At 48.6% G+C, this 70,502-nt stretch overlaps 1 protein-coding gene across 2 annotated transcripts; it reads left to right on the forward strand.

Moving 5' to 3' along the window:
* The first annotated feature begins 1,644 nt into the window (after positions 1-1,644).
* LOC125135420 (feline leukemia virus subgroup C receptor-related protein 2) lies at positions 1,645-56,073 on the forward strand. Of its 2 annotated transcripts, XM_047795564.1 has the most exons (10): positions 1,645-2,759; positions 29,533-29,674; positions 32,653-32,793; positions 42,084-42,151; positions 43,321-43,424; positions 49,924-50,034; positions 51,138-51,243; positions 51,410-51,521; positions 52,105-52,160; positions 54,497-54,700. In XM_047795564.1, exons 1-10 carry the CDS (start codon positions 2,037-2,039, stop codon positions 54,563-54,565), a joined length of 1,632 nt encoding a protein of 543 aa, XP_047651520.1. In that variant the 5' UTR covers positions 1,645-2,036; the 3' UTR covers positions 54,566-54,700. The 2 variants fall into 2 exon arrangements, with proteins under 2 accessions (XP_047651520.1, XP_047651519.1); XM_047795563.1 differs by lacking the exon at positions 51,138-51,243 and having other exon boundaries at positions 1,646-2,759; positions 54,497-56,073.
* Positions 56,074-70,502: the final 14,429 nt, after the last annotated feature.

Raw genomic sequence — 70,502 nt, forward strand, 5'->3', positions numbered from 1 at the left:
CAAATGTTAATCAATGCAAGCCCATGCTCCTACACTGACTACCTGAGTTAATATTCTGCCTCAACAGCAACACAGGATCTGAGCGGAGTCTATGACAGCTCACGGCAAAGCCGGATCCTTAATCCACCGAGCAAGGCCAGGGACCGAACCCGCATCCTCATGGATACTAGTCGAATTCTGCTGTGCCACAACAGGAACTCCCAGAACTTTCAATTCTTCATTTTTGGTCACAGGGTGGAAAAAAAAAGACAGGAAAGCTGTGGCACCCAGTGGCTCTTTAATGTGCAAACAAAGGAATCACCTGAAGGCCTTTTAAAATGCAGCCTCCAATTCCATAGGTTCAGGGAGGGCCTGGGCTTCTGCCTCTGTAACAAGCCCCCAGAGGATGCTTGCCCTGCAGTCCCCAGACTGTGCTTGACTAGCTAGACTGTAACTTGAAAAAACAGACTTGCCTGAGAATTATGCCTCTTTAGGTCAGCTGCGACCTTAAGTAAAAACTTATCTCACCTCTATGAGAGTCAGTTTTCCCATCTAAAAAGTTTGGGCAGGCAAAAGCACTTACATTACCGAATTCTTGTGAGGTAATACAGTAAACATGTTTAGCACAATACAAATATTCACTTTTTAATTGTTAGGATGTCTGACATCCCTGGAATGCTTACTATCTGCCAGGAATTTTCCAAGTGCTTTCAAGTCTTAACTCATTCAAGCCTGAAAACAACACTGTGAGGTCGGTACTATTATTTCATCCTCCCATTTTATAGATTTTCCAAGAAACTGAGGCACAGGGAGGTGGAGTATCTTATTTTACAGAACACACCTAGGAGTAGCTAATCGCCTGTTTGAACCCACAGAGGATCTGGGCTCTGATCCCTCCCCAGGGCTGAAATAAAAAGAGGGCAATCCTGACCTGCAGCCCCTGATAAGAGATTACTCTCCGCAGTGGGCTGTGGACCAGCAGGTGGCAGCCTAGGGCTACGTGGGTGCAGAGACCACAACCTAAGCCCGGAACCCGTGCTGTGCCAGGCATTTCACCGCGCCACTGCCATGGTCTTCAAGGTCTCCGGCCTCCCCAGCCCTCTACCCACAGGTCTTCGCCCAGGAGGTCGCCCAGGGATCCTCCAGAAATGAAGAGCCCTGCGGAACAGGTTCAAATCTGAGTTCCCCAATATAAGACCCGGTCCGCAGGGAAAGCAAGCAGCAAAGCGAGTTTTCCGCAACTTGCCTTTACCCGGGAGCGCAACTAGCCCGGGAAGTCCACACATCTCTCTTTATACCCAAAGTCTAGCAAGGGCTGGTGAGCCCAGCCAAGTCGGAAAAAGTTGGGAATCCCTCTTGGATCCCATAGAGCAGATTGAGGGCTCTGGGCATCCGTGTGCGCAGGGAGGAGACTCTATATTTGCAGGATTACCTCGGAAGGGCGATGGGCATTTTCTTGCGGAGCGGCCTGGGAGGGGACAAATGAATTTGAGGGACAGTGCACGGGTGGGGGTTAACCGGGCGGTTTCCATGGTGCCCGGGGCGTGGGGGAGGAATGCACCCGCAAGCGGTGGCGAAACAACTATACCGCCCGGCCAGCTGCCGCAGAAGGCGGGAGGCTTTGCGGGTGGGGTGGGGGGTGGGTAGGGGGGTGGGGGAAGCCCGGCGGGACGGGGGCGGGGCGGTCACGTGCGCCGGAGGGGGCGAGGCCCCGAGCCGGCCCGGGAGCGAACCGAGTCCGGCGAAGAGGCTGCGCCTGAAGAACTGTTTCCTGGACGGAGAGCTTGAACCTCCGCAGGACGCCTGGGGAGGACTCAAGACACCGGCGGCCAGGACCGCACTCGGGGACAGACGACGCCGAGGAAACGTGGGAGCAGAGCTTGGGGGTGAGCGAAGGCGCCCCTCTCACGGCTTTTACACAGGCTCGGAACTCCGTTTATTCTGGGGCGGGCTGGGGCAAGTGCCACGTCAGCTCTAGGTGACCAGACGAGGCCACTGTCTCTTAAGTTGTCTAGAGTCCTCAGCACTTGTCTAGGACGCCAGGAGAGGCTGTGGTCATGGTGAATGAAGATCCTAGCCACGAAGGGCTCGATGGCGCGCCATCGCAGACTTCTGCACTCCAGGAGAACCCCAACCTCGCTGTCCAACCCAGCGTCTCCGCCCACCCCAGCTTCTCAGCCCACGCTAGCACCTCCGCGCATCCCAGCGTCTCGATCCACCCCAGTGTCTCTGTGTACCCCAGTAGTTCAGCCCACCCCAGTACCTTGGCTCAACCCAGTGGCTTGGTCCAACCCAGTAGCTCGGGCCAACCCAGTAGCTCCGGCCCTGAGGACCTTAGCGTGATCAAGGTGAGCAAGCGCCGGTGGGCAGTGGTCCTGCTGTTTAGCTGCTACTCCATGTGCAACGCTTTCCAGTGGATCCAGTATGGCTCCATCAACAACATCTTCATGAACTTCTACGGGGTCAGTGCCTTTGCCATCGACTGGCTGTCCATGTGCTACATGCTGACCTACATCCCTCTGCTGCTGCCTGTGGCCTGGCTCCTGGAGAAATTTGGGCTGCGCACCATCGCCCTCACCGGCTCTGCTCTCAACTGCCTGGGGGCCTGGGTGAAGCTGGGCAGCCTCAAGCCCCATCTCTTCCCGGTCACCATGCTGGGCCAGGTCATCTGTTCTGTAGCCCAGGTCTTCATCCTGGGCATGCCCTCCCGCATCGCCTCCGTGTGGTTTGGGGCTAACGAGGTGTCCACGGCCTGCTCCATCGCTGTCTTTGGCAACCAGGTGGGCAGGGGGCTTTGTGGTTGACGAGGGGGGGGGGGCGTCCCTGTGGGACTGGCCGTGTTGGTGGTAGCGAACTGCCCGCCTGAGTGGAGACTGTGGTTTTCAGATGTCAGTGGTGTTTGTGACCCTGGGCGACTGTGGCTGGGTGTGACAGTGTGAGTGAGTGATTGTGACTGGGTGACTGTGTCAGAGTGGTGAGGAAGCAAAAGGAGGGGCCTTTTCTGTCACCCGCATGTTCTCCTTCCCCAGCAGCCAGCGTGCTTTGGGAACACACACTGGTTTGTGGTCTCCTTCCTCAACCTCCTTCACCAGCCCGGACCTGTGCCTTCAGGAGAGCTCTTCTTTCAGGGAGCAGCCCTGGGGTGTCAGACTATTCTGTGTCATCAGAAGTTGGCAGGTGGCTTTCGCCAGGTTTCCTGAAGCATAGGCTCTCCTGCGTTGCATGGAAAGGCAGAGCGGGCCCTGGTGGACCTTTGACGCCCCTCTCACCTTTTATACACACCTGAAGCCAGGATGGTGGGGGCACTGCTTTGTGCCAACTCCTTCCCTGGGGGTTAGAGCCAAGTGCAGCAGAGTGGAGTTGAATTCTTGCTCTGAATTTCCAAGGCCTAGAATGTTTGGAAGGGCCTGGAAAGCTCCTTTCTTAACTATTTGTCTTTTTTATGGAGGGAGAATCTCAGATTCTTTGCATCTCCACGTGGATATGACTCAGAAAGGTGGCCATGTTGTAGATGTGGGTGCCTTCTCCAAATGTTTGAAGCAGCTATTTATGGCATGTTTCTTTATCTGGATCACTGCCTGGGGTCTCACTCCTTTCCAAGTATGTGCAGTTGTGGCTCCACGTTTGACAAGTGACCAGTGACCCTTTTGTCTTGGAGGCCTGTTTTCCCTTATGCATTCATTACATTTAGAAAATGTAAGCTTTCATTAGAAAGTTCTTATCTGGCTCAGAAATTTCCAAACTTTCTCCGAGGCAAATTTCCATTCTGTTCATCTTCACCATCAGGAAAGTAACCCGAGCTAAAGTTTTTCGGGCCAGTTAGGTTTTTCCTGCCCCTTGGGTCATAGTGTAAGCAATCAATGAAAGCATTAGACAGGCCTTCTTCAGCACAGACAGGCAACAGAAAATCCTTTAACCAGTGTTCTTTAACCTGTGGGTTTGAATGTTCAGAAGATTCAAGGTCTGGGGATGAAACAAGTTGGAGAGTGTGTGTGTGTGTGTGTGTGTGTGTGCGTGTGTGCGTGCGCGCGAACTTTTTAGGGCCACACCTGAAGGTTCCACCGGCTAGGGCCTTAGAGCTACAGCTGCTGGCCTACTCCACAGCCATAGCAATGCCAGATCCGAGCCACATCTGCGACCTACACCACAGCTCGTGGCGATGCCGGATCCTTAACCCACTGAGCAAGGCCAGGGATGGAACCCGCAACCTCATGGTCCTTAGATTTGTTTCTGCTTCTCCACAACAGGAACTCCAAGTTGGATCTCTTTGTTCAGGACAGTTAGGCATTGTGGGTGACATTTATCCCCATCCCCATTCTCAAAGGTGATGTGATTGTGGGTTTGAGCATCTCCATTTCGGCTCTCCAGCGGATTTGACCTTACTGGATTTTTCCTTTGTAGGAGAGTAAAGCTGGGGAAAGGGTCCTGCTGGGCAGGACCTTTCAAGCTCCCAGAGGGTTAAATCTCCCTATTTGCAACCCCAGCAGGATTCAGACGAGGTCACTGCAATCTCCCCATTATGTGGGGAGAGCAGGAGAGATAACTGAGCCTTCAGGTGCCCTGGTGAGATCAGAGAAGCCGGTCTGTTGTTCTCGCTGTTCACCATGGAGCAAGAACTTACTGGTTTTCGGACCGCTGCACACACACCCTTCAGGGGACTTAAAGCCAAATACATCTGTAAAATTTAGTCGGAATAGTTCCTCATTCCCCACCCCCAGGTCCCTTTAAGGTCAGAAAATGCTAAGAATTTTACATTTGAAAACACCCCAACAGCATATATTTGTATCACTGAGCCATCAGTTTAATGTGTTCTTTTAGGCTTAACCCACTGTGCTGCTAAGTTTAAAAAGATAAAAAACTGAATTGTTTATGCTTCCTCACATAGTGAGAACTATGTTTGGTTCTCGGCATGTGTTTTAACCTTTCTGAGTAAAGCATGGCTGAATGGAGGAAAAATATTAACAGAATACCTTGAGCTTTGCTGCTTAGGTCAAAGAAGGCTCCACAGAGCTGTCTAAACAGATTGCAAGTGTCCTAACAGAGAATAACTCTTGGTGGCTGCAAACTTCGCACTGATCCGCAATTACCCCGGTGCCCTGGTAACTCTGGCCTTGATATTCTCCACCGGGCACCTGCAGCTGCTTGCCTGAGCCCACCATTCACTCCTTCACTCAGCAAGCATGTACCATCACTTGCCTCTGCCAGACCAGACTCTGTGCTAGGGCCGCAAAGAGAATGCCTGCTTTCCCCGGGTTCTCCTGCCAGGCTCTACAGTTGTACCAGGCACCAACATTCAGGTTACTAGAAGCACACACACAAGAAACAACTAGATGAGAGTGTAGGGAATTCGTTTTCAGTTCTCCACGGGGTTTTAAGTATCATCTTCACGTAATTGCCATGAGAGGATTTGAAAGGGAAGAGAACTAGTATCTATCAAACAACTATTAGGTGCAAGGCTTTTTCATCCATTATTGACATTTTTTTTTAACTCTTTGAGTTGGGCGGGTTGTCCCTGGTGTTGAGGGACTTGAGACTCGGATAAATGGAGCAACCCTTTTATTTTTTATTTTTTTAATTTTTTATTTTATTTTATTTTATTTTTTATTTTTTTTATTTTTGCTTTTTAGGGCTGCACCCACGGCATATGGAGGTTCCCCGGCTAGGGGTCAAATCGGAGCTACAGCTGCACCACAGCCACAGCAACACAGGATCCAAGCTGTGTCTGTGACTTACACCACAGCTCGTAGCAACACTGGATCCTTAACCCAGTGAGTGAGGCCAGGGATTGAATCTGCAACCTCATGGTTCCTAGTTGAATTCCTTCTGCACCATGATGGAAAGTCCCCTAAATGGAACAACCTTATCCAGGGTCCTACAGGTTCTGAACTGACAAAAAGGAAGCTTGAGGCGAACTCCAAGTCCAAAGCCCATGTCAGTGCTGTTATTGAGTCTTCATGGGGATAAAGTATATGTATATTTTTAAAGGAGGGTGGGGTGTGCAGGATTCTGAGTCTCAAGTTTGGGTCCTGTGTCTTGAGAGTTGTGGGTTATTGGTGGTAATAAAGCGGCCAGCAGCTTCTCCAGAATTTGAGAGCTAGACTTCTGTTTGCCCTCTGTTTTGCGGTTCCCGGCATTAGCATTGCCTCCCCACCTGCTGGTTACTGAAGGGCTGGTTCTGCCTCCCTGAGCCCCATAGAGACAGCCTCAGGAGGGTGGGGCTCCAGGCTCTGGGTGAAAGAGACCAGTGGCTCCTGAGCTGGGACAAGAGAGGCCAGGGAGCCTTGGGCTGCAGCTGGCACACTTCCCTGTGACCATCGCACAGGTGGTAGCAGCCTGGCAGTGTTCAGCAACACTGGTCCCATTGTCTCCAGGGAAAATGATCTGTGTGGGGTTTTGAGTGATGTGAACACATTGTTACTGAGCAAGGCTGGGAAGAGAGCTGTGTGAGAGTCTGGGGACAGCTTGATGGCACAGGATAAGGAAGATGGGGAAGCTGGAAGAGATCATCAAAGCAGCCCCAGCCCCAGTGAGGAGCCTCCAGCACTGAGAGCAGAAGGGGCTTCCTCCAGGACCCTTGGGCAGGTCATAGCACAGTGCCACCCAGAAAAAGACTCGAGAGAATCAGTTTGCTTTCCTAGGTAAAGAAAATACAGTAACCTTACAGAATCAGTTCTGCAGCAGCCACAGCTGGGCTGTGGAAAATAGTGCTCTCTGATAGAAATATAATGCACACCCCAAAGGCAAGCCACATACATGACTGAACTGTCTAGTAGCCAGATGAAAAACAGGTAAAAATGTAATTTTTTTTCTTTGGTGAAAATGTAAATTTTCTATGAAAGCAAAACAAGTGAAATTAGCTGGAGAACTGTATTTTATTTAACTCAATATATCCAAGATGGTATTACAATATGTAATCAAGGTTGTTCCTGTTGTGCCACAGGGAGTTCCTGTTGTGGTATAGTGGAAACGAATCTGACTAGTATCCATGAGGATGCGGGTTCAGTCCCTGGCCTTGCTCAGTGGGATAAAGATCTAGCGTTGCCATGAGCTGTAGTGTAGGTCACAGACACAGCTTGGATCTGGCATTGCTGTGGCTGTGGTGTTGGTTGGCAGCTATAGCTCTGATTCAACCCCTAGCCTGGGAACTTCCATATGCTGAAGGTGCAGCCCTAAAAAAAAAAAAAAAAAAATTCTCAAGGTAATAAAACTCCTAACAAGCTGTTTTGCATTCTTTTTGCATGGTGGGTCTTCAGAGGTTGGCATGAATTTTACACTTATAGACTAGCAATATTTCCCAGCATGTCTGGAATACTGGTGCTCTTTGTAGGAGAGGAAGAAGTTTTTTGGACTGTATTGAAGTCTCTGGCTGAAAATTAAATTGATAGAGTTAAAGAAACAGGAGATAATCCTTTGTAATTATTCAATGTAAGTATTAGGTAATAGGGGAGCACTCATAGGGAAATGGAGTAACAGACGTGTGCGCATTTCTGCCAGGGCTGATGGAGAGTGGCAGTGGTGGAGGAATATGGAGGTTAAGGAGTGAGGTCACTGAAGAAACCAGGGGGTACTGAGCAAGGCCAGTTTCCAGGACTCTTCTTGGCAGCACCCCTTTGTCTTGGGAGATAAGGATGCTCCCTTCCTCTGGGTACCCAGAGAGCACCTGCCACCGGAGGGTTTGAAGGCTTATTTCAGGGAGAAGGGTGAAGAGGGGGTGGAGGTCAGAGTGACTTTCCTGCCTCTTCAACTCTCTCTGACTCCTTCAGCTTAAAATATTCACTATGCCAAGGGCTCAGGTTTGGGGATAGCATGTCCTGAACACCATTGTATGTGAAGCATGTTGAAATCAGATTCTAGTGATAAAGATGGGCTCTAGGAAAGTGAGTCCAGTCTTGAGGAGGTTGTGTTTGCTGGACTGGCCGTTTGTCTGTCACCCAGAGGCTGGGTCTTCCTGGGGCTGACTCAGGAGTCAAGGTCATGAAGAGGGTGGAGAGTCTCCTCTCGTTCAGCCTCATGGGCGCTTGGGAGTATTAAAGTCCCGGCTTATTGTTCTGGCTGCTCCAATGTCAGAGACCTTTCAAGGTCTGAGGGAAGTCTGGGGAGGTGGTAGGTGAGCTCTTGTGTACTTCCTCTGGCTGTCATTGTCACGGCTCATGAAGCAGCTGCCCACAAGGCTGACCACTTGCTGGCCTTCCCTTCTGACTGAAACAGAGGACCAGGCAGGGGCTGAAGAGCAGAGCCAGGCTAGTGGAGACTGACCTCTCAGATGCTCATGGGGGCAGCCAGGTTGTAGAAATGTGACAAAGGAAAAGTGATGTTGGAGTGTGGAGAGGTCACGGCATCATGAGAGTGCATGTCCCAGCCAGAGATGGCAGCTGCTTCCACCTCTGCCACGTGCTCACATACCCAGCATGACCCAGTGTTGTCAGATGCTATCATTTGGTTTTTTTCTTTAAAGAGAAACCAGAAATCCAGATTTTTATGTGAAATCTGGTTTTTTTTAATTGTGGTAAAATAGATAGCATACTTATAATTTTAAACCGTTCATAAGTATACAATTCAGGGAGTTCCCATCGTGGCGCAGTGGTTAACGAATCCGACTAGGAACCATGAGGTTGCGGGTTCGGTCCCTGCCCTTGCTCAGTGGGTTAACGATCCGGCGTTGCCGTGAGCTTTGGTGTAGGTTGCAGACGCGGCTCGGGTCCCACGTTGCTGTGGCTCTGGCGTAGGCTGGTGGCTACAGCTCCAATTCGACCCCTAGCCTGGGAACCTCCATATGCCGAGGGAGCGGCCCAAGAAATAGCAAAAAAAAAAAAAAAAGTATACAATTCAATACCATGAAGTAGAGTCGCAGGCTTGTGTGAACATTACCAGTATATGTACCCCAAACTTTTTTATCATCCCCAACAACTGTGTACCCATTAAAAAATAACCCCTCCCTTCCTTCTCTCTCCAGCCTCTATAACTAACCTCTATCCTACTTTCGGTCTCTATGAATTTGACTATTCTGGGTACCTCATATAACCAGAATCATACAATATTTGTCTTTGTGTATCTAGCTTAGGAAATCCTTTTAAAAAGCTGGTAAGATTCCAACGTTCACTATTATTATTATTATCTTCCATGTTTTGAAATCGTGGGTCAGATGCAACCTGTAGTTTGAGACGTCTGGGAAAGGTAACGTGAAACTGAATTCCTGTCCTGCCTTCTCCTTCTTTGCAAAGCCCTCACTGAAAATGTGGGCACATGGATGAGGTCAGAGGCTGGCGACACTGGGGAGGGAACTAGACCAGTGCTCCCCCAAAGGATGACCATTTGCCTTACCTGTGGGGCCAGAATAAAATACAGATGCCTAGGCCCCTTTGTGGACTCCCTAATCAGACTCTCTGGGGGGGGAGGGAGGGCGGGCTCCTGTGTTTTCACCTGGCTTCATCAGGTGAGGCTCCTGATCAGACTTGAAATCACTAGGAGAGAGGAGCGGTGTGTCGTGGGAAAACGCCCTTCTGCTTGGAGCCAGGCTTCTGTCAGGACTGGTATGTTTTGCGCTGCTCTGTGATGGGTCTGATGTCCAGGGGGATGTAGCTGGGAGCTCAACCACTCTCTGCACTGAGGGGAGATGAGAATTATGAGAGGTGAATCATAATCTGATTCACTTAAGGTTCTGAAAATATACTCAAAGCCCTGGGGGAGGGTGGGCCCTGAAGGCCTATGAGGTGGAACCAGAGCAGAAGTTCCCTATCCTCCTGTTTCTTTGACTTTCATCTCAGTGCACTGGAGGAGGCTGTGCCTGGCCTGACTTCTGTCGTGGCCACCTTGCCTTGGCAGGCATTCTTGAGGGCCTGACAACGGCATGGAATCAGAACTAAGTCTTCTATTTAGCAGCCAGGACCACACCTCTCTTGCCTTTCCTATCCGGCCTGGTCCTTGTTCCCTCCCAGCCTTGTCCTCTGCTCTGACCAATCTGGCTCCTTATTTTTCTCCTTGAAGATACACTGCTTAGAGATTAAGCCTAAAGCGCAGGAGAGTGACATCACTAGATGGTGGACCAGGAAGCTCTGGGCCCTCGCTCTCCCACAGTAACATTAAGTAAACCAGAAACTGCTAAAATAACTTTTTTAATGGGAGTTTTGGAAATCAAAGACCTACAGCAACCAAGCAAATGCCCAACCCAGAAAAAGTCACATTCGAAATGGAAGACGATTTCATGGCTGTTTTACTCACCTTAGCTCTCCCCTCTCACCACTGCTGTGCCTCCTAATATTGAGTTGCTTTCTGCAAACCTGACCCAGCAGAGCAGACCAAATTTGCAACATTTTAAGCCAGTTGTGTTTCTGTACACTAACAATGAACAATCCAAAAAGGAAATTAAAGGAACGATTCTGTTTACAGTAGCATTGAAAAAAAAAAATATTCAGCAATCAGCTTAAGGGAGGAGGTGAAAGATTTGTACACTGAAGACTATAAAATGTTACCAAAAGAAATTAAAGTCATATCAAAATGAAAAAACATCCTATGTTCATGGATTGGAAGACTTACTTTTGTTAAATTGTCAATATTACCCAAAGAAGTCTATAAATCCAGTGTAATCACTACCAAAATCCCGATGATGTTTTTCATGGATGAATAAAAATGCATCCTAAAATTCGTATGGAAATTAAAGGGACACTGACCAGCCAAAACAATCTTGGGGAAGAATAACAAAGTCAGAGGTCTGACACTTCTTGATACCAAAACTAATAACGCTGCAGGAATCATGACAGTGCTGTATCGGCATAAAGATAAACATGTAAGGCTAGAGGAATAGAGTCCAGATAAACCTCCCATGTATGGTCAACTTCAACAAGGGTGTCAAGACCATTCAAGAGCAAAAGGACAGCTTTTTAAATAGGCTTTATTTTTGATAGCACTTTTAGTTTCACAGCGAAATTAAGAGGAGGTACAGGCTTTTCTTATCTACTCCCTGGACTACCTTCTGGTGTAGCCTCCCCTGTTGTCAGCATCCCCCACCAGAGTGGTACATTTGTTGTAGTCGATGAAACTATGTTGACATATAATTATCACTTGTCTTTTCAACAAATCATATTGGAAAACTGTAAGACTCTTACCAGAAAACATAAGGGGAACGTTGCATGGTATTGATTTTGGCAATGATGGCAGTGGTTTCTTGGATATGATACTAAAAGCATAGGCAACAACAACAACAAAAAAATGGACCATATCAAAATTAAAAACTTTTGTTCACTAGAGAACACTATCAGTAGAGTGAAAAGGCAGTCCATGGAGTGGGAGAAAATATTTGCAAATTATATATCTGATAGGGGGTTAATATCTAGATTATGTAAAGAACTCTTCAGCTGAACAACCACAAAAACACAACCTGATTTGAAAAGGAGCAAATGACTTGAGTAGACATTTCTCTCCCCCAAAAAAAGATACACATGTGGTCAATAAACACAAGAAAGGAAGCTCAGCATTGGGGAAATGCAAATCAAAACCACAATGAGATACTCATTCATACCCATTAAGATGGTTATCAATTAAAAAAAAAAAGAAAGAAAAAAAAAGAAAAAGTAAGAAGTGCCTGCAAGAATGTGGAGAAAATGGGACCCTTGTGCCTTGCTGATGGGAGTGTAAAACCATGCGGTCACATGGAAGATGGTATATCACTTCCTCAAAAAATTAAAAATAGAATTACTGTATGATTTAGTAATCTGCTTCTCAGTAGATACCCTAAAGAATTGAAAGCAGGAACTTGAACAGATATGTGTACACTCATGTGTGAAGCAGTATTCTTCACAAAAGCTAAAGGGTGGGAGCAAGCCAGATGTTCATCTATGGCTGAATTGATAAATTGTGGTATATGTGTAGGATGGAATAGTATCCGTTCTAAAACGAAAGGAAATTCTGACACATGCTGCACCTGGATGAGCCTTGAAGACATTATGCTCAGGGAAAGAAGGTTGTCACAAAAGGACACACTCCACTGCTGTGAGATACCGAGGTGTCTTTTTATCTGACACAGAACAGTTCTCCAATTCTCTCACACCAACTGGGTGTCTTACAATTCAGTTCAATTCTGACAGCAACTCCTTGGAGTTGGTGCAGACTCCAGTTAAGGACTCAGTCCCACTAGTCTGCCTCCGCTGAAGATGCCCTTTGCAAGTCCCAGGGGCCGCCCATACTTCTGACTGACAGCTCTAAATTGGGGTGGGGGAGTGCCCACAAGCCCTGCTCAGGTTCTATAATTGGCTGGAATGGCTCAGGGAACCCTGGTAAACACTTTACCTGCTGTTTTTGCTGGTTTATTTTAAAGGCTAACGTCAGGAACAGCCAGATGGAGATGCAAGAGCCTCTGTGGGGCCGCCCCCCTCCCAGGACTTTGATGTCATGTGCTCACCAGCCTGAGGGTTCACCAGATTTCCTTGCTCATGAGTTTTTCTAGACCTCAATTTCCAGCTCCCTTCCTCTTTTCAGAAGTGGGGCTGAAAGTTCCCAAACTCTAATCGCTTGGTCTTCTGGAGACCAGCTCCATCCCGAGGCTCTACAGGGGCCCCTCTCTCAGTCACCCTTTAGCATAAACTCAGGTGGGGTGGAATTGGGTTCCTTATAACAAAGGACATTCCTGTCACTCAGGAATTTCCCAGGGTTTAGAGCTCTGTGCCAGGAACCAGGGCCAAAGACCAAATATATTTTTGTTATACCTCAGCTACCTGGAGTCATCGAATTCATAGAGACAGAATGCAGAATGGTGGTTGCCAGAGGCTGGGGGAGGATGGGGTGGGGAGTAAGTGTTTAAGGGGTACAGCTTCAGTTTGGGAAGATGGAAAAAGTTCTGGAGATGAATGGTGTTATGGTTGCACAATAATGTAAATGTATTTAATGACACTGAACTGTGCAGTTAAATAAGATTAAAACGGTAAATGTTATGCTCTCTATATATTTTACCATGACCAAAAAAAAAAAAAAAAAAGCAACACTGCTTGTGAGGTGTTCCTTCTGGCTAGGCACCTGGGTACCTGCTCCTCCTCTGCCATCATCTCCTCAGTTTCTGTGCTGGGGAAGGATGTTCTTTGCCCTTGTGGGTGCTTGCTGAGTTTGCGTGGATACAGGCCCTTGTGTTTTGGCGATTTGGGTTTCCTCTTCTTCCTTAACTTTAACTGTCCACTTTCCCTCTTCCTCCAGCTCCTCTTCCCACTAAATGGGAAACTTGTCGAAGGACTGGAGCCTGGACTAATACATGTCTTCCGCCTTTCAGGGCTCTGGGCATAACAGCTGCTTACAAATGGATGGAGAAATGAATAAACACGTGTTCCTTTCCTGAAAGGAGTTGAGGTGATCACTCAGCTGAGAGCTCGGGCGGTTGGAGGAAGGGCCTCGCATGCCCTGATTGGCTTCCTGACCTGATGCAGTCTTACCCCTTGGGTGGAAAGAGCTGTTCAGTCCTTACTGGGTGCCTTGAATTCTGCTAGACCCAGGGTGGGCGAGGACACATCTTTAGCTCCTCTGTGTACCCTTGAAATAAGACCCTTGACTTCTCTAACTTTTGGCTTCTTACTTTAAGATGGAGATAATATTGGCTACTGCAGAAGGTAGAGGAGAGGAGTAAATGAGACAGGAAGGGGAGGGCAGTTAGGGACAGTTTATCAGATAGGAAGTGCTAAGTGAAGAACAGGGCTGTCACTGCTGTCATCGATAAAGGTAATTGGGAGTTCCCGTTGTGGCTCAGCAGGTTGAGAACCTGACATAGTGTCTGTGAGGATGTGGGTTTGATTCCTGGCCTTACTCACTCTGTGGATTAGGCATCTCGTGCTGCGGTGTAGGTCTGCCCATCAGACCTTAGTCTTATAAACCTGACTCTACTGAAGGAAGGGGGGCGCCCCGGCTTATCAGGTGGCCACAGCTGTTTTCCACTGCCTGATTCTTGATCTTTGTCCAGCAATACTGTTAACAGGATGTCCTTCCCTTGCCTTCACCTCCCTCAACCCCCGACATCAAACAGCCCCCTGTGGATTGGCTGGATCCTCATCAGGGATGATAAGGCACCACAGAGTTAAGGTGGAAGCTGATGTTTCCTCTTCTTTCTTCTCTGTGCCCTGACTGCTGTCTCGTGCCCTCCCAAACTTAACCCCAGGGAGCGTCTCCCCTCTCTTGGTTCTGCAGGATGAAGGGCTCCAGAAGGGAGGGGGACAGAAGCTGGAGCAAGGTTGGGGGTTGTTGTGCTTCCTTTTTTCTTTTCTCCTCTTCTCTGGACATTCCTGATTGCTGCCCCAGATTGGCTATGTTGGTGTGGCTGGGTCTCCCGTGCTGGCTCTGGAGGCAGCCATCTATGCACAGGGGCATTCGCCATGTCCATCTACTCCGAAATGTAGAAGTGAGTGGCCATGAGTCATGGCGTTAAAGCAGAGGTCCATCGCCATGGGCTGTCAGTCTGGGATGGTGCTGCCCCTTGAGCAATTCTCGCCTCCACTGACCTTTTTCTTGGGCCTCATGTTTGGTATGGATGTGTCTCTGGAGCTTCTCAGGGCACTCACTCAGGGGCACTGAGCAGCTAGGCAGGAGCACGCACCCGTGCCACCACCTGTCCCTGCCTAGGCTGCCTATGGAGCCCAGCTGCTGCTGGAATTAGCTCTTGATTCCTTTCCTTGAGGCAGTGGAGGTCAGTTTGGGGTTTTTTTTTTTGTTTTTTTGTTTTTGTTTTTGTTTTTTGCTTTTTAGGGTTGCGCCTGCAGCATATGGAGGTTCCCAGGCTAGGGGTCAAAGCAGAGCTGCAGCTGCTGGTCTACACCACAGCCACAGCAACGCCAGATCCAAGCCTCGTCTGGGACCTACACCACAGCTCATGGCAATGCCCGATCCTTAACCCACTGAATGGATTCAACCTGCATCCTCATAGATATTAGTCGGGTTCATCACCGCTGAGCCACAACGGAAACTCCAGGGTCAGTTGCTTTCAAGTGTGGTCCTTGAAGCTCCAGCATTAGAACCACCTGAGTTTGTTTACAATGCAGATTCCTGGGTACATGGGAGTGGGTGGAGTGGGGGGGGCACTCAGGAATCTGCAGTTTTGATTCTCTGCCTGAACTTGTTTGAGAACTCCTGCTGTGGGAGCCAAGAAACCCCAGCCTGGTTCTGCCAGCACCTGTGTTTTGGGACTTCAAACTGGACACCTGCTCTCTCTGGGCAACAACTTCCTTGTCTGTAACAAGAAACCCAGGGCTCACAGGGTGGCCACCCCATTTAAGCGTTAAGCAAGTTGCGAAAGCTCCTGAACTAGATGAGCTTCCGCAAACATTCATTGAGTCCACATCTGTCTTCTCCCACCTCGTCAAACTCAGGTTCTGCAACATTCTTTCTGGAACCTCTGGATTCTCAGCTGCTATCCCAGAAATATTTGCTGACAGATCCTCCCTCCTCCCTGGTGCCATAGGTGGCCTGCTGGCTGTCCACTCTCCTTGCTGATGGGTTAGGTTGAAGCTGGTATCATCACCCTTCTAGAAATGGGTCACCCCCCACAAGACCTTGCTTGTAGAACACAGGCTAGAAGAGGCCATGCCTGGCATGCGGTGGGGGCTGAGGACATGTGGATGGAAAGACGGATGACTGCTGTTCTGGTTTTACACCGGAGCACTGTCTTCTCATTGCTGAAGGAAGATTCTGGAGCACATTCTGTGATTGCCAATGAATAGTGCCTCAACCTTGGCCTCGGGAACCTGGGAGAGATGGTGGGTAGGGAAAGAATGCAGCCTGACCAACCTTCTTACTAAGCTTCTTCACCTTTTATGAAGCTCCTGAGAAAGTTCCCTCCATCTGTTTCCTCACCTCTAAGCACTGGAAGCGGGGTCTCAGGAAGAGCCACAGGTGGTAGAGCCCCTCCTCCTTGGGGCTGGCTGGCTGGGGGAGCCAAGGCCTGGGAAGACCCGGCCACTAAGAGACATTCTCAGCTGCTGGCCTTGGGACAGACATGTCAACAGTGGCATTATCTGCGAAGTAAAGGCAAGTCTTTGGGAATGTTTGGTTCTCCCAAGGCCACTGTGGGGGATAGGAGTTGTATTCAAGGGCCTAGGTGGCCGCCGTTACTTCATTTAGGGACTCCCAGAGGTGTCATTGTCTCCCTGCACTGCTTGACTCACTGTCTAGCAAGAACTTTGATAAGATGGACGGAGTGCCTGTTGCCTACTTTATGACGAGCCAAACTCACTCATCAGGTATAGAACAAACCCCCTGGCAAAGGACCCTCTTCAGATCCTGGTTCATCTTGGGTCTCAGACTGTGTCTCCGGCTGCCTGGCTGCTTGGTGCCTCGTCTTGGCTCAGCCTGGCTCTGTGGGAAGAGAGCAGGGCTGGGAATGGGACTGTCACAAGTCCGGATGTTACCTCACCACCCATTAACTCTGTGACTTCAGCAGGTTGATTAAACTCAGTTGTGAAATGGAGAAAGGGATGGGCCCATCACAAGGCTGTGCTGTGGGTATCCTGTAATTCACCTCAATGGATGGTTTTGAGGCTCAGGTTATGTGCTGAATGTGCAGGTGCCTTGAATGCTGTGACATTTTGTGCAAATGTACCCTTTTAGAATTGTTTTTTTGTTTGTTTTTATTTGTTGTTTGTTTTTTGTATTTTAAATGCCCTTAAAAAAAAAAACAAAAACCAAAAAACAAAAGAACTCTGGAAGTTCCCACTGTGGCGCAGCAGGTTAAAGATCGAGCATTGTCTCTATGGCTGTGGCAGTATGGGTTCAATCCCTAGCCCACAGTAGGTAGAGGATCCAGCATTGATGCAGCTGTTGTGTAGATTGCAGCTACAGCTCGGATTCAGTCCCTGGCTTGGGAACTTCCATATGCCCTGGGTGTGGCCAAAAAAAAAAAAAAGAGAGAGAGAGAGAGAGAGAGAGAGACTCTGAACCTGCCTCATGACACTCAGAGTGAAAGGGCTTCCTGTACACAGATTAGGTCCTATCTATCTGGTAAAGTGGGACCTTGTATTAGAGGCCACTCCCTTGGTTTACAGGGCTCATCATACCTGGCTTGAGAGTCAGCTCCTCATTTCAGAAGACATCCTGGTCATGCTGGCTGTAGGAGCCATGCCCAGAGCCTCTGGGTTCCAAAGCATCGCTGCTGATTTGGTCCTTTTGATCCAAGCCATGCTGCAGCTCCGAGGTTGCAACATTCTGAGGCCTGCCCACCATTCCTTTTGAGGCCCAGAAGGGCTGTTTGCCAGGGGTTGGCACAAAGCAGCTTTTCAGTCTGTGTGCCCTGGATGGCTCCTCTCTTCAGTGTATGAAATGGCAGTGGTGGCAGAACACAGGCCGACTTCATCCCTGCCGTCAGGAGATGGCCCTGGTCTGCCACACCTTCTCCTGTCTCCTTACCCTTCCCAAGTGGCACTGACCTGGGCTAGTGCGTGGGGACCTGTGGGCCTCAGACACCCCTGGTGATGATGTTGGCTTTTCCCTCCCTGAAATTCTTCTCTCTCTCCTTAGGGAAGAGAGTACCCCATTATTTGCTCCAGGAATGCTATGCCCACATTTTCCTGCTACTCCACAAAAACCCATGTCCTTTGCTAGGGTGTGCCTACCCGGACCAGATCGCTGTCCCTTGCCAAAGAGCCACACGGGCCCCTGGCCACATCCAGTCTTTGTTGGTCCTTGAATTCTACTTGTCCTGGATTGCATCCCCTCTGGCCACCTTCCCTGTATCTCCCTACACAACAGCAGATAAGGTGACAAATCAGAGTCCATGAGTGGAGGCCCTCAGCCCCTTGGCCTGTCCATCTCATGAAGTGCATGCAGCCTCGGATTAGCAGCTACACGTCCATTTATAGGGCACAGCCTCTGTCCTTCACTATCAGTTTTTGGGAGCTGTGGTTTCACTGAGACAAGGCACCTCCACCTTCACTTACTGATGGAACACATATTTACGGGGCATCTGCTCTGTGCCACCCAGTGTTCTGAGCTCTGGGGATGCAGCTCTGAAGAGGCAATAGTGAATGGGAAAGAAAAGTTCCTGAGGTCACACTTAAGAGAGACTGGACTGTAAGGCATCCCCTATGGAGTGAGAGCGGGGAAATGTCAGGCCACGTAGGAGAGGAGATGGCCCTGTGTAAGCAGGTGCCTGAGTCCCCAGGCCAGAGCTGACAGTGCTCCTTTCTTGGGGTGGCACTAGATATGGGTGACTTAAGAGTTTTCATGGTGCCAGGTTTAGATTTGTTTTCCTTTCCAGATGTTTCTCTGGGGTCATGAGGCAGGGCTAGTTACCTTATGAAGTTGACTCCTTAGGGAAAAGCTACCTGGAGTCCAGCCTGTCTGTTTCTGGAGGCATACCCTGAACTGGGAGGGACTGGGTCTGGCTTTTGTCAGCACTTTAAGAAACACCTCCCTCTTCCAGGAACTGCCTGTGTGTAAGACACTGGGTCCAGTTTCACCTCTGAAAACCAGAAGGGTGGTGGCTGTCACCAAGAAAGCTCAACCAGACTGAGAGGAAGACTTGGAGGGTTAGAAACATCTTGTCACATAAACTCCTTTTAGGAATGACAGCACGTGACATTGCAGACAAAGCAGACAGTTCTGCTTTGGGCTGTTTTACCATCTGTCACCAGGCAAGGAGGGATTAGTTTGAATGTGGCATCAGCACAGCGGACAGTCTAGGTCCGTCCGTTGGCTGCTTCGGGCTGGCGTCTGGGACGGGGCTGTTGGAAGTGCCAGCGTGTCTAAGTGGAGTTTACACTGTCTCCACAATGGAGACAGTGAGTCTGCGTCCTGCCCCTTTCCTGGCTTGGCAGTTAGAAATATGCCTCTCGTTTTTCCTCTTCTCCAGTTGAGTCTTAGGGGAAGTTCTAGGAGCCTGTGGTCGTTGGCCATCAGCTCTGTCATTAGAGGGACCCCCGAGAAGCCGGCAGTGAGGCCGGCGCTCAGGAGAGGGCAGCAGAAGAGCCTTGGCATCTGATCTCACCTAGACCAGGACTGAGCCTTTGCAGGTGTCACCACAAGGACAGTTCCAAGCGGAACACCTACCCCTAAGGAGGTATGTGTGTTCCAGGAGGCTCTTGAGTTGATGACTGAAAGCAGCACAAATATGAGGCTTAGCTAAAAAAAAGAAAAAAATGAAGCCCTTTGTCAATATTCCTTTTTTTTTTTTTTTTTTCCAATCAAAAAATTTCCCTGTAGACCTCAGGCCCCTCCCCTAAACTTAGGGCCTTCTCTGTTTAGAGCCCAGAGTACCTCTGCTCTTTAATACCTTGCACTTCCTGAGGATACAGAGGAAACCCAGCCCAGGCTGTAGGCTAAGATCAAGGTGTACTGGCTACTTTGAAGCTTGGTAAGGTGGGTTCTTTGTCTTGCATCTCTTGTCTCCTCCCTTACCTTGTAGTGTGGCGCTAGGTATCAGTAAATATTAAGTGTGGGTTTGAGGGCGGGTAGTTGATCAGCCTGTATCATAATAGCCTCCATGTCTCGTCTTGGAGAGGCCCAAATTGGTGTCCTTCCACGTTGCATCTGCTTTCTTTTTGTGATAAACCCTTGTAATTCAGCAAACTGCTACTGTGCACAACTTGTTTGCTGTAAAGGAGACTAGAAATTCTTGAGTTAGATTTGAGCTGCACATTTCTGAAGGTTATCTCTTTATTGAGAAGGTATTTCTGAGCCCCATCTCCGTTCTTGGCGTTGCGCTGGGCATGGTGTGGGGAGGGGTTGCACAAGGAAATGCTGGTCAATGTCCCCATCCTCACAGCATTAAAATCTAGCTGGGGAGCCAGCAAACACCCTACATGGAAAACAAGCAAAAGACACATTGCATAAGAATGAAAAAATGCCATAGCGTGAGACTAAGTGGTCAACATAACAGACCGTAGCTGGAGACACCTCTCCTGATTGCTTCATCCAATAGCTGGACACGTGGGAGGTGCTTGAATGATGAAATTGAGCCTGCAAAGACTGTAGGAGTTGTCAGAAGGGCCGTTGCTTCTGTTTTATTCAACCAGTTTCATCAAAGCATTTGGAATCAGAGTGCCGTGGGCTTGAATCTCTGTTCTGCCATTAGAAATTGGGTGACCTTGGGCAAGTTAGAGTTTTCTCATCTGTAAAAACCTAACCAGAGATAACCCTGCCAACTTTACGGGGTGGTTGTAAGGTATTAACTGAAGTAATGTGTGAAAAATCATTTAGCACGCTGTCTAGGACACAGTACTCTGTGTGTGTATGCAAAAGTTGACTTCCTTCTAGTTTGAATAATGGCCGAGACCTGAGCATTTAGCCACATTGTTAAGGCTTCAGATATTGTACCCATGGCTTGAGCTTGAAGCCCAGCCTATGACAAGCTACTTAAATGCTAGTTTTCTCAGTTTTAAAACAGAGACTACAAAAGAGAGAGAGAGAGAGAGAGAGAGTGTGTGTGTGTGTGTGTGTGTGTGAGAGAGAGAGAGACAGTGCCTAGGACGCCAGCTGTGGTGTGGCCCACACAGTGCATCAGCCCTGATTCACTATTCTTTCCTTTCCTGGGCATCAGTTACTACAGGCTGTGCTGATCTCACTAGTTTCTGCCTCCTGCCTTTCCCTACCCTCGTTCTAGCAGAGGACTGAGGAAATCAGAGTGTCAGGGTTGTATAAGCCACCAGCACAGGCACAGATTTGAGGACAAACCTTGTGATTGGGAAGGGACTCTAAGAAAGTCTAGAGTTGACCAGCTGTGACCCTGCTTCCCAGGTTCTTAGGGACTAAGCTTAGCCTTTAAAATCCATAAACCCCTTTCATGGGTGATTTCCCCCTAAATCAATGGGATTGTTTTTGTTTCTAAAGGTCTGCTACTCCTTAAGCCTGAGTTGGCCTTTTGAGAAGAAGCCAAAGGCTTGGATTTGGGAATTTCGAAAAATACAGTCATGTGCATGGGCTTTGCGTGCACATTAGCGCGGCCCATGGTGAGTTCCTGGGAGCTGCCTGGGTGGCTGGGAGCTCGTCCTCATGTAAACTGTTCACCTTCAGTGTCTCAGTGCCCAGCAGCCACCTTGTTCTCCTTGCTTCTTTCAGGGGCATCCAAGTCGCACCCCAGGACGCCCTGAGCCTCGTCCACCGGTCCTGTGCTTCAGGGTGCCTTCACTCTAGCCGAGTCCCGTAAGGGGGGACCTGGAGCCTCTAGGCATCGTTTTGCCCAGATTAGCAATTCCCTAATAACTTGTTCAGTAGATGTAGACAATGTCTGGGTGACAGTGGCCAAGAGGAGAGAGAGGCATTAATATTAGCAGGATTAGGTACTGAGTGTGCAGACTGGCCTCAGTAGCACCATCTTGGTGGTGCTTAAATGTCCACGCCAGGTGTGGGGGTAGGGATGGGGCCTGAGTGTTGAAATCACTTCCGAGTTAGTTCTGTGTGTAACTCCCACATGGATGTGGTCCTGGGAGACAGGCTATAGCAGTGGCCTCCCTGCTGGCGCCCTGCTGTCCACGCCTGAGGTACCAGGGTCCACATGCAGCCCCAGGAGTGGGTGGGTGTGTTTTGTATGGGGTGGAAGTGAGACATACTGCGTTTACAGCACATTTTAGTTCCCATAAATTCTGCGTGGAGTTAAATGTTCCTTTATATAGTAACATTTTCTTACATTTGTCTGTGTAGCTTAAGTTTTCCTCCCCTGTTGTATTTGTGACCTTAGTGTCCCATTAGTCTTTGGATCATTAGGGCCATTGCTAGTGTACCTAGACATGTGTAGATACACACTTGAGCCTGGTCACCCATCACATGAAAACACCCTGGTGGAGGGTTGCGTCATGCTCTGTGCATTAAGACTCCTTGTATAAGGCAATCAGCTTTAAGTAAACCTGGTATATGAAAATCTAAATCGATCCTAAATTTATCTTTTATGTGGCACTGATTTTAAAACAACCTCCAGCCCCTTTTTCTTTTCTTTTTTTTTAACTTAGGTGTTTCAGTTTATACTTTTATTTTATTTTATTTGGCTACACCTGTGGCTTGTGGAAGATCCCAGGCCAGGAATCGAACCCACATCACAGCAGCACAGCAACCCAAGCTGCTACAGGGACAATGCTGGATCCTTAACCCACTGTGACACAGGGGAACTTGCCCAACCATGTTTATTAATTGATTTATTTTTATTTATGTATATATTTTTTTAATAGCACACTCACTCTTGCCTAGACATTGGTTTCTAGCCACATCTTTCCTATGTCTGGGCTTACATCTGATCTGGAAGGAAGTGATGTTTTCCTGACATGTCATTGAACTGAAGCCCACTCATTCCATGCCCATTTATCCAGTCAACTCTGTTCTGTTGACCAGGCCCCAGACCAAGGTCACAAAAGAGGCTGAAAGCCAAAGGATTAGAGGAGTTGGGGCGAGGAGCTCAGGCCTCCCTGGGATGGTCGAGGAAAACCCGGCAAAGGAATTGAGGTTGAGATGGGCTCTCAGAGATTCAAAGAGGGAGACCTTTGCAAGCAGTGAATCTGCTGGGGTAAGGGTGGAGGCCAGATGATGAAAGGTTGCCATTGTGAATCCTTCAAACTGGGGACATTCAGGGCAGCGGATGGAGATGGGACTGGAGGTGAGGAAAGCCGAGAACAGCAGGCTGAGGGGTTTGGACGAGGTCATCCCTGGAAGAGCGCTGGCTCCTTGCAGGTCCTTGGGCAGGAGCGCGTGGTCAGAGCAGCCGAGGAGTGTGCGGCTGGGTGAGCTGTGCAGGCTGGTGGGGGAGGGGTCACAGCCCCTGAAAGGGGGCGGGGCACAGAGGGAAAGAGGGCATCCTGGGAAAACTGGGGAGGGGCTGGGACAGCGTGGGCCTGGGAGGGCAGAGGCAAGGGGGACTGAGAGATGTGAAAGGGCAGAGAGAGGGGGCTGGATGAGGCGGAGGGCCAGGGGAGGTGGTTGTGGGGCTGCCATGGGTCAACCAGCACATCTCCTGGAGTCTCCTCCAGGGGGTCTCCTCCCCTGCCTGCCGCCTTTGCTGGGAGAGGGTGCGGGGTGGGGAGCCCTCCTGATGTAAAGCGTTCTGCTGAGTAGTCCATGCAGATGAGCTCTGAGCCCTCAGAGCGACCCCCTGAGCTGGATGGTAAGGACCAGGCAGTACCTTCCTTTGTGGATTAGGAAACGGGCACAGACAGAACTAACTTGGCAACATCAGACATTAGTAACCGGCAGAGCTGGGATGTGACTCAGACCTTTCTGATCCCGGAGCCTGAGCCCTTAACTACGGTATAGAATAATGACGTCTCTGAGGGATGTTGGGGTGGAAAGGAGGAGGGTGTGGGGTTCATTCTGAAACAGTGTTCCCTCTTAAAATGAATCAATTGGGTGTGAGCTCCTTGAGGAGAAAGGTCAGCCCCTGATTAGGCCATAAGGAGGCCAGGGGCTCTGCTGCAGGGAAAGCTGCTGACCCAGTCGGGGGACATTTCTGATCACTGGCTCCAGAAAGCCAGGTCCTGTGAGCCCTGAAATATGAGAGATATGTATCCTGATCTGGTGACAGTGTCCAGGGGAAAGGAATGAGGCAATGGGGTTCAGCCTCGGGGCTGAGAGTGGGCTCATCTTCCTCTGACTGGGAGGGTGCCTGGAGGAGGATGGGGCCAAGGAGGAATGAGGTCGGGTGGGTGAGAACCTGCTTGCCAGGCGGTTGCCTCCTCCCAAGAGGCGCATCCTCCTGCTGGCCAGTAGGCTGGCTCAGGAGGATGAGGTGCCTGGGACTCTAGCAGAGGGCTAAGATGGGGGCTAGTGGTCTCTCCTTGTTCCCCTAGGACTGAGCCCTCACCACGCGGTTGACACAGAGCGCCCTGGCTTTTGTGGGAGCCCTGGGGTCTTCCTTCAATGGCCTGAACCTGTTCATGACCAGGCAGCATTAGGAAGGCAGCTTTGTACCAGGGTTCTGATTCAGTCATAACTTGGGGCTTTGCAGGGGTGCCCCACGTGGATGGTGATGGGGACAGTGGTTCTGTGAGCTGACAGAACACCTGTCATGTTGTCTGATGGGTTAAGTGTGGACATCTTACCGCAGATGCAGCCTGGTGGTTTTCTGGGTTTATTTTTGCTCTGCCAAGTACATGAGCCAGAATGACAAGTAACCCTGTTGTATAGCACAGGGAACTGTATTTAATCACTTGTGATGGAAGATAATGTGGGCAAAAATGTATGTAAATGTATAACTGGGGCACTTTGTTGTACAGCAGAAATTGACAGAACATTATAAATCAACTATAATAAAATTTAAAAAATAAAAAAATTAAAAACAGGAGTTCCCATTGTGGCACAATGGAAACGAATCTGACTAGGAACCATGAGGTTGCAGGTTCGATCCCTGGCCTCTCTCAGTGGGTTAAGGATCCGGCGTTGCCATGAGCTGTGGTGTAGGTCACAGACGTGGCTTGGATTCCACGTTGTTGTGGCTGTGGCATAGGCTGGCAGCTGTAGCTCCCATTTGACCCCTATCCTGGGAACCTCCAGATGCCGTGGGTGTGGCCCTAAAAAGCAAAAAATAAATACAAATAAAAAACAAGCAGAAAAAAATAGAATGACAAGTGATGCGTGAGACAAAGTATGGCTTCTTCCTGTCACCAGAAGCCTTCAGGCCGCACAGGGATGTTTTTAACAGTGACATTTGTCCTGGAAGTGCTTGTGACCACTGCTCTTACAACAGTGTTTAGATATCACCCTTGAGTTAGTTGGCAGAAAGGGCAAAAATCAAATCAAAAATAAAGATTGAATATCTCTGTCTGCTAATCCATCCTTCATTCACTTTTTTTGTTGTTGTTCATTTTAGGACTGCACTCGCAGCATAAGGAGGTTCCCATGCTAGGGGTTGAATCAGAGCACTACACCACAGCCACAGCCACAACGGATCCTTAACCCACTGAGTGAGGCCAGGGCTTGAACCTGCGTCCTCATGGATGCTGGTCAGATTTGGTTCCGCTGAGCCATGATGGGAACTCCCATTTACCCAATTTTGATTAAACTTCTTGCTTTGGGGTGAAGTGAATCCATATGATTAGGCTCATAGGCTCTGAAGAGCTCAGATTGTAACTTGTGTATCGTGTGTTTGTCTGTGTATTGTATGTTTTGCCATGAGTGTATTTTGTTGAGGAGGATAAAACTAGAACAAATGCTGGGGTGTAAGGCAGGTCAAAACCAGTCAGCAGTGATGTTTAATAATTTGTTCATGGCCCAGGTCTCTGGTTTTCTGTGAACGCGAGAAAGGTGCAGGCCAGCCCCAGAGAGCAGCATTCTCCCAATTCCTTAAATTCTTCTTGCACTGACTTGGGCTGCGGGTCTCTGGTTTTTACCTGGGTGGTTTCCTATCAGATGCTTGACAGAACTCAAAGGAGTGAAAATATGGCTTCCTTGTTGCCTAGTATCACGCCATTTCCTGGGAGGCGGGAGGTGAGCTGGGGCCCGAAATCAGGCAGAACTGGTTTAGGAGCTCACCTCTTCAGCTGTCTGCAATGTGTGACCCTAGGCTGGATGCCGACCGTCAGTTTTTCTCATTTTTGTCTTCGTTGTAAAAATTCTTGGCTTAGGAATTCCCTTGAGGGCACAGTGGGTAAAGGATCCAGCATTGTCACTGCTGTGGTTTGGGTTGCAACTGTGGCACAGGTTTGATCCCTGGCCCTGGAACTTTTGCATGCTGCAGGTGTGGCCAAAAAATGCTGGGTTAAAAGAAAAAGATAAGTTATATTAGATACTCAGTGCCTAGTAGATGCTCAAAAACTAGTTGGCCATCCTACCGGCTTCCCATAGTCTCCCACACTCTTTTTTTTTTTTTTCCTTACTACTGTGAGTAGAGTGTGGTTTGTAGGAAGAATGCGGACTCCAATGGGCAGACCCGTGTGATTCTGCCAGCTTAGTGTAGACAAGGTCTTCCACTAACATCCATCCGTTTAACTGTCTAACCAGCCGCCATGACTGAGTACCTGCTAAGAGACAGACATAGGAACTAGTTGCTGGGTGTAGAGCTATGCACACTTACCGAACATAGCTTTCAAGAGGCAGGGAAAAGGGAGTTCTTGTCATGGCTCAGTGGTAACAAACCCAGCTAGTATCTTTGAGGACTTGAGTTCGATCTGTAGTTCCACTCAGTGGGTTAAGGATCTGGCGCTGCCGTGAACTGAGATGTGGCTCAGATCCCACGTGGCTGTGGCTGTGGTGCAGGCTGGCAGCTGCAGTACTGATTTAGCCCCTAGCCTGGAAACTTCCACATGCCACAGGTATGGCCCTAAAAAAGACCAAAAAAAAAAAAAAAAGGCAGGAAAATAAAATAACCAAAATAAAAAAGAGGCAGCAGTTTACAGTCCAATCCCTATGTTTCAATTTCCACACTGGGCATGAAAGAACTGCCAGAGCCGATTTCCTCCTGGAGAAAAGTCACTGCGAGACAGTATCGCTACCTGGCCAGGGTTACCTTGAGCGCCCACACTGGCTGCCCACACCACATAGGCTTACACGCCACCCACACAGGCTTAGGATGTGGACGGAGAGTGGGGTGGGACCTCTGATGGGTCAGGCATGTAGCTGGGAGGACTTACCTCTTGAGGCAGAAGTTCACTAGGAATTGGGTCACCCTACATCAGGGTCCTTTTGAGAATGAAAGGATTCCAGGACCTTGAATGATGCCCCATATGTTCCCTCATTCTTATAAAAGGGATCCGCTGGGATACTATGTAACTTCTAGATCTGCAACTTCAGAGCACTTGGGAGGCCAGCTAGGGCACAGTGGCTCAAGTTTCTGGCTCTGAAGGTGGCATTTGTACCTCTGCCTATGGGCAATTTTTACCTTCAGTGTCTTGGAGATCAGCAGTTAAAAAACTGGACTCCAAGTCTGACACATGTGTGTGAGCGAGGATCAGATAAAGTTCCAAGGACTTGAATATCTTCTCTTGTGGAGGAGCTGCACCCTCGGGCCTTCCTCAAGGCTCTTAGCCCTGAAAGGTACTGCCAGCCCCAAGGAAGAGGAACTTCCCAGAGATAGCAGGAGACCTGTTTTCTTTTCTTTTTTAAAAAAAAAATTTTATTGAAATACAGTTGGCTTATAATGTATTAGTTTCAGGTGTGCAGCAAAGTGACTTAGTTATATATATATATATTCTTCTATTACATTCCCTTCCATTATAGGTTATTATAGGATGGTGAGTATATTTTCCTGTGCTATGCAGTAGGTCCTTGTGGTTATCTGTAAGAGCTCTGTTTTCTTATCCCTATTCTTTTTTTTTTTTTTTTTTTTTTTACAGCCACACCGACAGCACATGGAAGTTCTCAGGCTAGGGGTTGAATCAGAGCTGCAGCCAGCCTACACCACAGACACTGCAACATCAGATCCGAGCCACATCTGTGACTTACACCACAGCTCACAGCAATGCTGGATCCTTTAACCCACTGAGCGAGGCCAGGGATCAAACCCACATCCTCATGGGTACTAGTCTGGTCCTTAACCTGCTAAGCCACAACAGAAACTCCCCATCTCGATTCTTTCCAGAACTCTTATAACCCTGAATGAGTCACTTACCTACCTACCAAATCTTAACGTCCCTTGGCCTCCATTTGGTCTTCCAATAATCGAAACAAGTTGTGATAGAGGATGAGAAAGGAACTCTCAAACTATTAACATTCTGTAATTTCAACCCATAAATATCACCATTCTTGTTCCCCTTTGTATCTTTCTTTTGAATCACCCTGCCTCACTAGATTGTAAAGCTCCATGAAGCAGAAACCCTGCCATGTACATCACTGTACTCCCTGAAAAAATGTAGCAGAATACGTTACACATAGTAGATGCATTAAAGACCAGTTTGAGGGACTTCCCGTCATGGCACAGTGGGTAACAAATCCGACTAGGAATCATGAGGTTGAGGTTTCCATCCCTGGCTTGCTCAGTGGGTTAAGGATCCGGCGTTGCCGTGAGCTGTGGTGTAGGTTGCAGACATGGCTCGGATCCCGCATTGCTGTGGCTCTGGAGTAGGCTGGTGGCTACAGCTCCGATTAGACCCCTAGCCTGGGAACCTCCATATGCAGCGGGTGCGGCCCTAAAAAGACAAAAGACACACACAAAAAATATATATATGCCAGTTTGATTTGTTGATTATATAGTGGTATACATTGGAAAAACCCTGTGCTGAGACTACTGAGGGTTTTTGAGAATATTCCAGAGTTGAGAAAGGAACTACCCTGAATGGCTGTCATTGACAGGCTGGAAAATCAATCAGAATCATCAGCTGATAATTGGTGTTAACTGGCCTGAAAGCAGATTGCTTCTCTATTTGCAGTTGCTTTCAAGTTCAAGAAAGGAAAATTGGCACCTAGGACAAAAGATGTTGGCTTCTCTCGTCTTAGAATCAGAGGCTTATTTGAATTCCCATGCTGTTTTCCAAGTTCTGCCTTGGTATTTCATGTGACAGAAGGTTTGGGGAGTTGTATCAGAGCCAGTTACTCCTGAATCAAGGCAGTTCTGACCTTGGGAACACCCAGGGCATGTTATCTGTCAGGCTGCTGGAGTTTGAACTCCAACACAGATATGAGATGTTTCAATTTGTTGATATGGATGTGTGTGTGTGTGTGTGTGTGTGTTACACAATACAGCCAGTTTCTGTGTGCCCTTGTCTTGTGTGTATAACTTCGTGCAGTAGTTTGTGACTTTACACCACAGATGCTTTGTAATTATAAGATACACAATGAACTTAAGCATTTACATTGTAATTATGGTGACAACCTTAGGCTTCCATCTCTTATTGAATGCAAGTTTGGGGGGCTGTAGTGTGTATAATTTTCCGTCAGCTGATCTTTCAGCTCCAGGTTAACAGATTCAGTGAAATCAAAAATTTAAGTGGCACCAAGAGTTCCCATTATGGCGCAGCAGAAACAAATCCGACTAGGAACTGTGAGGTTGAGGGTTCGATCCCTGGCCTCACTCAGCGGGTTAAGGATCTGGCATTGCCACGAGCTGGGCTGTAGGTCACAGATGTGGCTTGGATCCCGTGTTGCTGTGACTATGGTAGGCCGGCAGCTACAGTTTCAACTTAACCCCTAGCCTGGGAACCTCCATATACTGTGAATGCGGCCCTAAAAAGCAAAACAAACAAACAATCTTTTTCTAGGTATTAATAGTGAGGGTGGCTAGGGGTGTATGAGTTGATTTGTCAATCAAAAGAAAGATCTCTGGAAGTTCCCGTTGTGCCTCAGCAATGACTGATCCAACTAGTATCCATGAGGACCTGTATTCAATCTCTGGCCTCCTCAGTAGGTTAAGGATCTAGCGTTCCTGTGAGCTGTGGTGTAGGTCACAGAAGCAGCTCTGATGTGAGTTGCCGTGTCATGTGTAGGCTGGCACCTACAGTTCTGATTCAGTCCTTAGCCTGGGAACTTCCATATGTCACAGGTATGGTCCCAAAAAGACCAAAAAAAAAAAAAAAAGAGAGAGAGAAAGAGACAGATCTCTGGTATCTTGAGGAGGGAACCATCACTGCTCCAGTTTTAAATTTTTTTTTAAAAAATTGCAGGTTATGGATTCTTACTAGGAGTCTCTTAAATGTGTGCTGTTATCTCTTGGCCATTGGTCCTATCATTGATTGTCTCTGTCTTCTGTAGCTTGGAATTGCCATTGGATTCTTGGTCCCTCCTGTCTTGGTGCCCAACATCAAAGACAAGGCTGAGCTGGCCTACCACATCAGCATCATGTTCTACATTATAGCAGGGGTGGCCACTCTGCTTTTCATCCTTGTCGTCATCGGTAAGGTCATCAGTACATTTAAGAAGGGGTGCGGGAGGCCGGGGACCCTTGGGTCAGGGCCTTGTAAACATGACTCTCAAACACCATTCTAGGTACCATGTATTCTATAAAATATATTTGCAGAAACAGGAAGCCAGGCCTCTAGTGGACTTCAAGTGTTTTAGCCTGAGTAGTTACTGGCAGTAGAGTGCTAGCTGGGCCTGTATACTTTGTTAGCTGCTCACTAAAGGTTAGTTGTCATTCACCAGCTCCCCAGCATGACCTCATTAGAATTAAGGGTCAGCCTGCCAATCTCCCTGATGAAGCCCCAGTGAGCCCATCATAGGCCCTGTGCTGAGCGTGTCTGACCTCACTGACTCCTCCACAGCCCTGTAGACAAGGTACCATTATCAGCCTCACTTAACAAAGAGGAAACTGAGACTTGAAGGGAGTTAAAGACATTATTCAAGATTAGGTAGCAAGTGGCAGAGACTGGAGTCAAGCCTAAGCTTATTTTACTCCATACTCTAAATTTCTGGAACAAAAGAAAACAAAACAAGATTAACCCCAAAGCGCTGATACTCTCATACATTCACCTGAGAATGCCTGGGGATTACATTTTAAAATGCTCTTTATTTATTTCAGAAAAATTTTTTATTAAAGTATAGTTGATTTACAGTGTTGTGCCAGTTTCTGCTGCACAGCAGTGTGACTCAGTCATCCATATATACACATTCTCTTTTTTTCTATATTCTTCCATCATGGTCTATCCCAGGACACTGGATAGAGTTCCCTGTGCTATACAGTAAAATGCTTTTTAAAAATGTTTGTAAGATATGCTTATTATGGAAAAATGTAGAAAATTGTGACCCATTTACTTAGACTTATATCAGTTGATGCCAACTACCAACCCCAGAGAACTGCTATTAATTAGTTGTATGTATATTTAATCCTTGAGATATTTGGCTAGGGTAATTTATATCCTCATTTATCATCTGAGTGATATGCTCGGGCTCTGATACATTCAAAAAGAATGTAGGAGAGGTTTTCATTTCAATGAGTCACTCACCTGTCTCCAGGGTAAACCAGCTTTCTTCCTAATATCTGAAATTCTACCCGACATGTTAAAGGTTTCATTCCTTCCTGCCAGCCTCACCTTTTTTTTTTTTTTTTTTTGTCTCTTGTCTTTTTAGGGCTGCCCCCTCGGCATGTGGAGGTTCCCAGGCTAGGGGTCTAATCAGAGCTTTTGCCACCGACCTACGCCACAGCCACAGCAATGCCAGATCTGAGCCGCATCTGTGACCCACACCACAGCTCACGGCAACACCGGATCCTTAACCCACTAAGCGAGGCCAGGGATTGAACCTGCAACCTCATGCTTCCTAGTTGGATTCGTTTCTGCTGAGCTACGACGGGAACTCCCAGCCTCACTTTTTTTTTTTTTTGTCTTTTTAGGGCTGCACCCACAGCATATGGAGGTTCCTAGGCTAGGGGTCAAGTTGTAGCTACAGCTGCCAGCCTACACCACAGAGCCACAATGGGAACTCCCCAGCCTCACTTTTAAAGTCAAACAGTTTATAATCATGAGCCTCATCCAGTTGTCCTCACCTCTCTGGGGTCCACAATGAGGAGGGCCTGCCTGATGGCTTTTCAAAGCTCACGGGATCTCTTTGGACAGAGGACTTGGTGTCCCTGGGAAGGTGAGATGCTGTGGGGCTGTGGCTGAGGACAGGAAGGAGCAAATCTTGGCCATGCTTGAAGTTTCAAATTGTCATGTGCCCTGCCCTAGATTCTGCGTTCTTTGTAGTTGAGATCCTACAAATGGGACTTTTCTACACTTGACATTTTACTAGTAAGTACATAGAGTAGAGAACTGGAAAATCTTCTCTGAATTGTGGTTTGTGCTTGTGAAATCCTTGAGCAAACAGCTGCTGTTGCAGAAGTTTAAAAACCCTTTGCCTTGATTTCTTTCCCCTGATAGAAGGGGCTGAACGGGCAAGACAATGGATGAGAGGTTGCCAACAGCGGGAAGGTATCCAGGACAGTTTCCGGAGAAGGAGGAAGCGGGGCTCTGAAGTCCTGGCTGGAGGGTTATCTGGGTGGAGGGGGCAGACCTTTGATCTTGCGGAGAGAAAACCTCGTTTCCAGAGCTTCCTCTCAGTGGAGACCGTCTCCTGCCCTTTCAGGGCTGTTCCTACTGGGGACAGCATGGTGCTTACTTGGGCCCAGTTAGGGGACCCGTTTAGCCAAACAACTGGTTAAAGTGACCTGCCCCCCAGAGAAGTGAACAGCAGGCAGTGCAGGGAAATGGATGGTAGCAGTGGTACTGAAAATGGAAGTTAGAGCAGTTGGTTTTCCCAGGGTCCCTGGCCCCCCGGCCCCAGTCCTCCCTGTCAGAGTGGCCACTCCTGAAAGAGCGTGTGCTAATCTTCTTGTTTCTTCCTGAGGCCAGTGTCTGACTCAGCCTTTGAGAAACGAGGGATGGACCTGAGGTCTTTCCAGTAGAAGAAGATCCTACCCCTTATTCAGGAGCGTGTACTGGTGGCGTGTGCCAGGCTCTGTGCTACACATGGGCAACACAGTCCCTTCCCTCTTGGGAGCAGCCCTGGTGCTGAGTCCTTGGCTGGGCTCACTGATCCCAAAGCCTCAGCTCTCACTTCCTTTTTCTCCGTGTGTTACTATGGGTTGTTGTCCCTGCTCCGAGGCATGTTATTTGCTGCTTGTGCAGGGGCTCCTTGATCTTTGATCGCTGCTTGGGAAGCCCGATGATTGTAGCCATCCAAAGGCCATGAAGAAAAAGTCTCTAAAGGCACATTCTCAGTGACAGTGAGATGCAGCTTCAAGTGAGGAGGCCGTGAAGGATTTAATTGAAGAATTAATATTTCCTTCTGGAGCCTGAGTTCCGTCTCAGACAAGGGACTCCGCTCTCATCAAGGTGTCAGCTCTGCAGTAGTAGGACCACAGGGATTGCGGTGATCTGTCTGTTTCTTCCCTTTCAGTGTTCAAGGAGAAGCCTAAACATGCCCCCAGCAGGGCCCAGTCCCTGAGCTACACCTTGGCGTCCCCTGATGCTTCATATTTAAGTTCCATCATCCGACTCTTCAAAAACCTCAACTTTGTGCTGCTCATCATCAGCTATGGTAAGAGGCAGTGTGAACAGGAGTGAACTGGGAGTGGGAGACAAGAGGCCGCTTGTGCCTGCACATCTTACTGTTTCCAAATCCCCAGTGCATATGTGAAGACATTGTTTAGAGTAACCAGAAGAGCCAGCTGTGCCTCAGGGCCTTTGCATGTTCTGTAAAGCTTACCTGGAAAACCATTCCTTCCCATGTCAGGTTGTCTGACAAATCCTGGCTGATGCTCCGGGTCTCATCTCCCTTGGTTGCGTAAAGCAGTGTCGGGTGACCTTTCCTCTTTTATTATACTGTTCATAGTGCATCTTAACACTTAGTTAAAAAAAAAAATGTTTCCAGGTCTGTGTTGTATTAAGCTGTGAACCCCCTGAGAGTAGGGATTTATGTCTTTTTATCTTTATAGTTCTTAGCAGTGCCCAGCCCAGAGTAGATACTTCAACAGTTATTAAGTAATAACTGAATGAATGGATGGATATTGACATGAGTCTTGCCCCATGAACCTCTCCTCAGCCAGTCCTTCATCTTGTAAGGTGGCTCCTTTTTTACCCGAATGCAAGACAATATCCCTCCTTCATTTCATTTTCCTGGCTTTGGGTAAGATGAATTTCAATACTTGTGCGGGTGGATTGGCTTGTTTTCCCAGCAAAGTGTTTGTTGCATCTGCGTTCTAAGAGAGTTACTGAGAATGTTGTCCTAGACGGGGGGGGGGGGGGGGGGGGGGGGGGGCAGGACACAACCTCAGCGCAGTCCATGAAAGGTGTCTTTACAGATCCACCCAATTGTGCTGCTCTCCAACATACACTTGATCCATTTAGCCTCCAGTTTGTTCAATTGAAGTTAACAGTGTGTATCATGCTCAGTAACCAGAAGAAACAAAGAGGTGAGGTTGACTGGACATGACTTTTTCTTAGTGAGGCCCCCGTTGGCGCTAACCTCAGATTTTCTAGGCTCTCAAACCATGTGTTTTATGATAATCAAGAGCCCTGACTCTGCACCAAGATTTTTCATATATTACCTAACTCCCAGCACACCCGGGTGAGGGAAGTAGTATAATTTTCCCCATTTAACAAATGAGGAAACAGGAACTCAGAGAGATTAGGTAATAGCTCAAGAACATCCTGCTTTTAAGAGGCAGAGCCAGGATTCAAATACAGGTTTGTCAGACACCCAAGCCTGTCTTCTTAGTACCTGATCTGTAACTGCCTATACGCTTTCCTTGAACTGTGTCAGGGTTTCATTTTAGGTTTATCAGTGCCCTTTACCTGAATTGAAATGTGTATCTGCTGAAGCAAGGTAAGAGAGGGTACCATCCATGGTAGAGAGGCTCACCTGGTTTTCAGGCAGACACTCAAGTTCGGTGTCCTCTCACCTGGAATAGCCCCAGCTCACCATGTTCATCATCAGGGCCTCTGCTCTCCATTCCACCCTCTCTCCAGCATCTCAGTTCTGAGCATGTCCCACCTGCATTCATCCACAAAACAAAGTTTCCAGTACTGGAGTTGCTGTTGTGGCTCAGCGGGTTAAGAACCTGACTCGTATGCATGAGGATGCAGGTTTGATCCCTGGCCTTGCTCAGTGGGTTAAGGATCCGGCATTGCCGTGAGCTATGGTGTGGATCGCAGATGTGGCTCCGATCCTGCGTGGCTATGGCTGTGGAGTAGGCCGGCAGCTGCAGCTCCAATTCAACCCCTAGCCTGGGAACTTCCATATGCCACAGGTTTGGCCCTAAAAAGGAGGAAAAAAGCTTCCAGGACTTAGGATGGCCAACCGAAGATGTTAAAGGTTTGCCCGTCACTGGGAGGCATTCAGGCGTAGGTAGAACCAACCCCTTAGCAGGAATATTGTGGCAACTCAGGCTGTAGATGGAGAGTGAAACCTGATGATCTTTGGCTTCCCTCCCAGACTCAGATTCCATGCCCCTAAGAACTTTCCCTTCTCCCTAGAGTTAAAATCTGAGTACCTTAATCTTTGACCATCATAAATCTTATTGCATCCAACAACATGGTATTTGAGGCCTCCCTTGAGATTCTAGGGCAGATGAGTGCTTGGTAAATACTTTCTCTGAATGAGAATAGTGGTGGTGGGGATAACCGGGCAATGGTCTCATTTTAGAAGCTGCAGTGTTCAGTGCTGGAGGCTTTTGATGGCAGAGTCAGGTCACTGGATCTGTGGCAACAAGAGATATGAACACAGCGTACTGGAAACAGTGCTGCTCCTGATCTCAGAGAGCTCAGCTCTGGGCCATCTTATAGGGACAAAGCAGTTCCTTCTCCTTGGCTCTTGTATGGCTGCTTGCCTATGTGGTCTTCAGTCTGGCAGAGTTCTGGTTTCCCTGTGCTTTTGAACATGCTTCCTTATCTATTTGGATAAGTGATAACACAGGAAATAATGGGGGAAGCACTTCTGGAATACCTACTCTGCTCCTCCATGAAAATAAGGACACTAGCCAACATTGTCAAAATCAGTTTCCTTTAGGGAGTTCTTGTGGCTCAGTGGGTTAAGAACCCACCAGGTATCCATGAGGATGCAGGTTCGATCCCTGACCTTGCTCAGTGGGTTAAGGATTTTATGTTGCTGCAAGCTGCGGCATAGGTTGCAGATGTGTCATTGCTGTTTCTGTTGCACAGGCTGGCAGCTGCAGCTCCAATTTGACCCGTAGCCCTGGAACTGCCATATGCCGCAGGTGCAGCCCTAAATAGGAAAAAAAAAAAAAATCAGTTATTTCTGAGGCTTTGGTTAAAAAGGCTTGCAACAATCCAAGGAGCATCTGTTCAAGACAAATGTCTAAATAATGGTAAAGCAGCAAGCTTTGTGTTTTAATTTGCCCTATTCCAGTCCCCCTCTTCCAGACTCTGTGGTAGCCTTGAAAACCAGCAGCCTCCTAGCCACGGTAGCTGTGAAATCTAGCAGCCTCATAGCCACTCTTGGAGAGGGCCAAACAATTTTGGAGCTCCCTCAAAAGTCCCATCCCTAGGTCACTCTCTGACCTGACTTGGAGCTTTCTCAGTGGGAAAATGCTCTTTCCAGGGCATTCGTTGTAAATGAGCACTCTCTAACAGACAGCACATTGCCCGAAGTAGCAATACCAGTTGGGGCAATCAAGAGGCTGGCCGAAGATCTTGAAAGGAAAATCTAGAGCATGAGATGTCCAGGGGCCTTCGGAAAGCTCTGAATAGTCTTTTAAGAATCTAGAAATCCACATGCGCATACAGAGTTGTGCACATACCCTGGAAAGCCCTACAGTCCAACCTCCACTGACCATGAGGTTCCGTGTGAGCAGGAAGTGAAGGTTAAGGCAGAGTTGTCACCTGCCTGCTCTGGTATCACAAGCGAGTCCCAACGTACACACATCACAGTCCTCAGCAAAGGTAGGAGGTGTATTGGCTAAAGGCATTTAAGGAAATCTCGGTCTAATCATTAGCTCACTACTAAGCTGATGGAGCAGAAAGCTCAGTGGCTGGGCATGACAAAGAACACAGACTTTACAAAGAATGAGTCTAGGAAAGTCATTGAACCAACAGCAGCAACAGCAACAGCTCCTTGGTAAGGAGGAGAAACTCATTTCCACAGTTGACATGGTCTTTAAAATATCTACTTCCCTGGTGGCCTAGTGGTTAAGGACTCGGTGTTGTCATTGGTATGGCTTGGGTTACTGCTGTGGCTCAGATTCAGTCTCTGGCCTGGGAACTTCTGCATGCCACAGGCACAGCCATAAATAAATAAATAAAAAGTCCAGTTTCAACAAAAAAAATATGAGGCATGCAAAGAAGAAGGAAAGCAGGGCCCATAGACAGAAACTCTCTGAGGAAGCCCAGATGTTGGACTTAATAGGCAAAGATTGTAGCTCAGCTATTATAAATGTATTCGGTGAATTAAAAGAAACCATGTGTAAAGAGTTAGAGAATGACGTCTCACCAAATAGACAATATCCAAAAAGACAGAAATAAAAAAGAACCAAATATGGAGTTCCTGTTGTGACCCACCTGGTTACAAACCTGACTAGTATCCATGAGGATGTGGGTTCAGTCCCTGGCCTCACTCAGTGGGTTAAGGATCTGGCATTGCCATGAGCTGTGATGTAGGTCACAGACACAGCCCAGATCTCACATTGCTAAGGGGGCTTGCTTTCTTCTAAGATGAGTGTCTAGAGTTCTAGCGTTTAGAAGCGGGACCAACCTACATTGACCAGCCATCTGTGAGATTTGGGGGTGATGGGCTCTCAGCCTTTGTGTGTCTCTCTAAGGCTTACAGGTCAGGTAAAGACAGTGTTTGGCGCTCAGTCCACCTGAGAATCCCTGCTCTCCTCTCCCACTATCTTTGTGTCAAATTAAAAGTGCACAACAAAAAACCCTTGATAAATTCAACCGAATTCTTTGAAACCTCCCAGAATTCCCCTGAAGCTCCCTGCAGTTTTAGGTTGAGCTTTGAAGGGGGAGATGGTTCATACTTTATATATACACATATAACCGTATAATTCATATGCCCATTATGTAGTACATATGATGTTCATATTTCCTCTGAATTATAGACACTTAAACATGTAGTTGGAACCAAGCAGTGGATAGCATTTCATGGACACAGTTGCTGGATGTGGGTGGACGTGTCTTGGAGTAAGAGCCTTGAACTCATTCTTGAGTTCAGAGTTGGAGCATAGGGAATATGAGGTCTGAATTTCAGTGTCAGCTCTGCGAATCGCCCAGAGCGCCCCCTTTGCCCAGCCCATGCCCATCCTTTGTCTCTCTAAGAACCGCCCCCCCCAGAATAATGACATTGGCTTCCCATTGGAGTGCCCTGAATGGAACAAAAGCTTTTAAAGTAATTGTGAAACAAAACACTGCATGCATCCACATTGCTCTTGGATTGGTCAACTTGCCCTGTTTCCTACATTCTTTTTTTTGGTCTGAGTTAGGTTTCACCCAGTAGGGAGTAGCTCTCCTACCCCTGGTGGGATGTCCAGTATTGTACTGGTAGTGAATTTCCCAAGCTACAGTGCAATGATACAATGAAGGCTTTGGAGGAATTCACAGGAATTCCTTTGCCCCATAGGCTTCTGGCCACACTCTTAGAAGTAGGCTTCAGACATCAACTGAGGGCCATTCAGCTAAGTTGAAATTTTAGATCCACAACAAATTCTTTTTTCGTATAAACATGTCTCACAAATATTTGAGGCATCTTTATACCAAAACATTATTTATTGGAAATTCAGATTTGACTGGATATGTCGTTTGTGTTTGTTTTTTCCTAAACTGCACCCCAGTTCAGAAGGGAGGAGGTGCAGAAGTTGGGTTTGTGCTTGATGTTGCCAAAACATCACAGGAAGAAGAAGCTGCATCCTCCTCTAGTAAAATACCTTCCCTCCTCCAAATGGAAGCAGATTCTCGGGGGTTCTCCCAGAGTCCGGGGTGGAGCAGGTCCTGGGATGTGTGTCAGCCGCAGGGGTGGGCTGGGGTGAAGAAGAACCTTTCTTGGCTCCCTGTCCTGGTGTCTCCAGGCCTGGCTCTCACGTGGCTCCTCTAGTGTCTTTCCATCCACGGCTGACCACTGCCATGTGAGAAGGGACAAGCTCCTCTCTGGAGAGTGACCTCAGAGGGAACACTTGCCCGTCGTCCCCCAGCCTTGCCTCCAGCTCTGCTTCTGCATGATCTGAGCAGCGTGGGGTGTCTGAGCTCAGAGCCCCCCTCGTGAGTCCTGGGGACACCTTTCCTGGGCCCTCAGGGGCTTTCCAGCGCCCTACCTGGGCCTCGGGAGGGGCTCTTGCCCCCCTCAAGATGCTGGCTTCGGGGTGGGAACAAAAGCCTTCCAGCTTCCCTGGAGCGGTGCCGAGCTCAGGCGCCCTTTACACCAAGGGTTTCCTCCAAGTTCAGGAAGACAGAAGGGAGATGAACACCGAGTAACAGGAGCCCAGAGACGGGACCTGGGATCAGTGTGTCCCACGCGGGCCTGATGCCAGAGTCTGCTGGGGTCCTGGGTGCCCTGTGCCTAGATTTCCCTGCCTGTCTTCTGGGTCGGAGCCTGGGGATCTGCCTTTGACAAGCTTTCCAGGAGATTCTGGTTTTCAGCAGGCTTGGGAAGCTCTACAGCAGGTGTTGTGGGGGATGCTCAGGGCCTCGAAGCCCCTTCCCCCCCACCCCCTGGGGCCTCCGTGTTCACCCAGCTTCTGAGAGCCTGGGCCTGGCCCATGATCTTCGTGTTCCCAAGGCCATTTAGTCCCAAGGTTGGGAAATGCCCAGGGTTGTTGTGCTGCTGTTGTTAAATGCGGATTCCTGTCCCTATTCCAGGAAGAATCGGGTTTAGTGGGACCGAGGTACAACCCTAAATCTGCATTTTTAGATTCCAAGTTCTCCTAATGCCAGTCAGTGGTCTCTGGGACACAGTTAAAAAAAAAAAAAAAAAAAAAAAACAGGTCTTAGCAAAAGAGAGAAAGTCAGAGGGATGATGAGCCTCTTCGGCCTTCCTGAAGCCCACGCCCTCAGGACTGGCATCTCTGCCAGGTGACTGATGCCTGGAATGACCAGGCCTCTCCGGGGCAGGGGTGGTCAGTTTTCTCCCAGGAATGTGGCCTTGCCCTGGCAGGCTTACCTTGTTGGGGATGATCACGCCCTAATACACATGGTCACCTGCCTTCTTGGAAGAGGTGCTCACACGCAGAGCAGAGCACAAGTTTCATACCTGCCCTTCAGTGTGGACGCTGACATCGTGGTTTGGGCAGTGGGGTAGACTTGTGCTGTTTAACCCTGTTGGGGAACCTTTGCCAGCATGGGGAGGGACATGTAAATTCAGGACTGATTCTGAAACCGTATAGGCGTCATTCCTCTAGGGTTGGACTCTAGAGAGAATTGGAAAGAATGGTAGCCTCCCAGGATGAACCGCTTCCCTTCCATGCCCTCCCCCCGGGCCCTGACTCCGTCTCCTGTCTGGCTGGGAGCAGGGATGATCCTGGAAAAGCATGTAAACCCCCCAAATCTAGCTGAGCCAGTGAAACCTGGGCCATATCCGAATTACCTGGAGGGCTGTTCACACACCAGCAGCCTGCCAGCCCCACTCCCAGTTTCTACTGCAGGAGGTCTGGGTGGGTCAGGAGGGTGCATCTCTAACAGGCTGCCAGCGGTGCTGACCTGGAACTGATTTCCCGACACCTTCCAGTCTCACTTCGCTGCTGGGCCTGGGTCAGCCGACCCAGGACTGTTTCTCTTCACTGTTTTCAGGGTCAGGGAAGTGCTGGTGTTTCAAGTGGGGTGTTTGGCTCCCAGTCCTCCTGGATCATTTCCTGAGCATTCTGCCCTCCTTGTTCATCCCAGCTGGGCCCAAGCTGAGCTGGACCTGGAGGTGCCCTGGCCCTGGGGTGTTAGGCTAAGACTAGAGCCTGGGCCAGGCTGAGGGGCAGGAAGGGGGCTGATTTCATCCTCTGCCAGGCCACTCACTCCACCCGCCCCCTTTTGCAGGCATGTGTCCTCTTGGGGGCTCTTGACCCAGGAGTGGAATGGCCAGGTGGCTGGGTACGCATAGGAAGGTTAGCTGGGTGTGCTTGATGGCTCGAAATGGCCCAGAGCTTCAACGTCCTCCTGATCATTAGCGTGGCTGTTGTAATGACATCCAGGGACAGTTCTGGGTTTGCTGGCCACAGTGGCCCTGTGTTTCCCAGGAGGTGGCCTTGGGCCCAATAGTGTTGTACCCCTGAGGTTACCTGCTGGGAGAGGCTGGAGCATGAAATTGCCAATAACCTGCGTGGGGACGTCTTGGACCATCCGTTTTGTGAAGATGTAAAACTGAGTGATTAAGACGAGCCAGACAGTCTGGGTTCAAACGCAGCCCTGCCTCTTACTGCCCTGGTGAGGGTGGGAACGGCCCACCACACTCCCTTCCCTTTTGTAGGAGAATTGGACCTTCCCGGAACTCTGGGAAGCTGATAAAGGGAGTCAGTCAGCTGCATTTCTGCAGCTTAGCTTCTGATGACAAGGACTGCAGGTGGCCTGGGCCATCCTCTGACTCCTGGTGGGAAGCCATTCTTTGGGCTTCTCTGAGCACAGCGACTCTTTCCACCGGCCTGTCCTTTGTGGGGATCCTGGCAGCTGTGCTGTGGAGAAGTTACAAGCACTCGTGGCCCCTGGCAGGGGCTAAGGCGGGGTGGGTGCCATAGCCACCTCTCCCTGTGCTGAGCCATGGCCTTGGTGGCCAATGAGAACAGCTTCCGAGGGGCTCTATGGACTGGTTCCAGTGAAGAGGAGCTCCTGAGGCCACCCTGCTAGGGAAGCATGTCCTGCCTTCATACTTCTAATGGACCCGATGTCACATGTGCCAGTGTTGGTCCTGTGAGCCTCAAGATTAGTTGACATGAAAAGGATCCTGGTCGGGCTTTCCAGAGTGGCCTCTGTATTTGTTTTAAAAATCTTTGTATGGTTTTCTCATCTATAAAATAGATATAAAAATATTACCAAAAGTTATGAGGATTGGACGGTATTTAGGAGAAGGGCCTCGTACTTAAGTATGTGCTGCTGCCATCATTATGACCGTCACCTCCATCAGCATCACCACCGTCACCGTCATCAGCATCAGCAGCATCACCACTGTCGTCAGCATCAGCATCATCACACTGTCATCAGCATCAGCATCCTTATTTTGAAGGGAGGACAAGAGGCCCTTCTCCTTTAGATCCGTCTCATCTTTGTTACTAAGTCACTGCATGGCTTTGGACAAATGGCCTCATCCTCTAAGGACCCTGATTCTTACAGAGTATTCTAGGTGCTCCATTTCTTTGTCAGATAAACTGAAGAATTAGGAGAGTCAACTGAATGCTCTTTGGGGTCCTTTCTGGTTGCAAATAAAAGATTTTGTGCGATGTTGAATGTGAGAAGAAACTAGAAAGGGGGTTGTGGAAAGAGGGAGATTCCACCTGCTGAGAGAGTTGTGTCAGGGGGCAGAGGTCTGGAGCCTTCTGGAGAGGGGATAGGGCCTCAGGAGGGGGTGGCAGGTCCAGTAGAGGCCTTAGGTCAGGCCAATACTTAAGAGACCTGTAGGCGGTTCTGACCTGGGAGTCATACTCTCTGGAGCCTGTGTTTCCAGGACTGGTGTAAAGGGATCAGAGGGCAATGGTGTGTGTCTAAAAGAGGGAAAGGTTTCCTTTTGGTTGCTTAAGAAAGAGTGTTTCTTCTTCTCTGCGGGCACCACTCCCAGGGGCCATGAGACTGAGGATCTTCAGCCTCCCTCACTGCTGGGGGGAGGAGCCAGCAATATCCCCCCACCCCCACCCCCACCCCCACAGGAATGACCCTGATGCCGTTTCTCCCTCCCTCCCCCAGGTCTGAATGCTGGTGCTTTTTACTCCTTGTCCACTCTGCTGAATCGCATGGTGATCTTGCACTACCCGGTAAGGTCCGTCCCTGATCTGGCTGGGCCGCGAGACAGGGATGTTTCTAGACTGCCTGGGCAGGAGCTGGGGTGGCAGGGTTGAGTCCTGGTTCCCCCAGGTCTAGGCAGCGTGTGTGGAGTGAGCTCTGGGACTGGGGCTCAGCCCCTGCCCCGGAGGTCCTCCCTGTGTGATTGCTGGATCGCCTGTCTGAGCCCTCATTCTCTTTTCTGCAAAAGATGTCTAATGGCCCGCTGGAGGACTCATTGGAGGATTAGAAAGGAAACAGTAAGGTGAATTTTTATGTAATAGCATGGTTCCTGGCAGCACAGTAGATAACTATCTAAACACATAGAATCGCACTTGAAATCTTTACGTTGTGAAATGTGGGCAAAGTTTAGTTTGAAACTGAGTTGCTCAACAGAAAGCGTGTTTTAAATGTTTCTGGCACCAGCGAGCTGGCTTTTGGGAATGGGACCCTGAGTGTCCTGGAGTCGGGATGCCAGGCCCAGCCTCTTATGAAAGGGGAGGGTCTCCCGCTTGTGGAAGAGATGCCTCTGTGGCGGATGTTCCAGGGTTGGAGGTTGACAGGACTGAGTTCGGGTCCTGCCTCTGGGCTTCATCAGTGCCTCATGACCTTGGGCAAGGACGTTAATCTCTCTGTGGCTCAGTGCCGTCCTCTGTAATACAGGAATATTGCTTCCTATAGCCTTGTGGTGGGGAATTAGGAGAATTTAAGGAGATGATATAAAATCCTCTGTATGGTGCCTGGCTTCTAAACACTCAAAAACATATAAGTGTTATCTTCCTTTTGGCACTATTAGCCCCATAAAATTGAAATGTTTGGATATACGTAATTCAGTTTCCCCATCTGTGAAATGGGAATAGTAATAGAGCTCGGCTGTCAGGATTACATTTTTAAAAACCAGTGGTTCTAGGCCAGAGCTGGGCTCCCCCAGCACCTGGTATCATGCACACACATCCAGGGTCACATTATGTTGGGAGGAACAGCTATTCCTAGTCCCTCTCTAGCTTCTTCCAGGCCGCCTTGCCCTGATCCTTTCTGAGAACTGGCTCTAATTTAGGAGCCCAGGTGACTTATCTTGGGGCCTCTGCTGGTGGTGACCACCCCTGTCCTGTGTCTTGTCCCATCACTGAGCCATCACTGGGGCTGTGGTCTCTTTCCCCAGGGGGAAGAAGTGAATGCTGGAAGAATTGGCCTGACCATCATCATTGCAGGAATGTTTGGGGCTGTGATCTCGGGCATCTGGCTGGATAGGACCAAAACCTACAAGTGAGTGACTCCTACTTTTGCCCTGAGAATGGGGGGGGGTCATGTTTTTGGGGTTTGTTGTTGTTGTTGTCATTTGTTTGTTTGTTTTGCCATGGCATGTAGCCCCTTGATGTGCGATCTCAGTTCTCAAACTGGGGATTGAACCTGAGCCAAAGCAGTGAAAACACCCAGTCCTATCCACTAGACCACCAAAGATCTCCCTGGGTACCCTTGTTTTGAGATGACCTATTTATTAGCAGCACGACCCCAAACATGTGGATGTGGCAGCTGTGGGGGTCTGAGTGGTCAAGCGAGCAGTTCAAATTTCTCTTCTCTGCATCTCAGTTTCCCCATTGATATAATGAGGGACACAGTACTTGCCTTGGGGGGATCCCAGGAAGATGAGAGAGAGAGAGGCCCTGAGGCCTGTCCAAGTTCCATCCCCCAAGAAGCTTGTGGAAGGAGCAGGGGAAGGAGAAAAGGAAATAAACGTGGAAAGGCATCAGCAGTTGGGACATTTGTGGAAACTCCAACGAGTGGGGGTGAGGAGGTGGTGCCACTGCCCTGAACCCTTGGCTCCCAGGTGGCCCCCATGGGGTTCATCTGGATGCTCTGTGCTTCCTCCAGTTTGCAGTGTATTGTCTTGTAGTTGCTTCTACCTCCTTGGTACATATTGTGATATGCCTTGGGCCTGAATGCCCAGTGCATTTCTCAGAGCCATTAAGATTTTAGTGGACTCCAGGCTTACTAAAAATGCGCATTCCTGGGCGCCCCCTCCTGGTGTGTCTATCTTTAGAAAAATCAATGCAGGAGTTCCCATTGTGGCTCAGCCGGGTAGGAACCCGACTAGTATCCATGAAGATGCAGGTTTGATACCTGGCCTGGCTCAGTGGGTTAAGAATCCGGCATTGCCACGAGCTGTGGTGTGAGTTGTAGACTCGGCTCAGGTCCCATGTTGCTGTGGCTGTGGCTGTGGCTGTGGCGGAGGCCAGCAGCTGCAGCTCCGATCCTACTCTAGGATATGGGAACTTACACTGATGCAGCTCTAAAAAGCCAAAAAAAAAAGGCAACCCGTTTGCCTCAAATCAGTAGCTGGCCTTAAAGAAAGTGCTCTGGAGAACAGAGACCCGACTTGTTGTGTCTTTCCGATGCTCTACATGCACCAGGTGCTTAATTAATGCTGCCCAGAGGGCAGCTGCCAGGCCAGGGTGGTCCTGCTCTGGGGCAGAGCAGCATTCCAGGCTGCTTTGTCAAGGCCACCAAAGTTCCCAGCATCTGGAGATGACAAACAGAGGCAGACCCATTCTCTGCCACACAGACCCTCTTCTGTGAGGCTCTGCTCAGACCCGGTCTCTCCCTGGCTGCCCTCGTCAGAGGCCAACTGAGGCCATCCCTGGGGCAATGACTGCCTGGCTGGACACGACCAGGAGCCTGGCCGGGCCTGATTCCTGCTGGTGGAGGAGCTGAGCTGCCGCCTCGTCCCTGCCCGAGGCCAGCTGCTTCAGGCAGAAACAAGGGTGACGAGGATGGCCGCCCTTGAACCAGGGAACAGCAGTGTCCCCTTTTCCAGGGCCTGCTATGTGGCAGAAGAAGAGAGGGTTGGAATGTGGGCCAGACCTGGGTCGCCAGATGATTCAGATGAATTAGGGGATAGGGTGCAAGGGTCAGGGAGGACACTGCAGAGCCTAGCTCTCACCGGTTCCCAGGGTCCCTTGGTGTCTGCATCCTGCAGTCGGTGTGGGACCTTCTTCTCCCTGAGCTGCTGCTGAGGCAGAGAAGGGATCAGGGCACTTTGTCATCTGGTCGTTTTGGGTTTTTATTTTTTTGTTTTTTGGGTTTTTTTTTTTTTGCTTTTTAGAGCCACACCCACCGCATATGTAAGAACCCAGGCTAGGGATCAAATCAGACCTACAGCTGCTGGCCTACACCACAGCCACAGCTACTCAGGATCTGAGCCGATTCTGTGACCTACACCACAGCTCATGGCAACACAGTATCCTTAACCCACTGAGCGAGGCCAGGGATTGAACCTACATTCTCATGGATCCCAGTTGGGTTCATTATCGCTGAGCCATGACGGGAACTCCCATCTGGTCCTCGTGATGCCAGTTCCCTTCTCCCCGAGACTTCCTGATTTGTCCCATTTGTTTCGGAGGCTGGAAATTGGGTGGTCAGGTCCCTTTATCTCCAGCTGGGATTGCAGATAGTTTGTGTAGACAGGACAGTGGTTGCAGAAGAAATAAACATGGCAGATGAGCCTGTGGGGTCGGGAGGGAGACAGGTGTCCGTGGGGTTGAGTTCTGCAGGCCGGGGCTGGCGGCGGGGGGCGGGGGGGCTGGATACTCTTTTAACAACTTTCATGTATAACATAGAGCTGTGTTAATTACATTTATCACGTGTACATTCTATCCCTAGCACTTACAACTGGAAGTTTGTACCTTTGACTGCCTTCATCCAATCCCCCCTCAGCCACCTCACTCCCACTTGTGGTAACCACAAATCTGATCCCTTTTTCTTTTTTCCGGCATACCCACGGCATGTGAAAGTTCCTGGACCAGGGATCCAGCTGGCACCACAGCAGCCACCTGAGCTGCTACAGTGACAATGCCAGATCCTTAACCGATGCACCACAGGGAACTCCCTTGATCTCTTTTCCTATGTGTTGGTTTGTCCTTCCTCCCCTGCTCCCTGTATCCAGTCCCCCCCCACCCCCACCTGCAGAACCCAACTCTGTAGACCCCCATCTCCGTCACTGACCCCACAGGCTCATCTTTGGAAGTATTACTGCCCTACTACACTGTGTTAGTTCCTTTATCTAACAAATGTTTCAACATTTCTAACCATTTCTGGAGTTTCTGCTGTGGCCCAGTGGGATCGTCAGCATCTCTGCAGTACCAGGATGCAGGTTCGATCCCTGGCCCAGCATGGTGGGTTAAAGAATCCAGCATTGCCACAGCTGCAGGATAAGTCACAACTTTGGCTTAGATCTTATCCCTGCCCTGGGAACTCCACATGCCTCAGGGCAGCCCAGAAAGAACAATATGCATATATTTTTATACTTAAAAATTTTTTTAGTAAAGTATAGTTTATTTACAATGTTATGTCAATTTCTGTTGTGCAGCAGATGCACCACACATTCTTTTTCTCATATATCTTCCATCATGTGCTATCATAAGTGATTGCATATAGTTTCATGTGCTATGCTGTAGGACCTCATTAGTTATCCATTCTAAATGTAACAGTTTGCATCTGCTAACCCAAACTCCCAGTCCACCCCACTCTGTTCCCCACCCCTTGGCACCCACAAGTCTGTTCTCCATGTCTGTGAGTCTGTTTCTATTCTGTAGATAGATTCATGGCAGTCCCGCTCCTGGGCATATATCCAGACAAACCTACAGTTCAAAAGGATGCATACACCCATATGTTCTTAGCAGCACTATTCACAACACCCAAGGCATGGAACAACCTAAATATCCATCAACAGAGGAATGGATGAAGAAGATGTGGTACATATACACAATGGAATGCTAGGCAGCCATGAAAAAGAGGGAAATAATGCCATTTGTAGCAACATGGATATAACTGGATGTAACTAGAGATTCCCGTACTAAGTGAAGTAAGTCAGAAAGAGAAAGACAAATATTTCCATACTTTGTGAAATGATCCCCCATTATGTGTCTAGTTGCAATCTATCACCGTACAAAAATGTTACATAATTAGTGACTGTAGACCCCACACCGTACATTTCATACCTTTGGCTCTTTTATTTCCAACCAAAGTTTCTACCTCTTAATCCCTCTTACCTGTTTCTTTCGTCCCTCCACCCTCTCCCCTCTGGCAACCATCTGTTTGTTCTCTGACTCTGTAACTCTTTCTGTCTTGTTATGTTTGTTCATTTGTTTTGTGTTTTTAGATTCCACATATAAGTCATCTCATGCAGTGTTTGTTTTTCTCTTTCTGACTTCTTTCCCTTAGTGTAATGTAATCTTTTAAGTCTAGGTCCGTATGTGTTGTTGCAAACAGCAGGATTTCATTCTTTTTTTATGACTGAAATATATATACATACATACATACCACATTGTCTTTATCCATTTGTCTATTGATGGGCATTCAGGTTGCTTCCATGTGCTGGCTACTGTAAACGATGCCACAGTGAATCTAGGAGTGCATACATATGTGTTTGAATCAATGTTTTCATTTCCTTGGGATAACTGCCCAGAAATGGAATTGCTGGATCATATTTTAAATTTTTCTATTCTCAATTTTTCTATTTTAAATTTTTTAAGAAATCGCCATACTATTTCCCATAGTGGCTGCACCAGTTTATATTCCCACCAGCAGTTCACAAGGGTTCCCTTTTTCATTGCTGCTTGACCATATGTATGTCATCTTTGGAAAAATGTCTATTTAAATCCTCTGGGTTATTTGTTCGATTGTTTATTTTGTAGGGAGTTGTATTAGTTTATTGTATATCTTGGATGTTAACCCCTTATCATATAGATCATTTGCAAAAATCTCCCATTCAGTAGGTGGCCTTTTAATTTTGGCAATGGTTTGCTTTGATGTGCAAAGGCTTTTCAGTTTGATGGAGTCCCATTTGGTTATTTCTGCTTTGCTTTCTTCCTATGAGGAGACATGTCCCCAAATTATTGCTAAGATCAATGTCAAACAGCAGACTGCTTTTATTTTCTTCCAGAATTTGTGTGGCTTCAGGTCTTAAATTTAAGACTTTAATCTATTTTGAGTTTATTTTTCTGCATGGTGTGAGAGTGTAGTTGAGTTTATTCTTCTGTGTATAGCTGTCCAGTTTTCCCAGCACCGGTTAGTGAAGAGGCTATCTTTTCCCCCATTGGATGTTCTTGCCTCCTTTGTCATAGGTTAATTGCCCATATAAGTGTGGGTTCATATTTGAATTTCTATCCAGTTCTATGAATCAATGTGTCTGTTATGTGCCAGTACTGTTTTGATGACGATAGCTTTGTAATATAGTCTGACACCAGGGAGCACTGATACCTCTAGTTTTATTCCACTTTCTTAAGGTTGTTTTGCAATTGGGGGCCTTTTGTATGTCCATCCAAATTTTAGGATTATTTGTTTTAGTTCTGTGAAAAATTCCACTAGTGTTTTGATAGGAATTGCAATGACTCTTATGACTGCCTTGGATTAGTTGTTTGAGACTTTTCTTGTTTCCTAAGATGTCTGGTATTGCTATAAACTTTCCTCTTAGAACTGCTTTTCCCATGTCTCATGGATTTCGTCTTGTGTGGTTTTTGTTCATTTGTTTCCAGGTGTTGTGCAATTTCTTTAGTGACCCAGGGTTGTTTAGAACATAACTATTTAGCCTCCATGTGTATGTTGTTTTTGCAGTCTTTTCCTCACTTTCCGGTCTCTTAGTGTTGTGATTGGAAAAGATGATTGATATGATATGCTTTCTTAAATTAGTCATACATTACTTGCAGGGCTTCTGTACAGGTTGAATGAAATAAAAAATGTATCTCAAGTGCTTTACACAATCCCTGGCACCCAATAAATGCAATATTAATTTGACCACAGTATAGATCTTCTGACCCCCACTGTGTTTCTGGCTTCCGGGAATGTGAGTGAAGGCTTTATGCTTTCATGGTCTGAGTCGTGATGTTCCTGGCAGGAGCGCAGAGGGCTGTGCAGAGCCCCTGTTCTCAGTCACTAGCACAGGGTGAGGACTGCAGGTCCCAGTGCAGGAGTCAGGGCCACAGCAGGGTCCAGAGTGGCCACCATAGAGGAGAGGTGGGTGGAGGCGCACAAGCAGGGGGACCCCACAAAGAGAAACCCTCATATTGCTGATGTGTCTTCTGAGGGACCAGCAAAAGGAAATGCAGCTGGGAGTGGGCAGACCTTTCTCCCTTGGGCTTTGGAGTCAAGGGCTGGCTCGGGGCTGGAGAATGTTGTCTCTCGGGGGCACTGTCTGGAGAGGAAAAGCTGTGCTGCACGTGTGCAGATGGCAGCAGGAAGAACTCAGAGACGACAGAGACTCTGACAGCCAGGTGCCTGCCCAGCATTGTCCTGGGGTCTGGGGGCACAGCAGACAAGCAGAATTGGCTTTGGGGGGTGCCTGCATGCTACAGCCACCAGACCACAGCTGCTGTGTGTCCCGTTTGTTTTTCATTTGGGGAGGAGGAGAGGAAAGGCCTGAGCCTTCTTGCTTAAGGGTAGTATATGCGTGACAAGTCCAGGTGCAGCCTGATCTCGTTGAGAGGGGGCTGCAGGAACACACGTACCACAAGACAGCTTCATACTGTCTTAGTCGCATCCTCTGGAGCTCTGACCACGGTGTAATTAAAGAGTTATTTGTGCTCATTGGTCCAATGTCTATCAACCTCATGGACAGAATATTTGATGAGAACAGATAGCACACAGAAGTGGGCTTGGCACATTGCAGGTGCCCAATAGATGGAGAGAGAATGGGAAGGAAGAGGAAGGAAGGAAAAAGATCTTGTTAAGTCTACAGTATATGACTCAACTTCTCTGCCTCTGCTTGTAGGGAGACAACTTTGGTGGTCTATGTCATGACTCTGGTGGGCATGGTGGTTTACACATTTACCTTGAACCTGGGATACCTGTGGGTAGTGTTCATCACGGCTGGCGCCATGGGGTAAGTTTCACCTCCGACCTGGAAAGCAGCATCCATCCACGGCTCCTAGAGCTGCCAACATCCTGGGAAGCAATCAGATCCCTCTGCTGCCTTCTCCTGGAGCTCCCAAAATGTGGAAATGGTGGCCAGAGGTCATGTTCCCTTGCAGGACTTCAAAAGGCCGCTGGAGCTTCCAGGTCCGTTCATGGTATTGGAATGGACTATGTCCTTCATAGATCTCTGGGAGGCTAAGAGGCTAGAGGCTTTATAAAAGCTCTGCCTGAGACATCATGGGGTCACGAACATAAACAAGACTTAGAATCAGAAAGGATAGGTCCTAGTGGCAGTCTTGCTGCTGACTATCTAAAACCACAGACACCTCCCTTAATCACTTGGAGACTCAGATGCCTCATTTGTAATTGAAGAGGAGTAGCCTGCCTTGTGGTGTGTCAGAAGGAATGAGAGAGAGGATTGATGTGAAAGCAGTCGGAAATGTGGTATAGAAGTCAGAGATAAGAACTGGCATTTTTAGACATGTTTTATGAGAAAATGTAGAAAACAGTAGCCATTCCATGGCGTCTCTGCACACACACGCGTGCGCGTGCGCGCACACACACACACACACACACACACACACACACAAACAGTCCTTCTCAGCTGGTGACTCTGGAGGGAAGCAGGGAGGACCCAAGCCCCTCCTTCCAGGTCCCAGAGCACCGTGGAGAGGCTGGTCAGTATCCAGGGACCCCCTCCCAGCACAGGGCTGTGTACCCATCACACAGAAGTTCTCTGCTGAGGGCTGAACACCCCAGGCATCCCCACCCCTCCTGGAAGTGCTGACTCCTTCTGTAATTGAGGCCTGGATGTAGAAGAAGCAGGGACTGCCCCCCCCGCCCCCGGGTGGAGGGGGCTCCTGAGCACATGGCCTGAACTGCTTCCTGGCCTGCAGAGGTCTCTCTTCCCTTGGCATGGCCACCTGGGGATGGATGGCCTGGTGTTCATGGGCCTGGCATGTCTTTGTGGGAAGCATCAGAACAAGAAAGAGGTCTGGTAGGAGAGGAGGGGCACTCCTGTCCTTGCTCTGGAAGTTCTCCATCACCTGGTTTCTGTGGTCCGACCTGCAGCTTCTTTATGACTGGCTACCTCCCTCTGGGATTTGAGTTTGCCGTGGAGCTGACATACCCAGAATCAGAAGGCATGTCGTCCGGCCTCCTCAACGTGTCTGCCCAGGTGGGGCTCTGATTTCATTCAGGGGTGGCCCCAGAGCCGTGGCTCTTGGTTCCCTGCTGGGCTCAGATCGCTGCATCATGGCAGTGGGCCTGCATCCTGGCGGCTTGGTTGCCCCCTGGGCTGGTTGGCTGGGCGCTTGTTTCCCGTCTTTGCTGTGTCTCTGCAGATATTCGGGATCATCTTCACCATCTCCCAGGGCCAGATCATCGACACCTACGGAACCATGCCTGGCAACATCTTCCTGTGTGTGTTCCTCACGCTTGGAGTGGCCCTCACTGGTGAGCTGGGGCCTCAGGGCCCGGTGACGCTCTGACTGCTCACGGCTTTAGGCTGCTGGCAGTTTGGGACCCAGTGTCCTCATTGGTCCTACAGCTCAGGGGTACACATGCAGTGGGACAGAGGGGAGGGCCTGTGAGCAAGTCTGTTTTGGAGGCAGCAGCATATTTTAGTGGAAGGAGCCTGGGTTTGTGGCCCGAGAAACCCTTGTTAGAATCCTGGACTGTGACACTGACCTCCAGAGCTGTTTGACCTTGGACTAGTGCACCAACTTCTGGGAGCCTCACTTTCCTAATCTGTAGGATGAGATTGCTGTGAGGTTTGGAGCAATGTGTGCAGACTCCCATTAGTTAGTGGTCTGGGAAGGAGGCCTGTGTCCTCACTGGCTTCTGCCTGTCAGGGACAGTGGGACCTGCAGGCTCTCTCAGGTTGTCTGACGCAACCCCCACTTCCCTGGAAGATCTGAAGGGGGTGGGGTACCTGTGAGCCTTAGGAGGACAGGGCTCCCCCTCCTGGATGCACTTGACCCCTGGTCTGCTTGGTAACTGTCTCTGTTGCCCTTCCTTCTGCATCCCTGGACTTCAGCATTCATTAGGGCAGATCTCCGGAGGCAGAAGGCAAACAAAGAAACACCTGAGAATGTGAGTATGCGGGGGCTGCAGGGCTGAGCTCTGGTTCCCAGGTTTGCTGAGGATGTGGCAGCAGGGTGGGGGTGGGGGCAGCTCCCAGAGTGACGGGTGTTGTGGTGGCTGTGGGTGGCAGCTCCACATCATACACATGGAGGAGACAAAGGGTTTCCTTGGGGCCTGTCTGAGGTCTGTTTTCCTGCTGGTGTTTCTTGGGCTCTTCTCCTGCTTCCTTCCCATCTCCTGGCCTTGCTGCTCTGGTCCCCAGAGCTTGTCACTGTTGTCACAATTTTCCTGATGCACACCCACCCCTGGATCCTGAGACAAGTCCTGATGCCCTGGCTCCTCTCTTCAGGCTGAAGCCTGAAGTCAGTGGCTGGAGAGGAGAGGTGGGTGCCTTGGCAGTGGCTCTCCTGGCATGTGACAGCCCCTCAGGCAGTGCCAGGGGATGGAGGGAGCAGAGCCGGCGGGTTGCCAGCAGGCTCTAAAAGGGCACGTGAGGAAGCAGGAGATGATGGTGGTGGAAGGGGAGAGGCCCAGGAATATGACCTAGAACAGACACGTGCTGCCCCTCTGCTCTGATGGGCTGGGAACCATGTTAACCAGAGTGGTAGGTGTCAAACCTGAACCAGCAGGAAACAAATTTCAAAGCTGAGAAAGAATAAAAATGGGATATTTCTTTATTCTTGAGGTGTGGGGGCTATTTCTTAGGAAACAAAACACCCAAAATCTGTTACAGAGTTAATACATGTTCAGTGTAGAAATACTGAAAAATACAGCAAGGTATACACAATTTAGAAGTCATCTTATAATAGCATCACCTCGAGATGAGATGTTGCTTTGATGTGTTGACTTATTTATGTCTATGTCCATATATAATGTATATGTATGTGTATTACGTGTGTGTGTTTGTTAAACAGAATTGGAATCTTACTCTACTTGTGTTTTTGCTTGCTGTGAATGTTTGTTCAGGTCATTAGTCTCTTACAACATGCTTTTAGTGACTACCCGGTGTTCTGTTGACTACACATGGATAAACAGGATTTGCTCAACAGTTCTCCTGTCGGGGAACATTGAAGTTGTTTCTTACGGTTGTTCTAAACGACACTGTGATTAACGTCCTGGAAGCTGAGTCTTTGGCATGTTCTCAGGTATGGTGTTACCTTGAGAACTGGATCAGTGGTCGAGCCCATTTTTCAGACGTTGATGTGTGTCGCCAGACCGTCCTCCAGGGAAAGGTGCTGTCAGGACGACCGGTGCGCGTTGCTCTCTCAGTGCAGGAGCGCGAGCCCTGAGTGCTCATCATTTTGCAAAAGCTGGGCCTCTTTTCTAAGGCGACAGTGGTCTGTGTAGCGCTGTGAGGAGCTGTGTTGGCAGGTGGGTGCTGCCCTTTCGTTGCTCCCTGTTTGTCTTCTGCCCTCAGGCTCTGAGGTTGGCAGGCGGCAGCAGGGAGCAGGTGGAGGGAGGCGCCTGGGACAGAGAGGCGGTGGGGGGACAGGGCGAGCCTGAGACAGGAGCGCTGTTCTCAGGGGCACGTGGGGGCCGTGCAGCCCCCCACACCGCCCCGTGGAGATGGGCTTGCAGGTGGGCCGTGGATGAGGACCCGTGTGGTTTGGACACTTGGGGGACTGTAGTGTGAGCCTGGGAAAAGGTGGCTGTGATCCTAGGATAGAGTTCTCTTGAACAGGGTTCAACTGGAACGTGACACATTGTGTCAAGGAATAGGAGATTTTGCTCTGTGTACTTGATAGTCTGTGTTGCCCTGGGCAGAGGTTGCCAGACAGAGGAGCGTGAGGTGGCCTGTAGTCCCAGCGCCCAGAGGTAACCCGGTAACATTGGGCCATTTCGCCGTGTGTGTCCTGGGGTACCCTTGTGCTCACTGGGTTTGCCACCCTGCTTGCTTCCTTAGGAGACTTTGCAACTTTTCAGCGACACTGCATCCCCAGCCCCACATTGACATGCACACACTTCCACTTCCTCCTCTTTACTATTCAGCGTCCCCACATTTCATATGCTTGTAGCCAGTTCCTTGTCCATGTGGGCAAGGTCTGTTAACCCAGGTGGAAGGTGTTGCTCTGTCCCATCTGGGCCAGTGGCATGGCCTGTGGTGGCCGTGGCATCACAGAAAGCTGGCCTTTTTGTTCTGCCCTTGATGCCATTGTGAGGGTGTGTGTGTGCCTGGGGAACGAATGTGTGGCAGGGCTGGTGCCTCCACTTGATCACTGTCGAGGACGCTGCTGAGTGCCTGGGACTCTGTCCCCCTCCCCGTACAGACTCTGGCAGGGCGATGCTCTGGTTGCGGGGAGTCCCTGCCCCTCCAGCCCAATGGCTGCCCCTTGTTTGCTTTGTAGAAGCTCCAGGAGGAAGAGGAGAGCAAGACCAGCAAAGCCCCCACCCCTGTGTCCGAGGAGCATCTCTGAGAGAGAAAGGTGGTGGGACTCGGGCAACACCTGCTGCCACCTCCAGCTAGTCCCGTCCTCCTGGCCAGCACTGCGGGCTCCACTGGAGCAGCTTCTGGAGGGAACCTCGGGAATAGCTGTGGCTTGGACGGCAGCCCCTCTGCCTCAGGGACCCCCCGCCCAGAGCTTGCGTGTCCACTTGGGGACAGTACCCCTTTCACCCAGTGCAGATGGGCATCCCACCCCTCCCCCTTGGCTTCTGGGAGCTGGTGCTGGGAGAGGCCAAGAGAACCCGGGGCCAGTCCTGGCCTCCCGCCTTGCCTTCCCCTGGACGGGCCCTCGGGGAAAGCCTGCACAGTTATCACGGAGAGAAAGCTTATTCGGGAGATGAACATTTTCTAGTGTCTTAAGACTCTTAGGCACCTCATTCTAAGGAGCGGCAGCTGCCCCAGGCAGGGGTCCCTCTTGGGCCATCAGACTGGCTGCTCCAGTTCTGTGGGAGAGAAAACACCCTCAGGACAAACCCCTCTGGACCCTGTGACCAGGTTCTCCTGGCTCATGTTGGTGTCTGCCTCCAAATCCTTTTTTTCTAAGAGCTGATGAAACCAAACATCAATAAACTTGACAAAGCTGTGTTGTGACCTGAAGGAGAAGCTGATTTCAGCGAGTTGACCACCCTGGGATGTGAGGGTGCCTATGAGTTTGGGGGTTCCGGTAGCCCGCTTCAGAAACGAGAAGGTTCTTTGCTCCAGAAGCAGCCCTTGCCCGGCGACCGGTGTGTGTGTCCGTCACTTCTGCTGCCTCCGTCTGGACGCTGCCTCAGAGCGTGTTCTCCAGGGCCAGGGCCAGCCCGCCAGCTTCCTAAAACCTTTACTGAGAACTCACCTGGATCCTTCCTCCCGCGACCTCCCAGGCCCTTCTGCAGATGGAGGAAAGGGGCAGAGGGGAGGTGGCCCTTGAGTGGGAGGCAGGTGCTGGATGAGGTGAGTAAGCCTCTTGAACCTCTGGTGGGGCCAGTGTCTGCACCCTCGCCCCCAGCTCGCAGTGCTCTGTTCTCAGATGTTCTGAATTTAAAGAGATTCCCCTTCCCCCAGCCCAGGCTGCCCTCTCCTGCCTTGCCCGCCGTCTGGCTCTATTCCTGGGCCCGGGTAGTACCTCCTGAACATGAGACGTTTTGGTCACTTCGCCTATGCGATGAGCTCTGTGATCACAACCACTGGGCTGTTTTGTGGCCACTGCTCGAGAGGAGCCTGGGGTGTGCATGTGGTTGTGTGTGTGTATATGTGTACCGAGAGTGTCTTCACAATAAAAGAAGTTCACTGGGTTGTTGGGAGGAGTGAGGAGTGGAGAGACATGGAGAGAGTGTGTGCCTTACTTTTTGATAAGGAGAGAGTGTTTACTCTTTTAGCCCCTTAAAATGTGTAAACAAAATACAAATGTTTACTGAGCCCATTGCTTTATTTTAAAACATAATTTGTATTTTCCATTGGTAATACCAAATGTTTTAATGCAATAAAAGATTCACCGTGCGGTCTGCTTCGTCATTGCTGGGGCAGAGCTGGCTTTGGTCGGGTGGGGAGGGCAGGAGCGGGTAGGGCCTGGGGAAGAGGCAGCGCTCCTGTGCCCTTCCCTACCATGGAAGGTGGTCCTCTGTCTACAGAGATGTTGGCCAGCCTTGTGGGTTATTTTTTATTAAAGATGAGGCTGCAAAGGCTATGGTCCGTCTACGTAAAAATGGCAACTCAGCGCCCGACCCGTGGCCCTGCCTGCTTTCCATGCATCGAGATCCGTTGAGAGTGCAGGCTGACCACATCACTCCTCCACTCAAAACCCCTCGTAGCTTCTTACCTCCACCAAAGCCAAAGTCATCACCAGAGCCCACCAGAGCCTGTACAGTGTGGTCCCCACCTAAGAAGCTGTTAAGAAATGAAAAGTAAGGGTGGAAGGCCCAGGAAGGTAAGTCGTCACACAGAAATCTGCAACAGCAGGAAATCCCAACAGCAAAGGTGCACGGCTATGTTTGGACTCTAGAATCATCTGAAGTATCCATAAATCACTGGGCATGAGAAATTGCATGTGAAACTTGAGGCAGCCTCAAATGTAGTTGTGGTGCCGAGTCCTTACTCTGGAGAGTAGGATGGTGTTTATTAGGAAAATGGGGATAGTGCCAAACACCAAGGAAAGGGGAACCAGGTACCTCACATCTAATGGTCTCTGATCTCAGTACATAGCAGTTCAAGGTCACGGAGGCACTGCTGGTTGTATCTCCTGGTTGACTGCCCCTCTCTTTCTGGGAACCGTCCCTCTTCTACTCTCACGTGGACCCCATGGAGCGGCCACTCTTGCCCACATGTTCATGGTTGATGGGTCTAGGACCGGGCTAGTATCCTGGGAGTTTGTATTGAGGACAGAAAATCAGGGCAGCCTTTCAAAGGCAGCTAAAGATGTCAAGAGGTGACACTCCAGCGTGAAGAAAGTCTATAGAAGGAGAGACAAAGAACGCTGCCATGCCAGATGCTATGAGCTGTCTGTGTTCCCCAAATTCATATACGGAAGCCTAACCCCCAGTGTGATGGTACCAGGAGGTGGGGCCTTTAGGAGGTGATGGGGTCAAGACGGTGGAGCCCTGATGAATGGGATTAGTGCCCTTATAAGAAAGACCCCAGGGAGACTGACCTAAGAAAGCAGTTGTATTGTTCATGTCAGAAAGTGTTTTGCCTGGGTTCTCTTCTAGGAGTTTTATGGTGTCTTGTCTGTTTTTCAGTATTTAAGCCATTTTGAGGTTATTTTTTGTACATGATGTAAGCGTGTGTTCTAGTATCCTTGATTTACAGGCGGCTGTTTCAGTTTCCAGCACCACTTGCTGAAGAGGCTGTTATTTCCCCACTTTATATTCTTGCCACCTTTGTCGAGGATTAATTGACCATAGGTGTCTGGGTTTATTTCTGGGTTCTCTATTCTCTTCCGTTCGTCTGTCTATTTTTGTACCAATACCACATTGTCTTGATCTCTGTAGCTTTGTAATACTGTCTGAAGTCTGGGAGAGTTATGCATTCTGCTTGGTTTTGTATTTTTTCTTTTTCCCCTCAGGATTGCTTTGGCAGTTCTGGGTCTTTTGTGGTTCTGTATAAATTTTTGAGTTGTTTGTTTTAGTTCTTTGAAAAATGTCATGGGTAATTTGATAGGGTTTGCATCGAACCTGTAGATTGCTTTGCATAGTATGGTCATTTTAATGATATTAATCCTTCCATTTGAGGCCCATGGGGTATCTTTCCATTTCTTTGAATCCTCTTTAATTTCCTTGATTAATGTTATATATTTCTCCGCATATAAGTCTTTTACCTCCTTGGTCAGGTTTATTCCTAGGTATTTAATTTTTGGGGATGCACAGCTCCCGTCATGGCTCAGCGGAAATGAGCCTGACTAGCATCCATGAGGACAGAGGTTCGATCCCTGGCCATGCTCTGTGGGCTAAGGACTTGACGTTGCTGTGAGCTGTGGTGTAGGTCATGCGGTTCAGATCCTGTATTGCCATGACTGTGCTGTAGGCCAGTGGCTACAGCTCTGCTTCAGGCCCTAGCCTGGGTACCTCCATGTGCCCTGGGTGCAGCCCTAAACATATTTTTAAAAAAATAATAAAATTAAAAAAATAATTTTGAGGGATGGGATTTTTTTTTGTCTTTTTTTTTTTGTCTTTTTGCTATTTGTTTGGGCCGCTCCCACGGCATATGGAGGTTTCCAGGCTAGGGGTCGAATCGGAGCTGTAGCCACTGGCCTACACCAGAGCCACAGCAACGCGGGATCCGAGCCGCGTCTGCAACCTACACCACAGCTCACGGCAACGCCGGATCGTTAACCCACTGAGCAAGGGCAGGGACCAAACCCGCAACCTCATGGTTCCTAGTCGGATTCGCTAACCACTGCGCCACGACGGGAACTCCAAGGGATGGGATTTTAAAAGGTATTTTTATATTCCTTTTCTAATATTTCATTGTTAGTATAAAGAAATGCAACTGATTTTTGAATGTTAATCATGTATTCTGCTACTGTGGTGAATTTGTTGATCAGTCTGAATGGCTTTTGTGTGGAGTCTTTAGGGTTTTCTATACATTGTGTCATGTCTTTTGCATATAGTAAAAATTTTCCCTCTTATTTTCCAATTTGGATACCTTTTATTTCTTTTGTTTGTCTGATTGCTGTGGCTAGGATTTCCAATACTATATTGAATAAAAGTGGTGTGAGAGTGGGCATCCTTGTTTTCTTCCAGATTTTAGTGAGAAGGCTTTCAGCTTTTCTCCCTTGAATATTATATTGACTGGGGGTTTGCCATAAATGGTTTTTACTACATTGGGATATTCTCTCTCTACCTATTCTGGTAGTTTTCATCATGAATGGATGTTGCATTTTGTCAAGTGTTTTCTTAGATCAGTCTCCGAAGGCAAGAGAAATAGCAAAAAAAGGAGTTCCCATCCTGGCTCAGTGGAAATGAATCTGACTAGTATTGATGAGGAGGCAGGTTCAATGCCTGGCCTCCTTCAGCAGGTTAAGGATCTGACATTACCGTGAGCCATGGTGTAGGTCGCAGACATGGCTCAAATCCCGTATTGCTGTGACTGTGGGGTATGTCAGCTGTACAGCTCCAATTCAACCCCTAGCCTGGGAAGCTCCATATGCTGGTGGTACAGCCCTAAAAAGACAACAAGGAAAAAAAAAGAAATAAACCAAAGGGACCTAATCAGACTGACAAGCTTTTGAGCAGCTAAGGAAACTATTTAAAAAAAAATTTTTTTAAAGCAAAGACAGCCTATGGAATGGGAGAAAATAGTTGCAAATGATGATCTCCAAAATATATAAACAACTCATACAACTCAACAGAAAATAAGCAAACAACCCAACTGAAAAATGGGCAGAAGACCTAAATAGACATTTCTCCAAAGAAGACATACGGATGGCCAACAGGCATATGAAAAAAATGCTCAACGTCACTGATTACTAGAGAAATGAAAATCAAAACTACAGTGAGGTACCACCTCATACCAGTCAGAAGGGCTATCATTAATAAGTCTACAATTAACAAATCCTGGGGAGAGGGTGCAGAGAAAAGGGAACCCTCCTACTGTTGGTGGCCATGTGAATTGGTACAACCACTATGGAAAACAGCATGGAGGGTCCCCAGAAAACTATAGAACTACCATGTGACCCAGCAATCCCACTCTCGGGCATATATCTGGACAAAGCTTTCACTGAAAAACATACGTGCACCCCTATATTCATTGCAGCACCTCACAATAGCTAAGACATGGAAACAACCTAAATGTCCATTGAGAGATGAATGGATTAAGAAGATGTGGTACATATACACAGTTGAATACTATTCAGCCATAAAAAAGAACAAATGCCAGGAGTTCCCATTGTGGCACAGTGCAAATGAATCCAAGTAGTATCCATGAGGATGTGGGTTCGATCCCTGGCCTTGCTAAGTGGGTCAGCGATCCGGCGTTGCCATGAGCTGTGGTGTAGGTCACAGACATGGCTTGGCTCTGACGTTGCTGTGGCTGTGGCATAGACCAGCAGTTGTAGCTCCAATTCAGCCCCTAGCCTGGGAACTTCCACATGCCCTTGGTGTGCCCCTAAAACAGCAAAAAAATAAAAATAAAAATAATTGTGAGCAACTTGGATGGACCTAGTGATTTTCTTCCTAAGTGAGGTAAGTCAGAAAGGAAAGACAAATACCATATATCACTTACATGTGGAATCTGAAGTATGACACAGATGAGCCTATCTATGGAACAGAAACAGACTCACAGAGAAAACAGACTTGCGATTAGCGAGGGGGAGGGCATGGGATGGACTGGGAGTTGGGGGTTAGTAGATTCCAACTATTACATTTAGAATGGATTAGCAATGAGGAGCTGCTGTAGAGCCCAGCGAACTGTATCTAATCCCTTGTGATAGAAGATAATATGAGAAAAATAATGTATGACTGGGTCACTTTGATCTACAGCAGAAATTGGCAGAACACTGTAAATAAACTATAATAAAAGACAATGAGGTGGGAAAAGAATCTGAGAGAATGGATATGTGTGTATGTATGACTGGGTCACTTTGATGTACAGCAGAAATTATCACAGCCTTCTAAATGAACTATACTTCAATAAAACTTAGAAAAGCACCTGGGGAGCTCCCTGGCCCCTTGTCTATGTGGGGACACAGCAACAAGACACCGCCTGAGAACAGTACGGGGCCTCATCAGACACCGAGTCTGCCAACACTGAGAATGTGGTGGCATCTTCTGGCCTATAGGACTGTGGGGAGTAAATTTCTGTCATGTGTAAGCTATTTGGTTACAACCGCTTGAAGGGACTGAGACACAGGGAGACTCAGAAATGGAAAGAGTCCTGAGCACCATCCAGCCCTTGGTTGGGGCAGTTCCCAGGGCATCGGTCGTGCTCTGCCCTTGCTGTCACTTGACTGGTCACCTCCTCCTTGAAGTCTGTGAGCTTGCCCAGCGCCCAAACACAGTCTCCTGGGCTAAGCCTGGTTCAGGCTGGGCATCTGTCCTTTGCTGTCCATGCAACAGGAAAAGAAAAAGGTGATTGAAAAGGCTGGGGTGCAGTCAGTATTCGTGGTCTCCCCATTTGAGACACTAGGGAGCACTTTCAGGGCTGCTGTGAGCTCAGGGCAGCCTGATGGCATCGACAGCAGGGACCTCCCTCAGCCCTTGACTTGGAAAGACTTAAGGGAATCCATAAATTTTGGGGTTTCATTTTGGACTTCTTAATCTCTAAATTTAAAAAAAAAATTTTTTTTGGCTGTATTCATGGATCCAAAAGTACCCTGGTCAAGAATCAACCCTGCATCACAGCACTGACCTGAGCCATAGAAGTGACAGCACTGGATCTATACCCTCCTGGCTGAGCCACCAGAGAACTTTTCTAATCTGAGCCAAATGTTTCACCCTGAAGCCTTGAGGGGCTGTAATGCCAAAGAGTGAAAGATGAGAGGGTTTACTTTCCATAAAACCTGATTATTGGATTTTCATGGGACTCACACTCTGAACTTGAAGCAGCTTCTGTGGGCTCCTGACCTTGCAGCAGCTGAGCAGCTGCAGGAAGGGGAGGGAGGCCCAAAGGGGAGCAGGAGAGAAACAGGAGGCAGGGGGATAATGCAGGGCCTCATCCTTTCCAACTGCTCCCCGCAAGATTTCCAGAGCTGCCCTCTGCCCCCAGAGGGCTCAGCCTGAATCCTCAGTCCGGTGCCCCACCCCCATCCAATGCCGCCCAGCCCTCCCTCTCACTGCCACTGCTCCTTCATCAGCTTGTGACCTCTCAGTGGCTCCCCTTTGCTCTCAGAATAAAGGGAAAAACCCTTGATTGTTCCTGCACCACTAGCTGCTGCCTCCGTCTCCAGCCTTGCCCTCACCTCCTCTCTGCTCCAGACACAGGGACTTGGTTTAACTCCTTGAGGGGCTGTGCTCCTTCCTGCCTCAGGGCCTTTGCATGCCCTGTTTCCTGTCTGGAGTGCCCTTCCCCTCTCTTTCTTGTCCACAGTACTCACTATTTCTTCAGATCTGGTCCCTCTTTACAACTTCTTACCAATAGGTTTCACAGCACTTATCCCAATTGACCTGTGTGTGTGAGCATTGGATTGAAGGCTGACGTCCCCACCAGAGAGTCAGCTCTGTGTGTGGAGGGAGGGAACACGTGTTTTGCTCACCACTGGTCCCCAGCCCCTGACATCCCTGACTTCCTACAGCTCAGGCACACACACCAACGCCACTCGACTGACTCTTTTTCTTTGACTCATGTTTTCTTTTGTTTGCTTTCTGTATTGGGGTTTTGTTGTTGTTGTTGTTACGTCCATGCCCGTGATGCAGAGGTTCCCTAGTCAGGGATCGAACCTATACCACCCGCGCCACAGCAGCTACAGTGCTGAATCCTCAACCCCCTGAGGCAGGAGGAAACTCCAATTTTGTTTGTTCGTTTGTTTGTCTTCTTAGGGCCACACCTGCGGAATATGGAGGTCCCCAGGCTAGGGGTCGTATCGGAGCTGCAGACCCACGTCTGCGACCTACACCACAGCTCATGGCAATGCTGGATCCTTAAGCCATTGAGCAAGGCCAGGACTGGAACCTGCATCCTCATGGATACTGGTCAGCTTTGTTTCTGCTGAGCCATGATGGGAACTCCCCAACTCATGTGTTTTCTTAGGGGTTTCTCATGTTCATGGAGCAACTTTTTTGGTTTTCTAATTGGTAAGTACTCAAAATACATAAAAACGCCTGAAGAACAATTTAGTGGACGCCCATGAACATACCCAAGGAAATAAAATGGGACGCAGGTCCAGGGGCCTTGTCCTCCGAGGAGGGCTGACAGCACGTGTGGCCTCTCTAGATGCACACATGTACTTCCAGAGCACTGAAAAATCCATTCCCACCAAGCGCCCAGGGCAGAGCTGGCGTCTCCATGTCCAGGCAGGAGGCCCTCACCCCTCCTCTCAAGGAGCAGGGTCTCCCTCCTGCCTGAGGCCTCGGCAGGCCCCGCCTCCATCCCCTTCAAGGTCAAGGTCAGACTCGGGGACTCTGAACTGAGAGGACCCTGGAAGGGAACATCCAGATCCCCACTGGGCCCCAGGGTGCCTGCACCCATCCTGACCAGGGGCTCCATGAGATGGGGGGGAGGTGCCTGGGGAAGAAAGGGGCAAACCCCTAAACAGAGGAGCCGGGAACACTCAGAGCAAGCTGGACCTGCTTTCATTCCTGCTGAGGTCGTCTGGAGGGAGGACTCTGCTAGGGACTGCATCTTGGAAGTCACTCCAATCATGTCCCCTCTGGGGGCCCAACATCAAGCTGGGAGTTGGGGGTTGAACAGGACTAGGAGTGATTCATAACCTCGAGAGACTCATGGTAATGAGATGACTTACAGAAGAAAATAAAGATCCATGCCTCAGTGAGACAGGAGCTGCCATACAGGTGGACCTCCCCGGTGCGAGGGCACCTCTGTGTCACAGCTGGGCACTCCGGAGGCCTTCCTGGAGGAGGTGGTGGGCTTGTCCTGCCACGAGGGATGGCACGTGGTGGCGTGATGTGTGACATGCTCAGCCTGCTGGCAGGGGGCTGCCTGTGGGTCGCCCTGCCTGGGGAGAAGGTGGGAGTCGGCAGTGGTGGGATACGGGGGCCAGAGCGACCTCACAAAGTCCTGAGTGCTAAGCCCAGGAGTAGGATCCTTTGCAAGCAGGGGTCAGCCACTGGAGGACTCAAGGCTGGGGAGAGGCCTGTGAAGCCACATGATGGGGGACAGGAGGAGGAAGAACAGTGAGGAGGGGGTCACGGGATCAAGGTGAGAAGCCATGAGGGTCTGGACTAGGGTGGTGGCCCCGGGGAAGAGGGGAGGGAAGATGGGGAGGAGCTCAGCCCCCAGGGGACAGAGTGGTGGGTGGTTCCCAGGGTTTGCCTTTGGCTGACGGGGAGCTGGCAGAGCTCTGCAGTGCTGCTAGCAGTCCCAGGGGAGAAGCAGACCTTGGTGGCATGACCTTTGGATGCTGGGGCAGAAGATGAGTCATTCACAGAAGGGATCAGAACCCCCCCCCACCCCCCACCCTGAATCTACAAGCCTGAAAGTCACGAGAGGCAGCTAGAAGGCCAGAGAAGGGTCAAGACTCGGGTGTGGGTACCAAAGCCTCTCACCACACACCTCCTTTACTGAGGTGACCCGGGGCACAGCTTTAGAGGACACAGCTCAGCTGAGGAGGCTTCCCTGAGGCTCCAGGCTTGAAGTCTTGGATGTTCATTTGAGCACCAATCTCATAAAGTCCAGGAGGGAATTGCCCTGGACTCCACCTGCCTCAGTGATGCAGCTCAATCTTCATTCAACTTGATTCCAGCAAGTTTTTTTTTTAAATCTAAAGTGATACAGTTTAAAAAATCAAATAGTCTTGAATCAAAAATATCATTGCTTACCCTGCTTTCCCGCTCCTCTGAAGCAACTAGTTTTAGCCACCGTTAGATAATTTTTTGGTATTTACCTGGTTATCTCTAAATAACAAGGGTGTGTTGACACTTGGCTGGTGTTGGCTGCATTAGGCATTATCCATTTCCTTTCCACAGTGGCAGCCAAAGATGGAGCTTTCTTTACCCACCACCGTCTCCACCACATACAGGGGCCCACTTCCCATCCCCCATTCCCCCCCCCCCCCGATCATTATGTCCCATTTGATTATATCAACTTTCACTTTTTACATTTCTTTTGGCTGCATCCAGGGCATTTGGAAGTTCTGGGGCCAAGGATCAAACCTGCCCCACAGCTACAACCCGAGCCAGTGACAATGCTGGCTTCTTAACCCTCTGTGTCACCAGGAAACTCCACGTTGTACGTTATTATTATTACTATGTGCAGGCTCTCACGAGAGACTCACTTAATGTAACCATGATTTTTTCTGTTTTCCTCCATGGCTTTCTATAATCCACTGGAGTTAAAAACTGCCTCTCCCTCGCCATATATTTAGTTATAGTTGTGGTACTTATCACTTGTCCTGCCTCTAATTCTCTTCCAATTCTGGAAACCATCTCTGTATTTGAAAATACAATCCTTTCAATGTCATCTTCATTTTTATTTTTTTCGTTTTTGGCCACAGTGTCATCTTTTTGATAAATCTTTCCTGGAGTCTTCGATCAGTTTTATCTGAACAGGCCATTTCTATGCCTGGCTCATAGCTGCCCCCTGGGGTGTTTCATCACCATGACCTTGGTGAATTCCAATGCGTAACTTCCTACTAGAGCCTGGGGTTGCTCACTCTTACCTTTCGTTCTCTCCTGGTGTTCTTCATTGTTTGATAGGGCACAACCTTTAGCCGCTTCCTGAGACAGAGGGTATGCCAGTACCTTTTTCAAAGCTTTGGATGTGAATGGACTTCTCTTGTAGCACAGCGGGTTAAGGATCCAGGGTTGTCTCTGCCGCTGCTCTGGTCACTGCTATGGTGCAGGTTTGATCCCTGCCTGGGAACGTCCATGCGCCTTGGGTGCAGCCAAAATTAAAAAAAAAAAAAAATCAAAAGCTTTGCATGTGTGAAAAAACTGAATTCATTTCCAATACTCTTTTTTTTGGGGGGGGGGCAGTGTGTGTATAGGATATTAGGCAGGAAATGATTCTCCTTCAGAAGGCTTTGTTCTCCTGACCTCTAGATTCCAGGCTTGATGTCACTGTGAGGACATTCTGTGCCTGTTTTCTTTTTCTTTCTTTTTCCTTTTTTTTTGGTTTTTAGGGCCACACCTGGCGCATATGGAGGTTCATAGGCTAGGGGTCGAATTGGACCTGTAGCCACCTGCCTACACCACAGCAACGCCAGATCCGAGCCACATCTGTGACCAGAACCACATCTCATGGCAACGACAGATCCTTAACCCACTGAGTGAGGTCAGGGATCTAACTCACATCCTCATGGATCACACTCAGGTTCAGTAACCACTGAGCCAGGAAGGGAACTTCTCTCTGCCTGTTTTCTTGAAAATGTTTTCTGAAACCTGTTCTTATCTCTCTGCAAACGCATTGGATCTCCTCTTTGTCCCAGTTTTCTCTAATTCCGTGCCGCTATGGATTTCAGGTCAAGTCTACGGATGAGCATTGAGAGCACGTGTGGTGGGGCTCTCCTCACTCAGGGTCCCAGGCTGCAGAGAGCCCTGACTGAGAGCTTAGCACTGGAACATGCGGGAAGTGCAAGAGGTAAGGGGGACAGGGTGTTGGTGAGTGTGCACCACCATACATGTAAATTACACGTATATAATTTATACGGCCACGTTTTTACAAATTTCAAGCATCAGTATTTTTCAAAGGGAACTCTGCCAGGTTATCAACCTGCTTCTCTAGCGATTTGGCCTACTGTGCTCCTGCATTCAGCCTACCCTGTGCTCCCACATCTACAGCCCAGGAGAAACTGTTGGTACACTGTTGAGAAGGGTGTGATATTTGGACTTCAAGTTCAGCTCCTACTGCCAGCAGTAGTTGTTGCCTCTAGGGGGCAGACTTTGCTCTCTTTCTAGTGAGCCAGGAAGGCTTGAGATCAAGGCCAGAGGGTCCCTCCAGCATCCTGGGGAGTCAGTTGAAATAGAACCAGGAACCAGGGCCCCTTTTCAGGAAGAAACCCCTAAAATGTAGTTCTTCTAGCTAACAGTGTACCTATTGATACATATAGATAGACATACTGAGAAATAGATGAAACATATAGTAGCTTAGCTATAATTGCATCTTTGGTAAATGAATTCAGAGTATTTCTTTCAATGTAAAATCTGCATGGCATGTGTACACCTGTCCTCCTCCTGGTGGGACTCAGCCAAGAGACAGCACTGCCCAGGTGGCTGCCACAGTATCATTATTAAAAACCAGTGACACCTTATTATCTTAACTCTCACAAAAACCCTATGAAGCCGGTAGTTTGGTTGTTTGTTTTAGAAATCAGTGACTTTTTTTTTTAAGTAAAAATGTCTATAATTTTTAGTGATTACTTTCTATGTCGAGTTATTACAAAATACTGGCTATATTCCCCATGTTATCCAATACATCCTTGAGCCTATCTTATACACAAGAGTTTGTACTCTCACTGCCCAACTCCCATATTGCTCTCTCCTCTCTCCCCACTGGGAATCACTAGTTTGTTTTATAAGTGTGTGTCTACTTCTTCTCTGTTGTATTCACTGGTTTGTTGTAATTGTAGGTTCCACATTTAAGTGATACCACACAGTACTTGCCTTTGTCTTATTTCACTTAGCGTAATGCCCTCCAAGTCCATCAGTGTTGCCACAAAGGGCACACTTTTGTTCTTTTTGTGGCCGAGTGGTATTCCTTTTATCTCCTGATGGACACTTAGCTTGCTTCCCTACCTTGGTAATTGTAAATATGATGCTCCGAACACTGGGGTGCATGTGTCCTTTCAAAATAGTGTTTTGGGGTATTTTGGGTATAGACTCAGGAGTGGAATTGCTGGGTCATATAACAGCTCTATTTTTAGTTTTTTGAGAAACCTCTGTACTGCTTTCCACAGTGGCTGCACCAGTGGACATTCCCACCAAGAGTGTACAAGGGTCCCCCTTTCTCTACATCCTTGCCAAATTGATTTGTTCTTTTGGGACAGCCATTCTGACAGGTGTGAGGTGATATCTCATTGTGATTTTGATTTGTAGTACCCTTATGATTAGCCATATTGAACATCTTTTCAGGTGACTGTTGGCCGTGTGTGTTCCTTCTTTGGAAAAATGCCTATTCATTTTTTTGTGCCCATGTTTTAATTGAGTTGTTTGGGTTTTTGGATGTAGAGTTGTAGGAGCTGTTCACATATGTTAGAATATTAATCCCTTATCAGTCATATCATTTGCAAATATCTTCTCCCCTTTGGTAGGTTGCCTGTTCTTTTTTGTCACTGGTTTCCTTTGCTACACAATAGCTTTTGAGTTTAATTAGATCCCGTTTGTTTATTTTTGCTTTTATGTCCTTTACTTTAGCAGACAGACCCAGAAAAGTACTTTTGCAATTTATGCCAAAGAGTCTTCTGTTGGTGTTTTCCTCTGGGAGTTTTAGGGTATATGGTCTTAACGTTTAGGTCGTTAATCCAATGTGAGCTTAGTTTTGTATATGGTGTTGAGACTGTTCTTCTTGCATTCTTTTATGTATAGCTGTCTGGTTGTCCAAGCAACACATTTTTTCCAGTGTATTCTTGCCCCCTTTGTCATAGACTAATTGACCATAAGTGTGTGGATTTATTTCTGGGCTCTCTAATCTGTTCCATGGATTTATGTGTCTGTCTTTGTGCCAGTGCCGTGCTGTTTTAATTATGGTAGCTTGGTGGTATAGTCTGAAACCAGGGAGCTTTGTTCCTCCAGCTCTGTTTTTCTTTCTCAAGATTATTTTGGCTCTTCGGGGTCTTTTGCGTTTCCATATCAACTTTAAAATTATTTGTTCTGGTTCTGTAAAATTTGCCACTGGTAATTTGATAGGGAATGCATTGAATCTGTAGATTGCTTTGGGTAGAATGGTCATTTAAACAGGACTGCTTCTTCCAATTCAAGAACATGCTGTATCTTTCCATCTGTTTGTTTGCCTTCACTTTTTTCATCAGTGACTTAGAGTTGTGGGAGAACAAGAGTTTTGGGAGAATAAGAGTTTGGGAAGAACAAGTTGTTTTTTGAGGCAGGTAGATTTAATTCTCATTGTAGAGATCAGAAACTGAAGACCACAGAGGCAATGTAACTTACCCAAGATTCCAGAGCTCATGAGGGCAGAACAGCGTTTCGAATCCTGAGTAGACTGAATCCAGAGCTCAGAGTAGATCAACTCCCTCCACACAAAATATGACCCCAAAGGTCACTTGAATCTCAGGTTGGACCCCTTGGGACCTGTCACCAGTGGGAAGTAGAGCCCCAGAGGACCCCATGGGAGAGGCGTGGACGGGAACTCAGGAAACCTGTCTCTCTGCTGCTTGTTCTGATGCCAATCAGCTGTGGGACTGTGATAATACTCTGGGCCTCAGTTTTCATATCTGCAGGGTCTGGGAAGAGGACCAGACAACCAGGAAAAGAAACAATGCGAGGTCTCAGAAGGCTTTCCAAGAGAATGGAGGTTCTGTGCTTCCTCAAGAAAAATGGGGAGCACTTGGAATTTTGAGAATAGGTGATGTGAGATTAATGTGGAAGGTCTTAGATGGGTATGAGTTCCCTCTTTATACCCGCCATTATAATCCAAGACTCAGCGATTGCTATAAAAAAAAGGGTGCCTCCAAGCAATGTTCCCTCTCCTAAGAGCCAGAGGTTCCAATCACCCAAGGGTGCTCACACTTTGTTGCAAGTTGAGATCACCTGGGCGGCTTTAAACATGCAGATGCTGGGGGCCACGCTCAGAGATCCTGACCTGGGGTGTGACTCAGGCTTTGGGAATGGGAAGAGCCCCCCCTTGTGATTTTAAGGTGCATCCCAATCTGAGAACCACAGCTCCAGGGGTTAAATTCTTCATTCCTGGTGTGAAGATTAAAGGAAGAAAACAACAAGAAAACACCAGAGGCTCTAGAACTTTCATGTGCTAATGAATGAATCACCTAGGAATGTTTTAAAATGCAGCCTCTAATTCTAAAGGTTCAGGATGGGCCTGGGCTCCTGCCTTTGTAACAAGCCTTCAGGGGGTACTCCCACTGCTGACCCTGGACTGTGCTTGAGAAGTTGGACTCCAGTTTGAATGAATAAAGGCTTGCATGAGACTTCACCTTCATTAGGTAAAATAATGTGAGAAAAAGAATGATGTATGTATGTGTGACTGGGTCACATTGCTGTACAGTAGAAAATTGACAGAACACTGTAAACCAACTATAAGGGAAAAAATTAAAATCTTAAATAAATAAAACTACCACCTACCCCCCCCCCCAAAAGGAAGTAATTTGACTTCTATGTGCCTTAGGTTTCTGATCTAAAAATTCAGACAAGCAATTAGCACTTAATCACAGAATTCTTGGGATGCTTAAATGAGGTAAACATGCTTGGTACAAGCCAAATGTTTGCCTTTTAAGTGTAAGAATACCCAACCCTCATGAAAGGCTTACTATCTGCCAGGAATTGTCCAACTGCTTTCAAGTTTTAATTCATTCGGTCCTCAAAACAACACTGTGAAGGAGGTACTATTATTTCATGGCCCCTATTTGACAGATTTTGCAAGAAACAAGCACAGGGAGGTATCTGATTTTACAGAACACACCCAGGAGCAGCTAAACCGGTGTTTGAACTCAGGGAGGATTCTGGGCTCTTATGCCTCCCAGCCTCCTGACCTGGAGAGGCTCTGACTTGCTTGTTTACCTTCTGGAAGGGGCTGTGGACCAGCAGGTGGCAGCCTAGGGCTATGTGTGTTCCAACACCACTGAAAGCCCTTGAGCAGGAGGAGTTCCCAGTGTGGCTCAGAGGGTTGCAAACCCAACTAGCATCCATGGGGGA

Source organism: Phacochoerus africanus, chromosome 9, assembly GCF_016906955.1.
Source record: "Phacochoerus africanus isolate WHEZ1 chromosome 9, ROS_Pafr_v1, whole genome shotgun sequence".
Lineage (NCBI taxonomy): Eukaryota > Metazoa > Chordata > Mammalia > Artiodactyla > Suidae > Phacochoerus > Phacochoerus africanus.

Bases quoted from the DNA above. Each gene is read 5' to 3' on its own strand.
- LOC125135420 (XM_047795563.1), top strand. From the start codon at position 2,037: ATGGTGAATGAAGATCCTAGCCACGAAGGGCTCGATGGCGCGCCATCG. The intron at 42,152-43,320 runs GTAAGGTCCGTC...CTCTTTCCCCAG, and splicing joins TGGTGATCTTGCACTACCCG to GGGGAAGAAGTGAATGCTGG. The intron at 43,425-49,923 runs GTGAGTGACTCC...CTCTGCTTGTAG, and splicing joins GATAGGACCAAAACCTACAA to GGAGACAACTTTGGTGGTCT.